Below are 67,224 nucleotides of genomic sequence, written 5' to 3'. Positions count from 1 at the left end.
GAATTTTTTGAGGATGTGACTAAACACGTTGATGAAGGTAGAGCAGTAGAGGTAGTGTATATGGATTTCAGCAAGACATTAGGCATGGGATCCAAGGGGACTTTGCTTTGTGGATCCAGAACTGGCTTGCCCACAGAAGGCAAAGAGTGGTTGTAGATGGGTCATATTCTGCATGGAGGTCGGTGACCAGTGGTGTGCCTCAGGGATCTGTTCTGAGACAGTTTCTCTTTGGGATTTTTATAAATCACCTGGATGAGGAAGTGGAGGGATGAGTTATTAAATTTGCTGATGATGTCGTGTTACTTGAAATGACCAGGAGACGCAGACAATTCTTCGAGAAGTTTAAACCTTTATTTGCAAACAAAGGCTGAGGCAATCAATGAACTTGTCACTGAAAGCCCACCGAGCTCCAGTGTACAGCATTCTTTATAGTAATTTCTTATCTCAGTTACATTTCGGTTTTATCAGCATACCCAATCTATTTTTAGTTGCATATCATCTATACATTAACTAATCAATCGCTCTTGCCTAGCTCTCGGTGCACCACCAGTATTTCTTTCCATTTCACATCTTGGTCCTCATTCCTGGCCAAGGTTGTTTCTCAGCCAGCCTCCTTAACCTCCCTCACATTACATTTTCTGTTCATACCATCCTGTCCGCCACCATTATCTCTTAATAAACAAAGGCTGAGTATAATACATGGAGTACATTTCAGCTAATTAGTGCTGCTAGCTAAACAGGTGTTCTTTAACTGCCACAGTATGTAGCTAAGAGAATACAATGTATCTAGTAAAACAATACATAGCAAAATGTGTCCAGTAAAATAATACATAGTAATTAATATTCAGTAGGTAGGAGTGATTACATAGTGTAGTAAATAGCTAGTACATAGTGGTTATATTTCAGGTGTAGTGATTATGTCAGGTGTATTTCTCAATAATGACACAACGGTTGGGGATGTTGTTGATAGTGTGGAGGGCTATCAGGTTACAGTGGGACATTGATAGGATGCAATACTGGGCTGAGAAGTGGGAGATAGAGTTCCACCCAGGTAAGTGTGAGATAGTTCATTTGAGTAAGTCAAATATGATGGCAGATTTGTAAGACTCTTGGCAGTGTGGAGGATCAGAGGGATCTTGGGGTCCGAGTCCATAGGACACTCAAAGCTGCTGCACAGCTTGACTCTGGTTAAGAAAGCATACAGTTTACTGGCCTTCATCAACCGTGGGATTGAATTTTAAGAACCGAGAGGTAATGTTACAGCTATGTTGGACTTTGGTCAGACCCCACTTGGAGTAGTGTGCTCAGTTCTGGTCACCACACTACAGGAAGGATGTGAAAACTATGGAAAGGGTGCAAAGGAGACTTACAAGGATGTTGCCTGGATGGGGAGTATGTCTTTTGAGAATAGGTTGAGTGACGGAGGATGAGCAGTGACATGATAGAGGTGTATAAGATGATGAGAAGCATTGATCATGTGGATAGTCAGAGGCTTTTTCCCAGGGCTGATATGGCTAACATGAGAGGGCACAGTTTTAAGGTGCTTGGAAGTAGGTACAGAGGAGATATCAGGAGCAAGTTTATTACACAGAGAGTGGTGAGTGCGTGGAATGGACCCAGATACGATAGGGTCTTTTAAGAGAGTGGTGAGTGTGTGGTGGCAGAGCCAGATTCAATAGGGTCTTTTAAGAGACTCCTGGATAGATATGTAGTGCTTAGAAAAATAGAAGACTGTGGGTAACCTTAGGTAATTTCTAAAGTACATGTTTGGCACAGCATTGTGGACCAAAGGACTTGTATTGTGCTGTAGGTTTTCCATGTTTCAATGTAATGATAATGGGAAGGACATAGCAGTATACTTGTTATAAGGATTGCTGGCTGTTTTGTTCTTCAGGTCCAATCTTTGAGAATTCCTGGAGCAAATTATCTCTTTCCTGGCAAGTCTGTTGTGCTGTTACTATATAATAAATTGAGGGATGGTAATAGGATATGAGATATTAAACAATAGTAATGGCACAGTGAATCAATTTATTATAGTTTAGTTTCTTACAATACAACACCAACTTGACTTGCACAGTAGATCAACTGTGCTGGAATGTCCCAAAAGCATAGTTATAGTAGTTTAGCTTGAAGTTCTTCCTCCTAGTTTAAGAATACGAGGTCTTTAGAAATAAAATCTGGAAGAGGGGCATGTAGCACATTGAGTCTGCTGCCCTTTAATGTGGCTGATTCTGTGCATGATTCATTTCCATGCTGATCCTTGTATCCTTTGATTTTATTGATCTATAATAATCTATCAACATCAGGCCTGAGTGTACTTAAAGACTGAGCATCTACAACTGACTGAAATTGAGAATTGCAACAATTTGTGACTGTTTTAAATACATTTTAGATTTGGGCAGTGGAGGAGAGATCCTATTTATTGATTTAGTTAGAGATACAGCACAGTACAAGCCATGCCACCCAGCAACCCACCTATTTAACCCTAGCCTAACCACAGGACAATTTACAATGACCAATTAACCTACTAACCGGTACGTCTTTGTACTTGTTGTAATGTGAGTATTATTGAAAGTGAGTTAATACTAATCGGGAAGCTGTTGGTAACGAGAGGCGGGTTCCAGGGTTGGCGGGGTCTTTACTTCCGCTCTTTTTACTCCCGGTATGCATTGTATATAGTTCCTCCACCCAGGCCACACGAGGTACCTGGAAGCCTCTGTATTGTAAATATCATTTGCCGCCCCTGATAAAGGTGCTCTTTTGGCTATAAAATTGTCAAGTGGTCTTTTGTAAAATAGAAGTTACCACATATTTTTGGCGACGAGGTGAACTGATTTTGTGGACGGGTTGGCCCATTTTGATCAGGAGTTGTGAGCGGACGAGGAGCCTCACGTTCAGATGGCTACATTCGGGTATATTGGTCAGTTCACAGAGCAAACTGAGGAATGGCCGGTGTACGAGGAAAGGTTGGGACACTTTTTCCGTGCTAATGGCATTACTGAGGAGGCTAAGAAGCACTCTATTCTCCTGAGTGTGTGTGGGGCAAAGACTTACAAGTTGATAAGGAACTTAGCTGCGCCGCAGAAACCAGCAAAAATTCCAAATGACAAACTGGTCAAGCTCGTGGGGAACCACCACAATCTGAAACCTTCGGTGATAGTCCAACAGTTCAAGTTTCACAGCCATGTCTGTGTGGTGAACTATGTGCCTGTCAGGACACGCCCCTGCTGACTGCTCCTGTGGCTCCTCCCACAGGCCCCTGTATAAAGGAGATCTGCGGCCTGACGCTCGGCCTCAGTCTCCAAGACATTGTATGATAGACACTCACTCCTGGTTCCTTCTTCCAGTCAATAAAAGCCGATATCTCGCCTTACGTCTCAGTGTGAGTTATTGATGGTGCATCAATGACAAGGCTCGCCCCCTGGTCAAGTCTACCTCGTTTCCCCTCTCTGCTGAGGCCTGCGCGGCCTTCAACTGCATTAAAGCGGACATTGCCAAAGCTACGATGCATGCAGTGGACGAGTCCGCTCCCTTCCAAGTGGAGTGTGATGCCTCCAATTTCGCTCTGGCTGCTACCCTCAATTAGGAAGGCAGACCAGTAGCATTCTTTTCTCGCACCCTCCAAGGCTCCGAAATTCGGCACTCCGCGGTGGAGAAAGAAGCCCAGGCCATAGTGGAGGCTGTTAGGCACTGGAGGCACGATCTTGCTGGCAACAGGTTCACCGTGCTGACCGACCAGCGCTCGGTTGCGTTCCTGTTCAGCAACCAACAGCGGGGCAAGATCAAAAATGATAAGATTTTGCGGTGGAGGATAGAACTCTCCACCTACACCTATGATATCCTGTACCGGCCTGGCAGACTCAATGAGCCCCCTGATGCCCTATCCCGGGGAACATGTGCTAGCACACAGCTCGACCAGCTGTACGCCCTTCATGCACAACTTTGCCATCCGGGGGTCACCCGATTTTACCATTTTGTGAAAGCTCGGAACCTGCCATACTCCCTGGAGGACATCAGGACGATGACCAGGGACTGCCAAATTTGCGCCGAGTGCAAACCGCGCTTCTACCGTCCTGACACGGCACAATTTGTCAAGGCCACCCGCCCTTTTGAACGCCTGAGTGTTGACTTTAAGGGCCCCCTTCCCTCCACTGACCGCAATGTCTATTTTCTCAGTGTTATCGACGAGTTCTCACAGTTCCCCTTTGCCATCCCCTGCCCCGACACCACTGCCACGTCTGTCATAAAAGCCCTGCGCCAGCTCTTCACTCTTTTCGGGTATCCCTGCTATATCCACAGTGATAGAGGGTCCTCCTTTATGAGTGAGGAGCTGCGCCAGTACTTGCTAGCTAGGGGCATTGCTACCAGTCGGACCACGAGTTATAATCCCCGGGGTAATGGCCAGGTGGAGCGGGAGAATGCCACAGTGTGGAAGGCCACACTTTTAGCCCTTAAGTCAAAAGGGTTGCCGGTCTCTCGATGGCAGGAGGTCCTCCCTGAGGCACTGCACTCTATCTGCTCTCTGTTATGTACGTCCACCAATGCCACCCCTCACGAACGCCTATTCTCTTTTCCCAGGAAGTCTGTCACTGGGACCACCCTACCAGTTTGGCTGACGTCCCCGGGGCCTGTGCTGCTCCGGAAACATGTGAGGAGCAATAAATACTCCCCGCTGGTGGAGAGGGTTCACCTTCTACATGCAAACCCCCAGTATGCTTACGTGGTCTTACCTGATGGGCGGGAGGACACGGTCTCCATCCGCGACCTGGCACCCGCAGGTGCAGCAGACCACTACCCTGAAGGCTCTCCGGTAACTATGAATCCTGCACCAGAGTTGACACCGTGCTCACCAGGCCCTACACAGACTCCTCACGACACTTGTATACCCGCCTCGCACATGCATGAGGGATCACCGGCGCCTAGTGGGCAAGAACACGCACAACCCCCGTCCCCTGTGCAATCGCCGATGTTGCCGGCATCTATGCGGTCACAGCCGGTGCTACGTAGATCGCAGCGACAGATTCGACCACCTGATAGACTTGACTTGTAAGAACCTTCGCCACATGAGGACTTTTTCAAACGAAGTCTGGAAGCCAGGTCAGTCTGTGGATGATTCTGTGGCTGAGCTACGGCAGCTGTCGGAGCATTGCGATTTTGGAGCCGTGTTGGATTACATGCTCTGTGATAGATTAGAATGCAACATTAATAATGACGCCACACTACGCCGTTTGTTGGGGGAAACCCCACCGTTGACTTTCAAGAAGGCCCTACAGATTGCCCAAGGCATGGAGATGGCTGCTAATAATCTCAAGGTTATCTAGAAAGGACATGGGAGGTTGCAGTCGGCGGCAGTGCTCCAAGTCAGGAGGGAGACCGGTAGACAGGAAAAGCGGGTGGAATGTTTTCGGTGTGGAGGAACACATTATGCAAACGTTTGCAATTTCAAAGATACTGTCTGCCATGCTTGTAGCAAAAAGGGACATTTCGTTAAAAAGTGCAGGAGCATAAAGGGTAAGGTTAAACCTGGGTAGGGGAAAGCTCAACAGGCTCAGGCAGCCACACACACCTAGAACAGAGGTTCCCAACCTTTTTTTGGCCATGCCCCACCTAATCACCTCTAAAATCCTGATGCCCCCTGTGGTGATATATAATTCTTATTATTCAAAAAGTGAACTCCAATTCACCTGGAGGAAGCCTAAAAGACCATTAACTTGGTTTAAACAAGCTTCCAAAGAACATGGCATCCATGAAAGAAAAATAAAAGAACCAAAGAACTGTTAAAGTTCTGAGGAAGAAATTGTAAAAAAAAGAACATTAAGTGATATTAAAATAATAATAATAAATAAATAAAACAATGCCAATTCGTTTCTACAGCATACAAAGACAGATACACCATTTAAAAGAGATGACGCAATGTACACACCTTCACACCACCAAGAACCGAAAGCTACTGCAAAAAGCAAGTACAAGTTTCTTACGCATTTGGACTTGTTCATTCGTTCCCTCCTACATCAGTCAATTCATTAATTTAATTATGAAAGCCATTTAATGGTTGTAATGATGGTGATACACTATATATACAGTACATACGCAATTACACATGTACATACACACGTATTTTTATGTATGCATACTGTATATACACATATGTATTAACACATATGAATTGCCCCCCCTTAAAAATCAAATTACCCCCCTGTGGGGCGTACGCCCCATGTTGGGAACCACTGACCTAGGAGAAGCAGATGAGGAGGCAGCGTGTGCCTACAACATGTTTGGGGTGGAAACGGATGAGGAACCACCTGAACCATATTATGCCACAGTCACTGTTAAGAGAAAGGACATTAAGTTTGAGATCGATTGAGGGGCTACTGCATCGGTCATTAGTGAGGAGACCTACAGGAGGACATGGGGATCCAACCTGCCTCCTATCAGACCATCTAAGCTCAAACTCAGGACCTATACAGGGCAGCCCATACCTCATTTAGGGCTGAAGACAGATTGGTGATAGCTAAGGGCAATGGGTCCAGTCTTTTGGGCCGCGATTGGCTTCACAAAATCCGGCTTAACTGGCATGAAATTAAGTATGAACACACAACAGAGGACATTCTGCAGCAGTATAGTGACGTTTTCAGGGACGAGCTGGGTGCACTGAAGGGCGTGACCGTGAAACTCCATGTCAACCCTGAAGTCACATCACGTTTTTTTAAGCCCAGGTTGGTGCCATATGCCATGAAAGGCAAAGTCGAGGAGTAGCTGAAACATTTACAGGGGCTGGGCATCATTGAGCCCATCCAGTTTTCAAGGTGGGTGACTCCCATTGTTCCAGTTTTGAAGGCAGATAAAATGGTGAGGATACATGGGGACTACGAGTTTATGGTGAATCAGGTCTCTAAGCTGGAGGGGTACCCGTTGCCACAGATGGATGACCTGTTTGTGACCCTGTCGGGGTAAGCTGTTCACAAAGCTGGACATGAGCCACGCCTACCAACAGCTGCTGCTCAATGAGGATTCAAAGGAGTATGTCACCATCAATATGCACAAGGGATTATTCAGACACAATCGCCTGGTGTTTGGAGTGGTGTCTTGTCCCGCCATTTTCCAAAGCACAATGGACTCTTTGCTTCAGGGGATTCCACACATAGCAGTGTATCTTGATGATATTTTGATCATGGGAGCCACAGAGGGGGAGCATCTGGCTAACTTAGAACAGGTGCTGAAGAGGCTCTCAGACACAGGGTTGTGATTGAAACGTGGAAAATGTGTGTTCCTGGCTCTGAGTGTGACCTACCTGGGACACAAGATTACAGCTGAGGGGCTTTGCCCAGTGGAGGACAAAGTGAGAGCTATCAAGGAAGCCCCAAGCCCATCACTGAACTCAGATCATTTTTGGGCATGGTGAATTATTATGGCAAGTTTCTTCCGGACCTCTCAAAGGTTTTGGCCCCACTGTATAAGCTGCTTCACAATGACACTAAGTGGCAGTGGGGTGAAGAGCAGAAGGAAGCTTTCAAGGAAGTGAAAGAACTTCTCCACTCAGCGAAGCTGCTTGTTCACTATGACCCAGACAAGGAGATCACCCTTTCATGCGACACCTCACCCTATGGAGTCGGGGCAGTTCTCTCACACATAATGGAGGACTGTTCAGAGAAGCCTATTGGTTTTGCTTTCCGTACCTTGACGGCTGCTGAGAAGGGATATTCACAGCTAGACAAAGAAGGTCTGGCCATTGTTTTTGCGGTCAAAAGCTTTCATCAGTACCTCTATGGATGTGCATTCACAATTTTAATGGACCATAAACCACTAATGAGCCTTTTTAGTGAGACCAGATGCATCCCACTGCTAGCCTCAGCCAGGAAACAGTGTTGGGCTCTCACATTGTCAGTCTACCAGTATACTGTCGTGTACAGAGCGGGTGGAGATAATGCAAATGCCAATGCGCTGAGTCGACTACCTTTACCTGAGACGCCTGTTACTACATATGTGCCTCCAGACACTGTGTTTTCATTGGAGAGGCTGTCAGAGACACCTGTAAAGGCGACCCAGATCAAGCAATGGACAGAAGGGGACCCAGTCCTGTTTCAAGTCAATACTTTTCTTTTACAAGGTTGGCCCAGAGTCGTGGAAGGAGAGGAACTGAGGCCTAATGCCAAATGCAAGATGGAACTGAGCCTGCAGGATGGCTGCATTTTGTGGGAGGCGAGGGTCATCGTGCCTCCCCCGGCCATTCACAGATTGTGGAGGAAATTCATGCGACTCATCCAGAGGTGTCTTAAATGAAAAGCCTTGCAAGATCCAACGTCTGGTGGCCAAGAATGGATCAGGATCTGGAGAACAAGGTAAAATCATGCACGCAATGTCAGACCAATCAAAACATGCCACCACCAGCTCCTTTGCACCCATGGGAGTGGCCAGTCTACCCCTGGTCTAGGCTACATTTGGAATTTGTTGGCCCCTTTATGGGGCAGATGTTTCTTGTAACGGTAGATGTGCATTCCAAGTGGATCGAAGCTCACATCATGAGCAACATCACAGCCCCCCTCAACCATAGACAAACTCAGGCAAGTGTTTGCAGTCCACGGGTTGCCTGACACTCTGGTCACTGATAATGGCCCAACATTTACCAGCAATCTGTTCAGTGAGTTCATGCAACAGAATGGCATTTGTCACATTCGGACGGCCCCTTTCTACCCAACCTCAAATGGTTTGGCTAGGCGGGCTGTTCAGACAGTGAAGAAAGGCCTGAAGTGGATGACAGGGGACTCTCTTAGTACACGGCTTTCATGTTTCCTGTTTAAATACCGCCTCATGCCACCGACGACGACCGCACGCACTCCAGCAGAGATGCTGATGGGGCATAGGCCTAAGTCAAGATTGGACCTGCTGCGCCCAGGCATGAAGGCAAAAGTGGAGGGAAGCAGGAAAAGCAGAAGGAAGGACATGATCAACATGCGCGAGAGTGATGGTTAAAACCGGATGACAATGTCTATGTGAGAAACAATCAGCAATGTATACCTGGGGTTATTCTTAAGCAGAGTGGTCCAGTCTTCTGTGTTGTTAAGCTGACTGATGGGCATGTTTTCCACAAACAACAGGACCATGTGCGCCTGCGTCATGTTTCCGGCTCAGAGTAGACAGTTCCATGGAGTGTCCAATGGTGAGACAGACTACTGGGGAAGCATGTCCACCAGTGGCTTTGTTAGAGGGAGAGACACTGGCAGAGGGGGCAGAGTCCACTGAAGAGGATGGACATTTTCACGAGGACACACAGACCCCTCTCATGTCCCCAACACCAGATCAACCCAAAACATCCTCACCAGCAGTGCCTGCTGGGTCACCAGGAATAGTGTGTAGATCGCAGCACCCTCGCAAACCTCCTAACAGACTGAATCTTTGATTGGATAGTGTTTTTTGTTGTAAGATTGAATGTTGAATTTGCCACGTTTTTTAGGTGTGTTGTGTTGGTAACCTGTTGCTAATGATACCACTGTTTTTATTTCCCAGTTCTTCTATATCTGGGGAATGTTGGATTTTAAAGGGGGAGAAGTGTTGTAATGTGAGTATTATTAAAAGTAATTTAATACTAATCGGGAAGCTATTGATAACAAGAGGTGGGTTCCAGGGTTGGCGGGGTTTTTACTTCTGCTCTTTTTATTCCCGGTATATAGTTCCACCACCCATGCTGCACGAGGTATCTGAGAGCCTCTGTATTATAAATATCATTTGCCGTCCCTGATAAAGATGTTCTTTTGGCCATAAAGTTGTTGCGTGGTCTTTTGTAAAGTGGAAGTTACCACAGTACTGTGGGAGGAAACCCATGCACTCAAGGAGAGGAATTTACAAATACCTTACAGATAAAGTCAGAGTTGAACTCCAAACTCTGAAACCCCAACCTGTAGTAGCATTGCACTAACTGCTGTGCTACTGAAGATTAGCTTTATTTGTCACATTTACACCAAAACATACAATGAAATACATTATTTGTGTCAATGACCAACACAATCTGAGGATGTACTGGGGCAACCTACAAGTGGCACCATTTCTCTGGCATGCCCACAATTTACTAATTTAGCACATACTTCTTTGGAATGTGGGAGGAATCCAGAGCAACCCACACGGTCGTGGGAAGAATGTACAAACTCTTTACAGACGGTGGTGGGCATTGCATCCTGATCATTGACTACAGAAGATGTAATAGCATTATGCTAACCACTACGCTACCATGCTGTTTCAGGATTAAGACTGAGTCTTTTCCTAATCTGAGAATCAAAGACAAAAAAATTCAAATACTGGAAATCTAAAATAAGAACAGAAAATGCTGGAAGTGCTCATAGGCTGAATCTGTGGGAAGAGACATAGAGTTAAGGTTTCAAGCTGAAAATCCTTCATTGGGACTGGGAAGAGCTGAAAAGAAACTAATTAAGGTGCAAAGAACATGGGGAAGGGATGTTGTCTTTGTTCAGATTAAACTATGGTGATAAGATTATCTGACCGGTGACTAAGTGGAAACAAATAGAGTGAGAACATACTTGATGAAGCCTCATTGACCCAAAACATGAACTGGGTTTTCCTTGCCACAAATGCAGCATGACCATGTGAGTATTTCCAGCCTTTTTTCTTTGTATCCTCATCCAGACCTGATGGATAGGTAGCTTTCAAAATGGCTATACTTTTGCAGCAGTTATTTAAAAAGTAATTGGCTTAACAAGTAACAAGTGCATCAGCAGATGTTATACATCAATACAATTTGTGGGTGTGAAACTTTTGAGCTGTCGGCCATAAGTTTTATAAGATTTATTGAATTCAGTTTTGAAACTTGCCATTTTGCAAGTAGTGTTCACACCTTAAAAGGCATTTCACCACTGCCTTAACCAAAAATCCATCATATTCTTAATGTCCACTTTTTTCCCCCATTTTCTCTTTGTACTTCACTGCCTAGATGGTCATTTGCTTTTTGAGTACTCACTTCCTTTCATAGGATAAAACCAGAGGCAGTTAATCAGATAGATCTGTCACAGAATTCCTGAATGTAAAGATATTCTCTGTTTTCATGTATTGAACTTAAACTGCTTTACCAGATATTGCAGTTTTTGAAAGAGGCTTGCTTCTACAGCATTTAGCAGGAGGCACTTTGACAGTTTCAAAAACATGGTTTTCAGATAAACAGATTCAGGCTTGTCATCCAACAAAATTGCCTTCAAGTATTAGGGTGAATATCAGTCTGTACTTGCTGGGACCTCACTGAAATCTATCAAATACTGAAAGGCCCAGTGGAAGTGGAGAGGATGTTTCCATTAGTGGGGGAGTCTAGGAGGAGAGGGCCCAGCTTCACAATACAAGGACGTTTCTCTAAAAGAGATGACGAGGAATTTCTTTAGCAGAGGTTGGCGTATTTGTGGAATTCATTACCACAAACAGGTGTGGAGGCCAAGTCATTGGGCTTATTTAAAGCAGAGGTTTAGTAATGACATCAAAGGTTACTGGGAGAAGGCAGGAGAATGAGATTGAGAGGGATAATAAATCTGCCATGATGGAATGGTAGATCAAACTCGATGGGCTGAGTGGCCTAATTCTGTTCCTGTGTCTTATGGTCTTATAACCTTTTCTTAAAGTTAAGCATTAGATTTATGTATAAACATTACATCAGGGTATAACCTGACAATTTTGTTTATACAGGTTTATGGTTGCTTTGTTACTGATATCCAAAGAAAGTACTGAGTCAATCCAAACCCATGAAGTATATTAGTTTTGTTCAAAATAGTATTTTGTACAGCGTAAAACCCAAACGTCTTCCCTTTAGCAATGGTTATACCTAATCAAATGCCAATAAATTAAATGACGGTTGTCGTGCCAAATAAACAGTGCCATAGATAAAATCCATCTGCAACAAGCAATCAAATGTTATACAGGGGTTATAAGTAAAACAAAAAGAAATATGGGGAAAATGCTATTAAGGAGTCAAAGACCACTAAAAGAAAATAAACAAAGTTCAGTAACATAACCATAAAGCATTACTTCAAAACTCCCTAAATATAATTTTAACTTTTCATTACACATAGGGAATAAATATTTAATTTGTATTGATCTTTCTGAAGATTACATTAAAACAATCACATAGTATATTAATTAAACACTTCATCACATAAGAAACTACCTATGATAGATAAAACTTTATCCAGTAATACCAAGTATTGAATTCAAAGACAAGTCTGTGCATTTTGCTCTTTTCCAAGGTGTCTATTTGACTTTAACCCATTGCCCAAATATTCTGAACTCAGCAAGATCCCCAAAGTAATCTTTACCCCTGCTCAGTCTATGAAGAATAAATGGCATTAGTGCTTTAGGCATGCTAAAGAAATTCAAATGTGTTAGCTTTTAGAGTACTCCAATGCATATTGTAAAGGCTAGGTAACTGACGTATGCACAGACATCCATCTTTTAAAAATAATCACATTTTTAAAACTACTTGAACTTTATAAGGGTTGGTTTTCCACAGTGGCTTCTTTGCAATCATTTGCAGATCTGTGGAAACCCTGGTAAAGATTCATAAATGTGTTTTTATGTAAATTTTCTATGCTATTGTACGTCTTCTGCAGAATAAAGATAAATTGTGAACCCTTCACCAGAAATTGAACTATGTAATGTACAGTTCCTTTTATACTAGTTTCTTGGCCACAAAGAAATTTTTCATGTGCTTCATTTGCCAGACTCCCATTGTGAGAAGGATTGTGGTTTGAACTAGAGCCCACCATAAAATGTCGTCGTTAGTTCTTTCACTGACCCGTCGAAATTCTTCTTCACGTAACTGTAGATCAGACAAGAGATTTGGAATATTAGTTAAATCATCTTACAATAATAGGATTTTATTTTAATACTGCATATATTCACTGTAATACATATATATGAACATTATTTACACTCAAATTGTATTGAAAATAATTACATTTATAGTTATCTTCAAAGGTGTGATTTTAAATAATGCTTTTTTCTGTAAAGTGGTCTCCTAAAGAAATTAATTTTTAAAAGTACAGACATTTTATTACTCCCATTGTTGAGTTATGCCTCAGCTTTAAAGAAACATCAAAGTAGTTGAATGACCTAAGTAGATGTTTACTTATGTATTGTCAAACTTGCTAAAGACTAGAGTTTTACCTACATCCATGGAAAATGTAAAACATATCTAAATGCAGTTGTATTAGATTAGTACTCCCATAAAAACACACACTATAGTTAACTACCATTTGCTTTATTAACATGAATAGTTATATTGTTAGGTCAAAAGATAAAATAATAACTGATTTAAGCAGTATACTCACAACCCAATTAAATCAGCATATGCCAATATCATGGCACCAACCCTCTTAGAAGTTCTAGAAATTAAGGCTTTCCGCTGCAACTAACCTTGGGGGGGAAATAAACACTGGAATTTGGAAAAAATAAGATTTATTTTCTATTTTCTTTGCATTGACCTGCATTTTTTCAATCATTTATTAACAACACACTTAATATGCTTCTCTGGCTTTATTCCACTTCTATCAAGAGTCATTATCTTCAATGGGACTTTTATCATAGAGAAGCAAAGTGCCCACATTTGAGACAGACTCAGAAATGTCCACTGAAACAGAGAGAAAAAAATAACTAAAACCTTGTCAAGGCAGTGGATTTTAATAAGGCTACTAAAGGAATGAAGAGGTGTTCAGCAATAAGGTTTAGGAAGATATTCCAGAGCTAGAGACCCAAATGTTTCATGAGTTAGTTTATAATAGAAAATAGGGAAGTGGGATATAGAGTCAGTATACTGAGTTCTGGAGTTGATTACGGTTGTAATATTACTTTGAAGAGAAGGGGTTTGGTGAAGTAGGGGTATAAGGAAAATATGTATTTCCAATCTTGGTTATTTTTGGTTTCTAATGACTCCAGGTTGATAGCTCAGAACCAGCATGTTCATCGTACTCAATACTACTTTTCCCCACTGTCACTTCAGGCTCAACCCTTAACAGCAGAGTCCCATCTGGGTAAAATACCATGTCCGAGAAATCCCTTTATTACTTCTTAATAGCTCTAACCAGAATTCTGTGTCATCACATTACTATTTATAGATGTTCCAGAACATGGTTATCAGATTTCACAGTTTAGTTGCACTGATCCATTGCAATGTCAGGTAGCTGCCAGCACTTGGCTTTGCAACTGTGACCCCAGGAGCCAGACCTTTAAAAGATCTGATGCACAGTCAAAGCTGTTATTTTAAGAATGGATGTTGCAGTAACAGAAGGAAGATGAGTATTCCCAGTAGGCCAGAGAGGTCTAGACAAGCTCGTGGAAAACAGTATCTGCGGGACATAAAATTTTCTGTAGTGCAAGGAGGCTATAATTTAGATTCAGATTTATTTATCACATGGACATACAGTGAAATGCGCCATTTGCATCAACAACCAGCACTCCCAATGATGTGCTGGAGGCAGCCCACAAGAGTCACCACACATCCTGGCACCAGCATAGCATGTCCACAATGTTCCATGGAAGAACTCAAGCAGCAGCAACAACAACAAAACAAGCCCCTTTTCCATCCCTCCAACCCACCCATTCACATACCAAGAGAGGCCTCCAACCACAGGACAGGTCACCTCCAGGCCTCCAGTCCTTGTCGCCAGATTTTCAGATTCACAGACATCAGGCCTTCAACTTCAGACTTCACCCCAGGATGCTGATAACGGATTTGAACTTCGGGCCTTGACTATGGGTATGGAGAGTCTCCATGAAACAGACAAGCACGCTCACTGGGCAGGAAATTGCCAGGGAGACCAACAGTCTGCCATCAGTAAGGATAGCTGATAACATTACTGCCGCAATTATCCTCAACACTAGTGCCCCACAAGGCTGCATCCTCAGCCCCCTATTCTGCTCTGTAAACATTTATGCCAAGTGACCAGATTCTGCTCTAACTCTATCTGCATGTTTGCAGATGGAGTGGGGCACATCTCAAAAAACAATGAGTTGGAGTACAGGAAGGAAATATAGAGCATGGTGTCATGACAACAACCTTTCCCTCAATGTCAGCAAAGCACAAGAACTGGTGATGGGGCCAGGGCAGTGTGCATGCTCCTGGTACACCAATAGTACTGAGGTCCAAAGGGTTGAGAGCTTCAAGATCCAAAGAGTGAACATCACCAATAGCCTGTCGTGATCCAATCATGTTGACACCACAGCCAGGGAGGCTCACCAGGACCATTGCTTCCTCAAGCAGCTAAAGAAGTTTGGCATATCCCTTTTGATGCTCACCATTTTTTTATTGATGCACCATACAAAACCATTCTATCCAGATACATCATGGCTTGGTATGATACTGCAGAGAGTTATGGACGGCATTCACATCATGGAAGACAACCTCCACAGACTCTTTCTACACCTTGTTGCTTCAGTAAAGCAGTCAGCATAATCAAGACCCCACTCACCTTGTACGATCTCTCTTCTCACCCCTTCCATCAGCCAAAGGATGGTAAAAGCCTAAAAGCACGTGCCACCAGGCTCAAGGACAGCTTCTATCCACTGTTATAAGCCTATTGAACAATAATTGACCTCACAATCTGTTCATTACAGCACTTCACCTTACTGTTTACTCGCATTGCACTTTCAAGTTCAAGTTTAATTATCATTCAACCAATCACATGAATAAATCCAAAAGTAACAGTTTATCTCTGTGGCCAAGGTGAAAACACAGTACCAACAGTACATATGACAGCAGAAAAATATAGTTACAAAAAAAACATATAGCTCAAGTCTCTGAGTGTCATGCCCTGTAGATTGATGGTACATGGGTGTTGTTCTGAAGCCACGTTTCTGCCAAGAATAGCCCACAGCAGTTTCTCATCTCATGCAAGTGTAACTGCAGATGAACATAACCCAACTTGCCTTCCCAGGAGTGAGCACTGGGGGGCAGCACCAACAGGTGGGGCCAGACCATCCAACCCAGTGTGGAATCCAGTGTCACACATCCAGCTCTGGCATTCCTCAGGTGGCCCTAAGACATGAGAGCCTGGTCTGTGCCACATCGAGATCACGTAGGTCCCCTGACATCGGTGTCACCAATGAACCAGTGATTTAGACTCTCAGTATCCTACACTACCAATGTCCAACAGGGTCTTATGATCACGATAAAAATGTATAAGCCGATCACTTATTATTATTTATGGTTTTATATTGCTATATTTCTACACTATTCTTGGTTGGTGCAGCTGTAACAAAACCCAATTTCCTTTGGGATCAATAAAGTATGTCTGTCTGTCTGTCCGTCTTCCGATAGATTGCACATCGCTTCTGACGCCTTCTTCCCTAGGTGGTTAAATCAGGCTGCAAAACAGTGCACAGCAAATCCAGTTCCACTGCTATGGAGCAACTTACTAGTGGGTAATCCTGCTTTAGTCAGTTCTTAATATCCAGTAGTGTCTTGCGATAGTAAAAAAAACTTAAAAGACTGAAAATGTCATGTTTGTTTGCAGCTGGAGAGGCCGCTGTATCTCAGCACACCGCCATCTTAACAGAGGTCTCTATGACTGTAACAGTGTATTCTGCACTCTGTTATTGTTTACCTTGTCCTACCTGCCAAAAATGAATAGTTCTGTATGCAAGGCAATCTTTTCACTTTACCTCAGTACATGTAACAATAAAAACCAATTTACTAATTTATATGAAAGTCTGCCCTTTGGGAAAATTTTACAAATGGGAAAAAATCCCCATACTCATTTCCTACTTCTACGGGCACAAGGAAAAGTGGATGAAAGCTTCGATGACCTTCCTAATGCAGTAATGAAAATTAAAGACAAAAATGTAGCAGAGACTAGTAGCAATAGCCTGGTCACATTGGAGCTGATTCTGACAGAGTTCTCAACCAGGACCTTGATACATGGCAGGTTAGAAGACTGGACAGCAGCAAAGAACGACCAAAAGACCAATGGGAAAAACTTAAAAGTGTATGAATAATGGACCCATAGAAAGTGCATTTCGGGAATTAATAGAGAACAAGGACATCACAAATTAATTAAATATCCATTTACATAGAACTATTTAGGATCTTTACAATGGACGATATAAGTAAAAAGAGATATAATTTTGAGAATCTGAAGGGAAGGAAGAACTCAGAACAGTACAGTCATCTAAATAATAGTGCTGAACAAATTGTTGGAACTGTGAGCTGCTATCCCTGGATCCTGTTAGATTTCCTCAGGCCATCTTTAGGAGTGCCTTATGAGAAAAATGATGCAAATCAATCATACTGAATGCTGGAAATTGGTTACAAAATCAGGAAATACCAACAATCATCGGATCATGTAATGTGTTTGAATAGAGAAACTGAGTTAATATTTCATGTTGAATACATTTCATGATATGGTTGATTTGTTGGTTTTAATTTTCCAAAATTTCCCAAGTTCCTAGGAAGTTCCATGAGATTGAAAAATAGTAAAAATAACTCCTTTATTCAGAAAGCAGGGAGAGAAAGTTGGAAATTAGCTTCAGTTTTCATGGTACTTTGAAGTTAGTTTTACATTTGTAAAATGGAAATTATTAAAAACTTAGCAAAATTCAAGATGATCAGAAAATTTCAATGTGGATTTGTGAAAAGAAAAGCATATTGGATTTATTTTGAAGAAATAATATGCATTGTGCATTGAGAAAAAACAATTTGTAAGTACTATATTTAGTTTTTCAGAAAGCAATTCAAATGATAATGCAGTATGTAAAATAAAAAAAAACTAATGGTGTAGGAGGTGGAAAGCTGGCTGATGAGAAAATAGGAAATGGTTCTTCTTTTAGTTGGCAAAATGTAACATACGATGTTTTAGAGGTTGGTGATAGATTTGTTTAAATGACTAGATTGAAAACACCCAAGGTATAGAATGTAATGTTGATACAAAGATGGGTATGAAGAGAACATAAGAAAGCTACAAAAGGATATTGAGAGATTAAGTGAGTGTACAAAGCATTTGCTAACAGAGTGTGACATGGAAAAATATGAAAGCATCCATTTTGGCAGGAGAGAAGCATGTTATCTAAATATAAAGATCGTAGAACTTGAGTTACAGAGAAATCTGGATAATCATGTACATGGAGTACAAAATCTTGTAACTTCAAGTAATTAGGAAAGTCAGCAAAATTGTATTGTTTATTGTTAGTGGAAACAAATACAAAAATAGAAGGGTTATATTGACTTATATTGGATATTGGTGAAATCAAACCTGGGGTATTGGTCTCCATAGTGTCAGAAAGTTGATAATGTATTGGAAGATTTACTAGATTAATGTCTGGAGTGGGTGGGTTTTCTTGCGATATGTCCTGTATCGGCATGTATCTGCTGGAGTTCTGAAGTGTAAGAGTTGATTGAATTATACAAGTTACTGAAGGGCATTGGTAGGATGGATGTCAAAAGGATGTTTCCTCATATAGAAGAACCTAAAACTAGGAATCACTGTTTAAAAATAATGGAGTCACACAGTTTAGACAAAAATTAGGCTTTTTTCCCCACTGAGTAATGGGACTTTGAAATGTCTTTCTTGAAAGATGATGTAAGAGTAACAAGCCCAAAGTATGCTAAGTTTCCTTTGTATTTGAAAACATATTGACATACCCTCTGATAGTCCTGCTGTTTGCTGATATATTCCATTCTCTCTACTAACTGCAGAACTCTTTCCTCCACGTTATTTATCTTGTCCTTGGTTTCATCAGGAGACTTTTCAATGATATGTTCACCAACCTGAATGTCCAAATTAATGCGCTGTAAAATAGAAATTCACATTGAATTTGAATTGTATACAATGAACAAAATGACATCTCAGGAAAAATTATGTTTTCTAGGTCCAATATTTAAAATGTATTAACCTTATGGATGACAGAAAAGTATGTTAGAAGGCAAATTGTGAGGAGAACATAAACAGTTTATGAAAAGAGGTTGTTTGCAGGTGGAGTATTCAGGGAGAAGTTGTGATGTTCATTTTGGAAGGAAGGTAAAAGCAGAATTGTTTAATGGAGATGAACTGCAGAAATTTGAAGCACAAAAGAATTTGTGGGTCTTTGTACATGAAACACACAAAGCTAGCATATGGTCAGGAGGGAATAGGGAGGACAAATGGAATGCTGGCCCTTAGTTCAAGGGTTTTGGAGTTTATAAGTCAGATGTGTTACTGCAGTTGCAGAAGTCATCATTGACACCACATCTATTTTATTGCAAATTATTTTGGTTCTCGTATTTGGGGGAAAATACACACATCAGAGAGGGTTGACTAGCGTGATAAGAACATAGGACATAGGAGCAGGAGTAGGCCATCTGGCCCATTGACCCTGTTCCACCATTCAATAAGATCATAGTTGATCTGACCGTGGACTTGTCTTCACCTACCTACCTTTTCCCCATAACCCTTAATTCCCCTAGTATGCAAAAGTCTATCCAACCTTGTCTTAAATATATTTACTGAGGTAGCCTCCACTTCTTAATTGGGCAGAGAATTCCACAGATTCACCACTCTCTGGAAAAAGCAGTTCCTTCTCATCTCCATCCCAAATTTACTTCCCCCAAATCTTGAGGCTATGTCCCCTTGTTCTAGTCTCATCTACCAGTGGAAACAACTTTCCTGCCTCTATTTTAACTATCCCTTTTATAAGTTTATATGTTTCTATAAGATTTCCTCTCATCCTTATGAAATCCAGCAAGTACAGTCCTAGGTGACTCAATTTCTCCTCATAGTTCAACCCCCTCATCTCTGGAATCAACCAGGTGAACCACCTCTACACCGCCTCCAAAGCCAGTATATCCCTTCTCAAGTAAGGAGACTAGAACTGCATGTGGTACTCCAGATGAGGCCTCACCAGTACAGTTGCAGCATAACATCTCTGCTCTTAAGTTCAGTCCCCCTAGCAATGAAGGCCAGCATTCCACTTGTTTCTTGAAAACCTGCTGCACCTGCAAACCAACCTTTTCCAATTCATTTACAAGCTCTCCCAAGTCCTTCTGCACAGCAGTGTGATCTTGGATAAGGCAAGATTATTCCATGAGTAGAGGGTACACAGTTAGGACATACTTACTGGAGTTTCAAAGAAATGAGAGGCAATCTTATTAAAACATATAAGGCTCTAAGGGTAATTGTTGAAAGAGTATTTCCTCTCATGGGTCCCCCATTTCATACTGAGATTAAGAATTTCTTCTCTTTGAGCAAGGATTTCCAACCTGGGGACCATGGACCCCTTGCTTAATGAAATTGTTCTGTGATGTAACAAAGGTTGGGAACTCATGCCTTAGCAGATTTTGAGACTTTGGAACTTCTTGCTAGATTTCTTGAGTATATTTAAAGCTGAGATCTATATATTTCTAATCAGCAGGGGAATCAAAGGTTATGGGGAAGAAAGTGGATTTGAGAACTGATGGATCGAGTATGACCATATTGAATGGTGGAACAGTCACGGGGTGGTTAGTGCTCCTCCTATTCCTACATCTAATGGTCTTAAGGTGAATTCTTTTTGTAAAACAAAGAGCAAGAAACTACAAGTGCCAAGCCTAAAAGAGCAAAATGTTGGAAATTCCTAGTAGGTAAGGAGAGGGAAACAGCTAATATTTCAGGACAATGACTAAGTCATAAAAGATCACTGATCTGAGATATTAACTACATAGTTCTCAAAAGATGCTGCCCACCTAGTGAATATTTCCAACGTTTTCTCTTGTTATTCATTTTGTAAATGATGTTGGCCCTTAGTCATAAAGGAGCTTCTGGTAATTTTCTTCAATAGTCACAACAGGAGATCAGAACAACCCAAATGGAATTTTAGGACTAGTATAATTTGACCATGAAAATATTCCTATTAATTTAATATATCAACAACATCTCACTTCCTCTTCTCTTGCACTCATCTATTTTACTACCTATAGACAATATAAACTTGCATCTTTAATTTTTCCCTCTGCATAACTAACAGAAAAAAAAACTTCTCTCTCCATAACTATAACCCATCCCCCTCCTCCCACCAGGCCAGGTAGCAGATAGGCAGCAGGAGTAAGGCTCAAGGCACATTGTCACACCATCGGGACACTCGTGGCCTCTAAAAGACACCTAACAGATTGTAGAAGGAAACACAAAAATAAGCACTACAGAACTACCTCACCAGAGAGCTGCATTTCACCAACACCTTGAAAAAAGGGAAAAGGGGTGGACACGAATCTCATTGTTACCATCAATGACCACATCTCATTGGATAATATTAAGGAATGAGAACACTTCGTGAATTTGATTGCATAGAGCATTGTCGCAGGAAAGCAGTATCAATCATCGAGGACCCCCATCCCTAGGCCATACTGTCTTCTCACTGCTGCCACTGTAAAGAAGGTGCAGGAGCCTCGGGACCATGTACCATGTTCAGGAACAGTTATTACCACTCAACCATCAGGCTCTTGAACTAGAATGGATAACTTCATTCAACTTCATTTGGCCTATCACTGAACTGTTCCCACAACCTATGACTCAATTTTCAAGGGCTTTTCATTTCACGTTCTTGATATTTACTGCTTTTTTTTGGTTTTTATTTTCTTTTCGTATTTGCAGTTCGTTGCCCATCTTAATGTGTGCAGTTTTTCACTGATAACTAATCACACAATTAGGAAAACTCAACAATACCTCTACTTTCTGAGAAGGCTGAAGAGAGCCTGACTATACACATCTATACTCACATCGTTCTACAGATGTGCAGTAGGGAGCATTCTAACAAGCTGCATCACTGCATGATATGAAAACTGCACTGTGACGGACATGAAGACTCTACAATGGGTAGTCAAAACTGCCCAATGCATCATTGGCAGCAGCCTACCTGCCATCAAGATCATATATATATATGGAAAGATGCTGGAAAAGGGCCAGTAATATGAAGGATCCCACCCACCCTGCTCATGGGCAGTTTCATCCACTCTGAGGGAAAAGCTACATAGCTTCCATGCAGGGACCACTGGACTCAAGAAGTTATTTACCCCAAGCAGTAAGGCTGATCAACACCTCCACCCATTAACTCACTCCTCCGCACCACTATTTTATCATTTCCTGTCGGTCACCTTATATACAGACACTACTGTGCCTAACATCACTTTATGAAAATATAATCTTTGTACGTAAGCTATCTTATGTATTTATATTTATTGTTTTTTGTTATTCTGTTTTTATCTCATTGCGTTTTTTTAAATGCTGCTTTAGAACCGGAGTAACAATTATTTGGTTCTCCTTGTGTACTGGAAATGGCATTACATAAACTTGAATGCCCTCAAGAAAATGCAGGGTTGTGTATCATGACATATATGTACTTTGATAATAGCTTTATTTTGAACTTTGAACTTTTGTGTGCCATTGCAAGGTTGAGGCTTTGAACTGCATTACTAAACATAATTGGCATTTGAGTTATTGCATTAATTATCATATGTTTTCATTTTATTAAAAGGATAAAATGTTGATAATGTGATGAACATACCAATCTACTCCCAGCAAACACTGCTAGTTTGGTGGAGTTGGATGTCAGGCAGATGTAGTGCTCCCCTTGAGAATGGGACTGAAATATAAAGTGACTTTCTGGTCCATATAATTTTTGCAGCAAGATCTGTTTATAAGAAAAAATGTGATTTGTTTAGTTAATGAAGAAATCATTTATACATTGTATTTGATTTAAATATCCAGGAAGTCATTGACTTTACAACATATATGAAAATGATTGAAAATCAATGCGTAACACAATTATGGTGATTATAATCACACATAGAACTACATTTGGCTGGAGGTGTAGTGGAATCAGCATCAGACTTCAAGGCAAGTGATTCTGGGTTCAAATCCAGCCAGCTCAACTCTTTGTATGCTTTCCATCTGTGTTAGGTTGATCATTGAGCTAGCAACTCTGCCTCGGAGGAAAAAACAAACAAAATGCTGAAGAAAGGCAAGGTTGCCACCCAATGCACCACAAAGCACATGGAGGAATAACAATATAACTATAACACATATTGCTATTCATCAGGAGTCAGGTTTCCTTTCCTGAATATCCGTGTTGAAGCAAATGGATTTTTACAAAAATACAAATGTCATGGTTGCTTTTACTGTTACAACCAAAACAAAATAGCATTGACAAACTTTGCCCAGTTTCTTAGAGTATCAAGATCTAATATAGCTGACCTAATAATTATTACTTCTGCCCTCCTCTGGAACATTACATTAGCATTACCCATCTGGCATCAACAGTCATTCCACAGTCAATGTCATTTAGATCACACTTCTTCCCCATTCTGATGTTTAGTCTGAACAACAACTGAATCTCTTGACCTTGTCTGAATATTTTTATGAATTGAGTTGCTGCCATGTGACTGGCTGATTAGATATTTGCATTTATGAGCAATTGTACATGCGTACTTAATAAAAAAAAGTTACTGAGTGTAATTAAACATGAAATAATCCAAGTGGTGCCAAATAATAGAAGTCGACAATGCCCCAGTAGACTCCAATTTATAGCCTTCCTTGGGTTTGTTTTAAGTTTATGGACAATGACAAGATTGTTCCTCATGTTTGATAATTGCTTTTCAGAGATTCTTGGTCTTGTTAGTAACAACCACTTTCATTTGTGATCTTTGCCATGCTTTGGAATAGTGTTTAAGAAAGTGATTAAGATATAAATTAGTAGATGTAGTGTATTCAAGGACATTTTCAACCTCTGACTGCTATGGGTGGAAGTTCCCACTTGCTTCAAAAAGGCAACAATTATACCAGTGCCTAAAAAGAATAATGCGAACTGCTTTAATGACTATCCCCCAGCAGCACTCACATCTACAGCTTTAAGAGTTTGGTCATGACTACACTGAACTCCTGCCTCAGCAAGGACCTGAACCCACTGCAATTTGCCTATCGCCGCAATAGGTCAACAGCAAACACAATTTTAATGGCTCTCCACATGACCTTAGGCCACCTGAACAATACAAACACCTATGCCAGGATGGTGTTCATCATCTATGGCTCAGCATTTAACACTATCATTCCCATAATCCTGAAAGATAAGTTACAGAACCCGGGCCTATGTATTTCCCTCTGCAACTGGATCCAAGACTTCCTAAACGGAAGACCACAATCTTTGCGGATTGGTGATAAAATCTTGATGATGATCAACACCTCAAGGGTGTGTGCTTAGCCCACTTCTCTACTCTCTCTATACTCACGACTGTGTGGCTAGACATAGCCACATCTATAAATTTGATGATGATACCACCGTTGTCAGTAGTATCTCAAATGGAGATGAGAGGACGCAAAGGAGCAAGACATACCAACTAGTGAAGTGCTGTCACAGCAACAACCTTGCACTCAACACTCAACTGAGTGTCAAGATCTCTGAGGACCTAACCTGGTCCCAACATAAAGAAGGCAAGACAGTGACTATACTTCGTTAGGAGTTCGAAGAGATTTGGTAAGTCAACAAAAACACTGAAGCCATGAACACTACCTCACGTTTTAAAATATATATTATTTCTGTTTTTGCATGATTTTTAATCTATTCAAAGTATATATACTGTAATTGATTTACTTATTTGTTTATCTTTACTTTTCTTGTTTATTATTATGTATTGCATTGAACTGCTGCTGCTAAGTTAACAAACTTCATGACACATGCCGGTGACAATAAACCTGATTCTGATTCCATTTGGATTATCAGTAGACATTTATTAGGTTGCAAGTAAAAGGTTGCTTACTGCACCAAAGCACATTGTTAGGGGACTAGTTAACAGAAAACACAGAGTAAGTATAAATGGAAATTGGACTGGCAATTAGTAATCAAAATGGTACCACAGGGATCAGTGCTGGGACCTGAAGTCTTTACAATATATTTCAATATCTTGAATGACTGGACCAAGTACTCTGCAGCCACATTTGCTGTGATAAAAATTAATCAGTCGTGATGAAGACATATAGCATGAACAGACAAACTGAATGATTGGGCAAGGAGTTGGCAATTGGTGTATAACATTGCAAAATATGAAGCTGCCTTTGGACAATTAAATTATTATTTAAAGGGAGTAGAATATAAAATGTTTGCAATGGGATCCAGAGTGTTGGTGGAAATGCAAAGGTTTGATATGTAGGTACAGCAAGGAATTAAGACTAATGGAATGTTGTGCTTAATTGCAAGGTGCATGGAATGTAAAATCAGGCAAGTTTTGTTGCAGCTTTACACAGTGCTAGTGAGATCACACCAAGTATAACTCTGGACTCCGTATTTAAGAAAAAGTATACAATTCTTCTATTGGTGGCACTGCCCAGAAGGTTTGTTCCTGAGATAAAGGGGTTTGACATTTTGAGTGATATTGAGCATTTTCGGCATACGCTGACTAAAATTCAGAGGAGTAAGAGGTAGTCTTAAGATTCTGAGCAAGATTGACAGGGTGAATGCTACTGGGGGTGTCTGCAGTTTCAGATTATGGTTGACCATTTATTTAAGACATAGATAAGTAATTTCTTCCCTCAGCAGGTCAAGATAGTTTGGAATTCTCGATCCCAGAAAGCTGTCAAGTTGGAGCTACTGAACATATTCAAGAAGGAGATGAACAGATATTTGAACTATGAGAGAGTCTCGGGGTGTGTGAGGCATAGCACTCTCTGATCCCTGGACTTCAGCTTCAACATTCAAATTTAGCTGACCTCTAGGAATTGCCCCCAAAACTCACCGATCATTGAACTTTGACCTTGAAGTCTTGACCTCCAGACTCACACAGCCTCAACCCCAGGACTTGCCAACCAGGTTGGAGGGGTGGTGAGTCATCAGAGGCCCACTGACCTCAGTCACTGCCCCTGATTCTTCATTCTAACTCCCCTTCATCCCTGTCCCTCAGATCCCTGCGCTCTCCTCAAAACCATCCCTACAATTTTAATAAGACTATTCTGAGCCTCAACCTTAATCAGCATAACAGCTCAGTACCATTTTGATTTTCCCTATTCTGCATCGTGTTTTCCTTGGTACTACCTCAATGTAGTTATCAAAATACTGATTGATTTTGGACAGTCAGGGTAATATAGAGGCTGGTCAGAGGGTAGTACTGCCCCATGGTGCCAGTTGCTCAGTTTCAGAAGGAAAGCACAAATATCACAAATACTATCATTTTGTACAAACGTATTAAGGACAGAAATGGTGTAGGCTTTGCAACTAACGATTGAGACAGAAAAATAAATTCACTTTTCAGGTTCATCTTTTTAGCAGCTGGGCCCAGTACTAATGAACAGTTATATCAGAAATATCATTCAACCCTTTGCATATAGACAGCATTTAACTGATTCTACGGTATAAGGTAAATAAAATGTTATTATACCTGTTTATCTGGACCTTTGACGGTCACAAGCAAACCCAAACCTGGGGCAGAAGGAAGGAATTCATGTGCAGCAAGATCCCAGGATTGCATTTTGTATCGTCCTGAACAGATTAAGAAGGTTTGAGATTAGAATTACCATTAGCAGCTGCAGAAAAATTAATCTGATCATAGCACAAAGGCTGTAATGTAACGACATCATGGAACTTCTGTTTCTTCAATCTCTCTTTCACCTCCTGCTCTATACTTTATAGAACCGCAAAAAATTAGCCTTGTTTCCTGCTACTTTGAATCTCAATAGAGACATCTTTTACACTTAATTCTACCATAATGTGTCCAGTTTTATAAAAACAAGATCTGAAAATAGTTCTGCAAAATTGTTCCAAGTATTTGGAGAACAACACACACAAAATGCTGGTGGAACACAACAGGCCAGGCAGCATCTATAGGGAGAAGCACTGTCGACTTTTCAGGCCAAGACCCTTCATCAGGTCTAACTGAAAGGAAAGATACTAAGAGATTTGAAAGTAGGAGGGGGAGGAGGAAATGCAAAATGATAGAAGAATACAGGAGGGGGTGGGATGAAGCTGAGGGCTGGAAAGGTGATTGGCAAAAGGGATACAGAGCTGGAGAAGGGAAAGGATCATGGGATGGGAGGCCTAGGGAGAAAGAAAGGATGAAGGGAGCACCAGAGGGAGATGGAGAACAGGCAGAGGGATGGGCAGAGAGAGAGAAAAACAAACAACTAAACAACTAAATATGTCAGGGATGGGGTAAGGAGGGGAGGAAGGGCATTAACGGAAGACAGAGAACTTCTCCAGCTCTGTATCACTTTTGTCAATCACCTTTCCAGCTCTCAGCTTCATCCCACCCCGTCCGGTCTTCTTCTGTCATTTCACATTCCCCCTCCCCCACTTTCAAATCTCTTAGTATCTTTCCTTTCAGTTAGTCCTGACAAAGGGTCTTGGCCTGAAACATCGACAGTGCTTCTCCTTATAGATGCTGCCTGGCCTACTGTATTCCACCAGCATTTTGGGTGTGTTGTTTGAATTTCCAACATCTGCAGATTTCCCTGTGCTTACCAAATATTTGGAGGTCCAGTTACTCTTTAGAAAGAATTCAGTGCCCCTGGGTTTTCTAATCAATGAAGTGGCACTACTCTCAGTAAGTTGCCAAATGGTCTTTGGGCTATGCATTCCCTATCACTGTGAGTTGCAGTCAAGTGACAGCTGTAGAGTGATGACAGGCAACAGAGATATTTTAAACATGAGAGTGGCCTTAGATGCTGAAATCCAAAGCAACACAGACAAAATGCTAGAGAACTCAGCAGGTCAGACAGCATCTATGGAAATATTTCTCGACATTTCAGGCCAAGACCTTTCTTCAGAACTGAGAAGGAAGGGTGAGTATGCCAGAATAAAAATGGGGTAAGAGAAGGAGGCCAGCTGGAAGTAATAGGTGAATCCAGGTGGATGGGGAAAAGTCAAGGACTGGAGAAGAAGGAATCTGATAGGAGAGGAGAATGCACCGTAGGAGAAATGGAAGGAGGAGGGGACAAGGGGAAGTAACAGGCAGGTGAGAAGAAATAAGGGACAGGGACATTGTGAGGTACAGAGGAAGAAGGAGGGATTAGTTTACCGTAAGGAGAAAATGATATTCATGCCAACAGGTTGGCAGCTATCCAGACAAAATGTAAGGTATTGCTCCTCCAACCCAAACGTGGCCTCATCTTGGCACAAGGGAAGGCCATGGACCAAAATGTCAGAACTGGAGTAGTTATCAGAATTAAAATATTTGACCACTGGGAAATACCGCTTTTGATAAATGGAACAGAGCTACTCAGTGAAGTGATCCCCCAATTTACGATGAGTCTCACCAATGTAGCAGAGGCTGCATTGGGAGCACTGGACACTATAAACAACCGCAGCAGATTTGCAGGTGAAGTGTTGCCTCACAAGGAGGGACTGTTTGAGGCCTTGAATGGAGGTGAGGGAGGAGGTGTATGGGCAGGTGTAGCATTTAGGCTGCTTGCTGGGATAACTGCCAGAAGGCAGATTAGTGGGGAGAGAAGAATGGACAAGAGAACGATCTCTGCATAAAGCAGAGAGAGGTGGAGATTAAGTCTTGTGACCAGATACAAAGGAGCTATGTGAATCTGCTCAAGTGACATGGCACACAAAATCTAACAGACCTACCCTCACCATTGAGCACATCTACAAGGAGCGCTAGCACAAGAAAGCAGCATCTATCATCAAGGACTGTCACTATCCAGTCTCTGCTCTTTTCTTGCTGCTGCCATTGGAAAGGAGGTACGGGAGTTTTAGGTCCAACGTCACCAGGTTCAAAACAGTTAATGCCCTTCAACCACCAGGCTGCTGAACCAGTGTGAGTAACTTCATTCACCATAACACTGAACTAATTCTACAACTGATGGACTCACTTTCAGGGAACTCAACAACTCATGTTCTTAGTATTATTTATTTCTTTGTTTATTTAAGGGTTTTTTGTATTAGCACAGATTGCCTTCTTTTGCACATTGGTTCTTTGTCAGTGTCTGTGAATTATCTTTCATTGATTTTATTGTATTTCTTTGTTTTACTGTGAATGCCTGCAAGAAAATGAATCTCAGGGAAGTATATGGTGACACACTGTATATGTACTTTGATAATAAGTTTGCTTTAAGCTTTGACTATATATGTTGGAAATGAAATGGCCCTTCTGCATCAGTATACAGTGAAGGTCTCTTGATAAAGACTTGCCAGAATTTGTTGGAAAAACAAAGAGGTATGATTGCACAGCTTTGGGTTTTACAGTGTGCCACAATTCACAGTCATTGAAGACCAGAATAAATCACATTATCATCCCTAAGTAAATGCCACTGTGCTAAATTAGACCAGGCATTTTCATTAATTTTTTTTTTGCTTCTGCAGGGTGGTTATTTATTAGCCCTCTCTCACTGCACATTACAAAATCAAAAATAGCATTTTTCTGTGGTTGCTTTCACATCTAGTGATCAAAAAAACCATCTCATATACATTTTATGAATTTGTCCATATTATTACTGCGTATTTGATTTCTACAAACAATATGTGGGTTGGAGTTCTCCATGATTATTGTATTACTCCAGTTCTTTTTTTTTGCCAATGCCCTGCCGAATATTACAGTTAATATTTGGGGACTATAAATAACTGCCAGTAATGTTTTCTGCCCCTTGCGATCTCCTAGTTTAACCCAAACTGAACCTAATTCTGCATAAGAATATACCAAACCAAAATTATTTCTGACTCTATACTGGTAACATCTCTTACTTGTAACACTATCCCACCTCTTTATGCTATGCTTCCTAAAAGTCAAATTACATTGAATATTAATCTTGCTGGACTCCCTGCAGCCACCTTTCTGTAATGAAAATTAAATCATCTAGTTATGTCAATAATTCATCTCCCTGGTTGTTAGTGTCACTTACGGTTTGATACAGTACTTTTCCTCCCTTTTTGCATTTTCCACAGTTTGACTGAAAAGTAGTAGATTGATAGTTTTTCTATCATTGCAATATTAAGTTCTAGAACGATAAGTTAATTGATATATAATATGTGACTATAACATGGAATGTATCATATCATGTGTGAAAGGTTCTTGAATAAGAATCTGAAACTTATAGAAATATTGTGATCGTGAACACATAACTGGCCCTTCAGAAAAATCCTCAAATCGTATCAAGAAGCCTTTTAGTTTAATCTAAAAATAAACTCATGCAATCATGTTCTGTGTTGTTTTCAGTTTAAATCATTTAAAAAAACAACAGTAATTTTTATGCTGCTGAAAACTGTTGTGAGGTATTTTGTGGTCCTCAATTACATTATCAAGCCTAACACAACACTGGAAGCAGGAAGAGTTTTCTACATATTGCAATAAAAATTCTGTATTTTGGAGGGGAAATGCCTCTTAGGTGAGTCAGGAATTAAAGCAAATTAAATGTCTAAATAATTATATTAAGTCATTAGAATACTTTAGTTTTTTGGATGGCCTTGATTTGACAATTGGAGACAATAATGCAATATTCATTAATAGCTTGTGTATTTTTGAGTAGGTATTTGCACAACATGCCAGTAATCAATGAAAACCAAGGACAAACAATATGACCTTCTTTGGTGAGAATGTCACAGATGGCAAACAGCATACTTTCAATATCTTTGTAAAGGCAATATTTGTTTTATATTTATTTTCAGTAATGGCATTTACCTTGAATATCAAAGGGTCATAATTATGCGGTCAGGATGCCAAAAGTTCGGTAGCATGGTAGTTAACATGATGCTTTACAGCACCAGCTGTAAGACCAGGGTTCAATTCCACCACTGTCTGTATGGAATCTGTACATTCTCTCTGTGACCATATAGGTTTCCTCCAGGTGCTCCAGTTTCCTCCCTCCACATTCCAAAAACGTACAAGTTAGGGTTAGGATGTTGGCACTGGAAGCATCGCGACACTTACGGGCTGCCCCCAGCACATCTCAGACTATGCTGGTCAGTGATGCAAACAACACAATTCTCTTTCTGTTTTGATGCACTTGTGACAAATAAAGCTTATGATTTCTTTCATTTGTATTAAACTATGTTCAATTGACAAAAAGATGTACACTTGAAACATAGGAAACAAATAACAAAGGTAAAATCAGAGATCTTTCATGTGTGGAAGCAATATAAGACAGAGGTCTGGGGAGCTGTCTTGTAAATCAAGCTCTATTGCACCGTACTTCATGACTGTAATTCACATTGATCTATAAAGGCTGGATATTGTATTGCTGATTATTTGATTTTTAAAATCACATTGCGATATATAATCCTTATTAGAAATGAAACATAATGCATAGTTGAAAATGTTCTTAATTTTGTTTTACTTAAAGAGCAATGCCATAAATCAACTCTCACCTGCAACCAAGGTATCAGCTGGAATGTCCTCTATGATGCACTTTTCTTCTCTCTCCCCCTGTTGAAAGTAGAAAGCAAAGGAGAGGCTGCAGCTTAAAGTGAACAAAAGTACCTTCAGCAAAACCTTCATTTCAATTTCTTATTGTGTCATAAGCAGAACAGACAGTCTTCAGAGATCTGTCACGCAAAAGCATGTACCCAGCACTGGGCACGAGGTGAAAACACCCTCAAGTTATATAAGAGCACCACCAAGTGGACAGATTATTGTGGTGATTCCTTTATATAAGTCTCCCAGAAATTGCTGTAATTTTTTTGGTGTATTATAGAATACTCATTTTGCCTAATATCCTTTAATTAGCGTGAGATGAGTCAATGATTATCAGTAATTACTTTAAAGCGTGAGAGCATCTTTGTCACCATGCATACATTATTCAACAGGTGTCAATGGACAGGATGAATGGGATTGTTTCATCTTTATGTATACTTGGGACTAAATTCTACCCTTATTGCTAAGTCATTTAGCTCTAATTTAGATTATTTTTTGGACTGTTCTTTATGACTGACACAATACCAAACCCGCTCCTTATTGCATTGCCAGCAACAAACATAATTTCACCTTTCAAATAAGTGAAATAAAAGACCAGTTTGTTGACTAGATGTCAAAAGTGGGAACGGACAGCCGGACATTTAAACCCACAAAAACAATTTATAAAAGGGATGTAGTTGCTGTTGAACTTATTGACAATATAAGATATATCAGCAGAATTAGGCCATTTGGCCCATTGAGTCATTCCACCATTTCATCATTGTGATCCATTCCTCACTCAGCCCCAGTCTCCTACCTTCTCCCCATAAGCCTTCATGTCCTGATGAATCAGTGATCTATCAACCTCTGCTGTAAATAAACCCAATGACTTGGCCTCTAGAGCAGCCTGTGGCAATGAATTCTACAGATTCACCATTTTGACTAAAGAAATTCCTCATCGTCTCGATTCTTTATGGGCATCCCTCTATTCTGAGGCTGTGTCCTCTGGTCCTAGACTCGACCACCATAGGAACATCCTCTCCACATGCACTCTGTTATGGACTTACAACATTCAATAGGTTTCAATGCGATTCCCCCATTCTTCTGACTTTCAGTGAGTACAGGCCCAGAGCCATTAATCAGTCCTCCTATGCAACCCTTTAATTCCCAGAATTATTCTTGTGAACCTCCTTTGAACCCTCTCCAATGTCAGCACATCCTTTCTTAAATAAGGGGTCAAAAACTACTCACGATACTCAAAGTAAGGCCTTACCAAGCTTCAACATTACATCCTGGCTTTTATAATCTAGTACACTTAAAATGAATGCTAACATTGCATTTGCCCTTCCTCACCACCAACTCAACCTGCAAATTAACCTTTGGGGAATCCTGCACGAGGACTCCCAAATCCTTTTGCATCTCAGAATTTTCTCTCTACCTAAAAATAGTCTATGCTTTTATTCCTTCTACTAAAGTACATGACCATACACTATATCCATCTCCTACTTCTTTACCCATTCTCCTAATTTGTCTAAGTCCTTATTAGCCTCCCTGCTTTCTCAGTACTACCTTCCCCTCCATCTACTTTGAAATTGTCCACAAACTTGGCCAAAAAGCCATCAATTCCATCATCCAAATCATTGACATATAATGTAAAAAGAATTGGTTCCAACACAGTCCCCTGTGGAACACCACTAGTCACTGGCAGCCAACCAGAAAAGGCTTACTTTATTTTCATTCTTTGCCTGGGCCAGCTGGTGGCGCAATGGCATCAGCGCCGGACTCAAGTGAAGGCTCCTGAGTTCAAATCCAAGTCGGGCCACCCGCTGGGTTGAGCATCAAGCTAGCTGAGTCAATAGTCAATAGGTGCAGGAGTAGGCCACTTAGCCCTTCGAGCCAGCACCGCCATTCAATGTAATCATGGCTGATTATCCACAGTCAGTACCCCGTTCCTGCCTTGTCCTCATATCCCTTGACTCCGCTATCTTTAAGAGCTGTATCTAACTCTTTCTTGAAAAAAAAAACAAGGTTAATCCAAAACCCGATTAATCCAAAAAGGGGACAAGAATGGCTGACTGTCTGGTGCAACATGCTAAAAAAACACTTTTGCCTCCTTCTTCAGCCACTGCTTTATCCATGCTAGAATCTTTATACCACGTTATACCGTGGGCTTGTAGCTTGTTAAGTAGCCTCGTGTGGTACCTTATCAAAGGCCTTCTGAAAATGCAAGTACACAATATCGACCAATTCTCCTTTGTCTATCCTCCTTGTTGTTTCTTCAAAGAAGTCCAGCAGATTTATTAGGCGAGGTTCTCTGTTAAAGAAACCATGCTGACTTCAGTCTATTTTATCATGTGCCTCTAAGTACCCCGAAACCATATCCTTACCAGTCAACTCCAACATCTTCCCAACCACTGGGTTCAGACCAGCTAACTTCCTTTCTTCTGCTTCTCCCTTCTTGAAGAGTGGAGTAACATTTGCAATTTTTTTACTCCTCCGGAAGCATTCCAGAATCAATTGATTCTTGAAAGATTATTACTAATGCCTCCACAATCTCTTTAGCCACCTCTTTCAGAAACCTGGGGTGTGCACCATCTGGTCCAGGGGATTTACCTACCTTCAGTGTTTCAGTTTCCCAAGCACCTTCTCCCTAGTAAAGGCAAATTGACTAACCTCTGCCCTCTGACACTCTCAAACGTCCGGCATACTGCTGATGTCTCCCACAGTGAAGACTGATGCAAAATATTTATCGGTTCATCCACCATTTTCTTATCCCCTAATACTACCTTCCAGCATCATTTTCCAGTGGTCCAATAGCTACCCTTGCCTCTCATTTACACTTTATATATCTGAAGAAATTTTTGGTATCCTCTTTAATATTATTGGTTAGCTTACCTTCATATTCCATCTTTTCCCTCTTTATGATTTATTTGGTTGCCTTCTGTTTGGTTTTAAAAGCTTCCCAATCATCTAACTTTTCACTAATTTTTGCTCCATTATATGCCCTCTCTTTGGTTTTTATGTTGGCTTTCACTTCCTGTGTCAGCCACAGTTACATCACACTGCCTTTAGAATACTTCTTCTTTGGGATGTATATCCTGCATCTTTTGAATTACACCCAGAAATTCCAGCCATTGCTGCTCTGCTATCATCCCTGCTAGTGTCCCCTTCCAATTAATATCGGTCAGCTCCCCTCTCATGCCTTTGTAATTCCCTTTACTCCACTGTAATACAGATATATCTGACTTTAGCTTCTCCCTCTCAAAGTGCAGGGTGAATTCCATCATATTATGATCACTAGCCCCAAAGGGCCCTTTACCTCTCTAGTCAATTGTGGTTCATTGTACAACATCCAATCCAGAATAGCTGATCCCCTAGTGGGCTCAAACACGAGCTGCTCTGAACAGCCATCTCGTAGGCATTCTACAAATTCCCCCCTTGAGATCCAGCACCAACCTGATTTTTCCAATCTTCCTGCATATTGAAATCCTCCATGACCATAATCAGCCAGATAAAAAAAGACAAAAGTAGGGCATGTAAATAGATGGATATTCTAAAAGAAATCTTTCAATAAAGTGCCGTATGAGTTTATTACACAAAATTATGATTTGTATGATCTCAAATAATGCAAACAAATAATGTAAATAATGCCACTGCTTTATCCTAGCTAGAATCTTTCCTGTTATACCGTGGGTTTGCAGCTTGTTAAGTAGCCTCGTGTGGTATCTTGTCAAAGGCCTTCTGAAAATGCACTTAAGTTTAATGGTTATTCTGAATTGTTAAGACATCGTGTGGAGACTTGTATGCTTCAAAGACTCCATCAGGCAAGGCCAATTTAGGGTCACCCATGTTGGAATGGCTGAGGACAAGATGCCAGACAAAGACTGATCCAAACTTGACTCTTGAACGGATGGACTCGTGTCTAGTCCACCTGGGTGACACTTCATCATGAATCAAGCCAAGTTTGAAAAAAAAAATTAGAAGTGTGAAGGCAAAAACACCTGCCATACAAAACAACGTTTTTAAAATAGAAAATAAAGTTAAGTGAGTGATCAAAAAGTGGCATATTGAATCTGTTTCTTCAATGATAAACTCATATCTATGTTAACAAATGAGAACTAATAAAGGGAACACATGGAGTCAATTATATGATCTCAAGCTGTATTGAGGAGCAAAGGAACCTTGGTATACAATTCCAAGAATCCAAAAGTATATAGCACAAATACAAAAGACCCATAGGATACCAGCCTTCATTAGTTGGGACACAGAATATAAGAACATAAAGGCAATGGTATAACCTGTTTGACCACAGCTGGTATATTGTGTGCATTTCTGGTCACCACACCATAGAAAAGATGTGGTTGCACTTGAGTGCTCAAAGGAGATTGGCCAGGATTTTGCTTGGAATGGAGTGCTTAACTTAAGAGGAGAGACTGGAATGGCTGGGCTTGTTTTCCTTGAAGCAGAATGAGACCGATTGGGTAGCAGATGGAGGTGTACTAATTTATGAGGGACACAGACAGTGCAGAAAATAAACTGTTACTATATCCGGAGAGTGTAGCTTTCAGGTAATAGGGGAGAAATTCAGAGGGAATTTGAGGAAGAAATCTTTCAGCCAGAGGATGATTGAAGTCTGAAAAGTACTGCCTGAGCAGGTGGTAGAAGCAGGTACACACACAACACACAAAAATGTCCAGATAAGCTCTTGAATTGTCAAGACAAAGAAGACTACAGACCAGATGTAAGTAAAGGGAATTAGTATACATGATAATTGATAGTCAACATGGACATAGTGGGTCAAATGGCTTGCTTCTGTTCTAGAAGCTTCTGTGATATGAAGAAACATGACCTAAAAGAATGTAGAAAAGTAGAATAAGTATTGGGAGTCTGGGTAATCAGAGGAACTTGTACATAAATCACAGGGTTAACATAGTGTAAGGGGTTTCTTCTTTATGTTACTGCATATATTAATCAAAATGGCTGTTGAAGTAAGAATGCTTCTTTATTATGGTAACTGGTGAGAGAGTGCTTTCTCTCGCAGCTTGTTTGGGTTATAATTACTGATAAATAGAATTGTATTCATTTGTTAAAACAATTGGGATAGATGTTATTCTTTCTTGGGAGTCTGTAAGCTAGTGTGGCGCGGTCTTTTGGGGAGTTGGAGGGGAGATCGCGAGGAAGGAGGCCATGCTGGATGTGCTCTGGTTGACCACCGAGGTTGGTCCCAGGCAGCGGGTTGAGGAGGTCAGAGAAGATCAAATGGTGGACCAAAGACTTAGATAGTTGAGCTCCAACGGTTGTGCACAAATTGACTGAGCTCTGATAAGTTTTGGCGCCTTTTCTTTCATATATATTGTTTCACTATTAATTACCTAGTTCTAGTAAGATTTATAAAGTGTATTCTGTAACCGTACATGGTGTGCAGTCTGATCTTGTGTGTGCGTGTTTGTACCAGTGTGCATTTCACAGCATCCACATATACGGGAGGCGCGGTTTGGCGGGTGGACTGATTTCCCCTAGACATACACCAGCCAATGGCATAAGTGTTACAGTAGAATACTGCAAGCAGTTAAAGGCAAACAGTGTTAGCCTTTTGTACAGTTTTATTCTCCAGATCCACTGAAGGATGTACTTCCCTTAAGAAACAGGTTGGTTTCTTGTACAGGGAGGATGGAGTTAGCTAGGAGTGTTGGGTACAGGAAACCCCTTGCAGTGATGGTGAGACCTTCTATGCAAAGTTTGAACAAGCTTGCCCTGTATTAGATAGAAGTTAGAACAGGGGTTCACAACCTTTTTTATGCCATGAACCAATACTATTAAACAAGGGGTGTGTGAACCCCAGGTTGAGAATCTTTACGTTAGAAGAATAAGAGGTAATTTTATTTAGAGATATAAAATTCTAAGAAAGGTAGATGGTGTGATAATATGCTTCCTTAGTGGTTTGTCAGATGGTAACTCCCATTCACAGGTAGGAAGAATAGGTGATAATAAGTGCTGCTCAATTAAACAATACAAATTCAGGCAAAAAAAGTGCCATGGAGGTAAAATAACAGCCATGATTCTATTAAAGGACAGAACAGAAGCAATGGGCCAAATGTCCTACTTCTGTTTCTGCTTCTTATGTTTTAATAACATTTAGAAGACAACCAACTACATTTTCATGAAAGGTTATCAGGAGATATGGCTGCAGGCCAAGCAACTGCTTTGCTGAGCATCTGCATTCCATCTGCTGTGGCTTTCTGGAGCTCACAGCTGCTGGCCGTTTTAATTCAACCTCCCCCTCCATACCAACATGTCCGTCATCGGCCTCCTCCACTGCTAGTGTGAGAAGACAAACTAGAGGAATAGCTCCATATATTCTGCCTTTATAGCGGGAACATTGAATTTTCCAATTAATTTATTTATTTATTGAAATACAGCACAGAATAGGCCTTACCTGCCCTTCGAGCCATGCCACCCAGTAATCCCATGATTTAATTTTAGCCTAATCATGGGTGAATTTACAATGACCAATTAACCTACCAACCAGTATGTCTTTGAACTGTAGGAGGAAACTGGAGCACTCGGAGGAAACCCAGGTGACCACGGGGAGAGTATACAAACTCCTTATAGGCAGCAGCGGGAATTGCACCTAACCATTATGCTACCACATCTCCACTTATTTCAGGTAAACTATTCCCACTCTGTCCCCTTTCTCCTCCTGATTTACCCATTTCCTCTTAAGAAGCTCTTGCTCCACCCCTTATCTCTACCTTCTGTCTCTCAGTCTGTGAAGGAAATTGAACCAAAATGTCAATTGCTAGATGCTGCCTGACCCACTGAGTTCCTCCAGCACCTTATGTGTTACTCTAGAGATTTGCTGTCACCTTTTTGCATCAAGTACATGGGTACATGAAGTATTCCACCTTTAGAATTTGGTTAAAATTGTGGATATGGAATACAAAGTACATCTGCTGCTTTGATATCCATTTTGTGTTATTAAATACAGATCAGTTTTACCATTTGAGGCCAAATGTGCCTCAGCAGAAACTTATGGATCAAGGATCTGGTAATCTATATAAAAATAACCAAAGAATGAGTTAAGTTTAGTTCTGACTTAATTTTTCTATTTAGAGCATGATTTTCCCCATTTAGAACAAGCAGACAAAACATTTATTCTTTAATTGGATTCAAACAAGTACAAAAGATATTCACTTATGCAACTATAGAATTAAATACAACAATGTACAAGCAGTCAAGTATATACAAATACATGTTCAGTGGAAATAAAGAACTTGGAAAACAGCAAACACAGGGCCTTTTGGAAGTACAGACTGTGGCACACAAGCAGAAGATATCAGCTAATGGTGGCAATATCTGTTCTAGTAGTCCTTTTTGAATTGAAATTATGCACAATGCAAAAATTCAAAATTAAGAATCCTAAGTGCAAGTGCAAATTGATTTTGTGCATCCATTTAACGAAATACAAATCCGAGCACAGTACCACTCATGCATTTTAAGAGTACATCTGAACAGAGGAATATGAGCAGGCCATCGAGCACTTCACATTCAGTCAGATCACATTGGCCTGTGCTTCACCAGTGTACCTGGCTTTGTCAGTATCCTTCAACACCACACTTAACAAAGCACTCAATCTCAGTTTTGAACATTTCAATTGACTCAATTGTTAGATGGAATTTTCCAAATTTCAGCTGTTCTTTGTGTGAAAATATCCTTCCTGATTTAAATTCTCAATGGTCTAATGGTCAAGGATATTTTTTCTCTGATAGCAGAGCTTCCATCTTGTTATTAAACACTTAGATTGCTTTAAGTACTGCTATTAAACTTCCTTGATCAACTTAAGTACCATCAAATTAAAACAATCCTATATCCTTTCTAAACTGAAACTGTTAATACAACCTGCTCTCACAGTTGTGCTCTGGTATTATATGGGTGAATTAAGTCAGAAGTACAGTTTACATAAAATGAACTAATATTCACTGCATATTATCCATACCAGAGATAAAGGCAGATTACTGCTCATGTACCATATATCCAAGCTCTGCCAATGCATTCCACACTTCAATCCCAACATTTCATTGATCCACAATTTAGAAGAGGAGATAAGATGTTCATATATATTTTACATAAAGTAAATTTATGTAAATAAATTTTGTGTTAGGAAAGAATACACAATTGAAATATTGACCAGCAGTCATCATAAGCATGGCTTGTGTTTGGCATAATACTCATGCAGCATGGATATTGAAAACAAAAATTAGAAAAATGGTGAAACAGTATTGTATAATCTTGTTTTGAGGAGAACAGTCAATTCTTGTGCAATACACACAATGTTCTGGAGGAGCTCAGCAGATCAGACAGCATCTATTGATGGGAATAAACTGTCGACATTTTGGGCCAAGACCTTTCATCAGGACTCCTGATGAAGGTGAAGAAGAGTCTCAGCCCCATAGTTGACTGTTTATTCCTGAGTACCTCCAGCACATTGTGTGTATTGCTCTAGATTTCCAGCATCTGCAGTACCTCTTGAGTCAAAGACTTGTGTTGCAACCTTTCATCAGAAGTATGACTGGTTCTAATGAAGGGACCCAAAATATTAGCAGTTTCTCCTTCCACAAATGCTGTCCGGCCTGCTGAGTGCTTCTAGCATTTCTACTTTTCTTTCAGATTTACAACATCTGCAGTTCTTTGATTTATAAACTGTATATTTTCACATGTATCCTACAAGTTTGAAAGCCCCCACAAGTTCTTAACTCAGCAGTACCAGCAATTTAAAAAAACTTTGCTCAACTAAAATAATTTTCATTATACTCTGTTGTTGTGTGTTGCATAATTAATTTGAGATACTATTTCAAAGTGGGACTTTAATACCAAAGACACCAACTTTCCCTCAAGTTCGGAGTAGCTAGAATCACCAGGGATGTGAATAGTACAGTAGTTATGTTAATGCAAATTATTACTTGTAATTGGAATACCTGTATGAGAAATCGTGTTCAATTTGAAGAATCTGGAATAGAGAATATAACATTTTCATCAAATCTAGTTGTTTTACTAGTCTCATTTAGAAAAAAAGAAATGTGCTGACCACACCCACATTGACCAACATGTCATACCACCATGTTGAACTTCTCTTAAGTACCTTAACAAATCAATAAGGATGAGTGCTCACTAGGAGCCTCTCAATTTATCGACATGAAAACATTCTGGGAAATCCCAGAGATGATATCCTAACCATTTCTGTTCTATGGCTGGTTAATGAAGCTATATACTGTATATTCAAATGACTCTTCCACAGATTTGATTTCTCTCTTCATGAAGAATCATGCATACTACTCTATCCCACAAACAATGGTTAAAATTATTGGTTTACTGTACAAATTTCCTAAGAAGTTGTCTGAAATCCAATCATTTTCATGACATCACAAAATGTCTTGCATCAATATATCAATCACATAAATCTATATGTTTTAGTCAATATTGGATCCCCAGCAGAACATTAGATAATTGGTAAATTCCAGTGAACATTAATTGGTTTGAGAGACCTATAGAAATACATAAAAACTGTTCTAATATCAAGGATATATTTATATATATATTTCTATACACATATTGTATTTTTTGGCTTTTGATTTTAATTAACACTAGTGCTAACATTTCAGGAGACAACTTCTTCACTAGCAAAATAATTAAAAACAGTATGTTAAACTTTACATTGAAACACATTAATTTCCTTGATGAGCAATGTAGATATTTATAAAGAGAAAAGCTGGGCTAAAAGAGTTCCATTAATTAATGCACCATTTATTTGTAATATTTTGATTAGACTTCCACTCAAAAGATAGAACTGGGTAAAAGGGGAACTGAAATGTGTGGCAAAATGCTTGTAGTTAATGTCAAAATGCTTTCTCAAGGGCACTGCTATTTGTTAATGTTCAAGGTCTTCAAATAGTACATGATGTTGTTTGCCAAAGAAAAGTGATTGCAATCTCTTAAGACCCAATCACTCATCTAGTTAATTTATAGAACAAGGCAACTCTTAAATAAGAACACATGGGCAAAAGCACATCAACATCACTATTTTTAAATAATTCTTTTGGCTATTATCTTAGAACTATTAATTAGCTACTGCACATTGCCAGGTAATTAAATTCAGATTATAAAATTAAAACTAAAATAGTCATCGATCTTCTTGTATAAATATTATCACAAAGGAAGATTCTAGACGGCATCACATTTGCCATCCACATCGTAAAGCAGCATAGAACATAAAGATTTGTGTAAATTGAAATGGAGCACAGTATAAATAATGCAAGATGCTGGGAGTGATTTCAAAGCTGCATTCTAATCTACGAGCTCGCTTAAGAGATGAGTTACCACTATGTATCGATGACTATAGTTTTGATTCAAGGCTTACACTAATTTCTGGATTATTGATGCTAAACAAGGTAGAGAGAAACTGAATTTTTCAACCAGCAAACTTCAAACTTGACAGAATAAAAATAGTGTTAACACGGAATAACTGTCAATGCAGCTGGCATTTAAAAACCTAGATTATTAACAACTGAGTTCATTGGTATTGCATGAGTATCCCATCTTTGGTAAGATTCAGTCCTTAAAATCCAACAAAAGTTGTCACCACTGGGTGGCGCTGTTACACGCAATTGTGCAGAACACATTGCTCCTCCTCCTCGAGCACTGGGCATGGGTTACCATTATTGGCTGGTTTCAACCTGATGTAGCGAGTGCGGTGCTTAATCCCCACCTCTGTGCATTTCCCCGTGCACAGGCCCCAGGAAGACCACGTGGAAACTTCACAATCCAGTGGGGTTTCTGTAATGGAATATGCAATCAGTTGTGATTGTTTAATGCAAAAAAAAGAGTTGCAAGAGAAATTGCATTCTCAGAAGACATCGTTAAGTGAAATGAAACCAGTATTGTTATTTTAAAATTAATTATTGGTTAGTCAATTGATGAAATAGTAAAAATCAATTTCAATTACTCCTTGTCAACAGTTGTTTTATATTCCTATAAAGGCCTTTCAAAATGATCTACCTCCCAAAGCAGAATCTCATGAACAAAATAAGTGATGCTTATGTGACTTATATTGGATGTATACCAGTTAAGAATTGTAGAACATGATTAACATTTAGTGCTAAGATTCCAGCAAGTATCTTTTCCCCAAGATTGTAATGTCTAATACTGGAGGGCATGCATGTAAAATGAGTAGGGATAAGTTGAAAGGAGATATGCGGGGCAAGCTTTTTGTTAATGCATACAGTAATCGATTTTACTAGTCATACTTACTGCCAGGTTTTAGTATATGGAACAATATATATCACAAGCAGCAAATGTCCCAGCACTGATGCCTGCAATACACCACCAGACTTATGTGATTTTTTTTTTCCAAATTCTATTCTGTAACATAAGAGAATTATCTAGTCCCTAATTGGGCTTGAGAAGGTCGTAGTGGCGAGCTACATTCTGGTACTGTTGGATCTTGTTGTGGGATTGAGAGTTTCCAGAATTGGTATTTTTCCATGAGTAAGCCTCTATTTCACCATTTTGATTTCAAGGCCTAGGAGTAAGAAGATGAGCTCTGAAATAGGAACTAGTGGAACCTTTTGAATTATGATTCCACAAGCTTCACGAACACAGAATGGTACAGAGCAGGAACATGTCCTTCAACCCACAATGTTGTACCAAACTAGGTAAGCTAGCAACTAATGAAAACTAATCCATTCTGCCTATACCCTGTCTAAATCCCTCCATTCTCAATACATTTATGTGCCTATCTAAGATCCTCTTAACCACCTCTATCAGATTTGCCTCTACTACCACCCTTGGCAGCGTTTTCCAAGCACCCATCACAGTCTGTTTAAAAAAGAGCTTGCCCTGCACGACTCCGTTGAACGCCCCCACTCGCCTTAAGTGCATGCCCTCTAGTAATGGACGTTACAACCCTGGCAAAAAGGCTTGATGGGTGAAGCAGTCTTTTCTCCTTTCAAGTTTTCTTAAATTAACAAAATATCTAACTAAACTGGTACTTTAATGTATTGAATTAATGGAAATAAACAGGAAAAACCATGATTTAATTGCACGGGAAACTAAAGCCACAATTGGAAGAGCAAAGATTAAGTCAATTCCAGCATGATAGGAAGACATTTGACTCTCTGGCTGTTTCAAACCTTTGAAAGAAGCATCCTGATTTTTCCCATTTAGGCACATAATTTTGTTGGCGATTGAATAATGTGGATAAGGACAAAAATGTTATATAGCAAAAGATTTGAGGTGGATGCTGGGGCCAATCCCATGTTATGCAGATAGCAAATCAGCAGATAATAATTTCCCACTTAAATTTGCATTAAGAGCTTTATATAACACACCTGACACAGAGTCATCTATTTCGTTTCCCATGGGAAAAAGATTGGATTGAACTGTAGAAATCCCAATTAACTGGCTATCCTTCAGCCTAGTCAGTGTTACTCTTGCAATTGCAGGCAGTTGCTTCAGTCTGGGATAGAAGAATGAGTTTGCAGGATGACTTGGTGAACTTGACGTTATCTACATGATAGAGGCACATTAAACAGTCAAGTATAAAAGTACAGTCAACAAGACATTTGTATCTCAATCACTAAAACGTTAGCATGAAGTAGATAATATATAATTGGTTTCTGAAACCATGAAGATTTTGTAAATTATTTTATTCTGTCATGTTCTTCTATGAAAATACAAAGAAACATTGGATGTCAGGTAATTATAACATAACAACTCATACATTACCAGTATGCAAATCAGAGAACTTGTGATCCTAGAAGCTAGTATCTTCCCTCATTTAATGCGAGTTAATACTTAGAAATTTAAAGAAACTGTCTTGCAATAGAAATTGACAAATGTAAAATAGTAAGTGCAAACAAAAGTAAGACCTTCTTTACTTTGGTTAAAAGCTCTGCCCTTATGCTAGAGTATAAATCCCTAAATACAGATTGTGCCTTGCAGATTATGATATTGACCTTGTAGGTATATAAGTCTGCACACATACGAAAAATCAAAACAAAAGACATTGAAACTGAGATAGAAACAGAAAATGCTGATGAGGGGCCTCAGCCCTAAACATCACCTGTTTATTCCTTTCCACAGATGCTGCCTGACCTGCTGGGAGTTCCTCCAGCATTTTATGTGTGTTGCTCTGGATTTCCAGTATCTGCAGATTGTATTTATGCTGGAAACAGTAACAGGTTAGGTCGCGCGTGTAGAAAGAGGAACAGTTAATATATCAGTTCTGAGGCTTTAAGTTTTGACTTAGTTGCCTTTTGCTGCCCTTGTTGAGTGTTGTCAGCATTTTCTGTATAATATCCCTCAGGCGTACTCTGGCTTACATTTCCTGGACGTAATGTCCGATAGAACAGTACGGACACACAAGTAGGAGGACTGCCACTCATATCCACTGACTTCCAGTTCCTCTACACTGCCTTTACGTACACACCATCCACAATGATATTCATGACCACAGATGCATCACAGTCAAGCTCTAGGGTGTCAACAACACATGTGGCACTCTGTGGTCAACCTGGACCACTTCAATTACCATAGGAACTAATTTCTAGAGACAGATCTGGAAATTAGACTCATCATCTGTACAAGAGAATCTAGATCAGGGGTTCCCAACATTTTTATGCCATGTCTCCCTACCATTAACTGAGAGGTCTGTTAGGAGGTTAGGAATACATAAGACATAGAAGCAGAATTAAGCCAACTGGCCTATCGAGTCTGCTTCACCATTCAATTATGGCTGATCCTTTTTTTTTCTTCTCCTTAACCCCAGTTCCCAGCCTTCTCCCTGTAACCTTTGATGCCATATCCAATCAAGAACCTATCAAGCTTTGCCTAAACAACCTGACCTCCACAGCTGCATGTGGCAACAAATTCCACAAATTCACCAACCTTTGGCTAAAGAAATTACTCCACATCTGCTTCACACTACTTGCCCCTCCACCAGTCCTCATATCATCTGCAAACTTGGCAACAAAGCCATCTATTCCATCATCTAAACCATTTATATACAGCATAAAAAGAAGTGGTCCCAGCTCCAACCCCTGCGGAACACCACCAGTCACTGGCAGCCAACCAGAAGAGGATCCTTGTATTCCCACTCACTGCCTCCTACCAATCAGCCAATGTTCTAACCATGTTAGTAACTTTCCTGTAATACCATGGGCTCTTAACTTGGTGAGAAGCCTCGTGTGTGGCACCTTGTCAAAAGCCTTCTGAAAGTCCAAATTTAAAACATTCACTGCATCCCCTTTATCTAACCTACTTGTAATCTCCTTAGAATTCCAAAAGGTTTGTCAGGTATGTTTTTCCCTGAAGGAAACCATGTTGACTTTGTACTATCTTGTCCTGTGTCACTAAGTACTCTCATCCTTAACAATTGACTCCAACATCTTCCCAACCACTGAGGTCAGGCTTACTAGTCTTTAATTTCCTTTCTGCTGCCTTCCTCCTTTCTTAAAGAGTGGAGTGACATTTGCAATTTTCCAGTCCTCTGGTACCATGCCAGAGTCCAATGATTTTTTGAAAGATAATTTCTAATGTCACCACAATCTCTAACGCTACCTCTTTCAGAACCCTAGAATGCAGTTCATCTGGTCCAGGTTACTTATGTACCTTTAGGTCTTTCAGCTATTTGAGCGCCATCTCTCTTGTAATAGTAACTACACCCACTTCTCTTCCTTCACACACTAGAGCATCAGGTATATTGCTAGTGTCCTCCACAGTGAAGACTGATGCAAAACTCTCATTTAGTTCATCAGCCATCTTCTTGTCCCCCATTATTATTTCTCCTGCCTCATTTCTAGTGGTCCTATATCCACACTCATTTCTCTTTTATTTTTAACATACTTGAAAAAACTTTTACTATCCACTTTGATATTATTTGCTAGCTTGCTTTCATATTTCATTTCTTCTCTTCTAATGATTTTTAGTTGCTCTCTGTAGATTTTTAGAAACTTAACAATTCTCTATCTTCCCACTAATTTTTGCTTTGTTGTATGCCCTTTCTTTTGATTTTACAATGGCTTTGACTTCTCTTGACAGCTATGGTTGTACTATTTTACCATTTAAGTATTTCTTCATTTTTGGAATACATATGTCCTGCACCTTCCTCATTTTTCCCAGAAACAAATGCCATTGCTGCTCTGCTGTCATCCCTGCCAGCAACTCCTTCCAATTTACTTTGGCCAACTCCTCTCTCATACCACTGTAATTTCCCTTACTCCACTGAAATACTACTACATAAGACTTTACTTTCTCCCTATCAAATTTTAACTTGAACTTAATCATATTGTGAGCACTAATTTAAAGGGTTCTTTTACCCTAACTCCCTAATCGCCTCTGGTTCATTACATAACACCCAGTCTAGTATATCTGATCCCCTAGTAGACTCAATGACAAACTGCATTCAACCAACTCACTCTCTTGAGATCCATTATCAACCTGACTTTCCCCAATTGACCTGCATGTTAAAATCTCCCATGACTACCATAATATTGCCTCTTTGACTCGCCTTTTCTATTTTCTGTTGTAACCTCCCAGCCACTGTTGGGAGGCCTGTATATAACTGTCATCAACGTCCTTTTACCCTTGCAGTTTCTTAACTCAACCCACAAGGGTTCAACACCTTCTGATCCTATGTCTCATCTTTCTACTGATTTGATGCCATTCTTTACCAATAGAGTCATACCACCCCCTCTGCCTACCTTCCTATCCCTCCGATATAACATGTAACCTTGGACCTTCAGCTCCCAATTACAATCATCCTTCAGTCATGATTCAGTGATGGCCACAACATCATACCTGGCTCCTTATTTCATAAACTACATGCATTTAGATACAACACCTTGAGTACCATATTTGCTATCCTTTCTGATTCCGCATCCCTAATGACTTGATACTCACCCTGTTGGCTGCAACTAAGTCCCATCACCTGCCTGCCCTTCCTGACGGTCTGACTGCATGCTGTCTTTTCTTTTTTACCATCTATCCTATCCTGAGTCCCTTTACTTTGGTTCCCGCCCCCCTGCCAAATTAATTCAAACCCTCCCCAACAGCTCTAACAAAACTGCCCACAAGAATATTGGTTCCCCTTGGGTTCAGGTGCAAGACATCACTCTTGAACAGGTCATACCTCCCCTAGAAGAGATCCCAATGATCCAAGAATCTGAAGCCCTGTCCCCCGCACCAGCTTCTCAGCCACGCATTTATCTGCCAAATCATCCTGTTTCTACCTTCACTTGTGCGTGACACAGGCACAATCCAGTAATCCAGAAATTTCTACCTGAGAGGTCCTGCTTCTCAGCTTTCTACCTAGCTCTCTAAATTCTCTTTTCAGGACTTCATTGCTTTTTCTTCCTATGTCATTGGTACCAATATTTACTAAGACATCTGGCTGCTCCCCCTCCCTCTCCAAAATATTGTGGACACCATCTGAGACATCCCTGACCCTGGCACCTGGGAGGCAACTTACCATCTAGGTGTCCCGTTCACATCCACAGAATCTCCTGTCTGTTCCCCTCGCTATCGAGTCTCCTATCACTTCCACTCCCTTCTTCTCTCTCTTTCCCTTCTGCACCACTGACCCATAGTCAGTGCCTGTAACCTGGTCGCCGTGGCATTCTCCCAGGAGGTCATCGCCCACTAAAAGATCCAAAGCAGTTTTCTTGTTTTTGAGGGGAATGGCCAAAGGGGTGCTCTGCTCTAACTGCCTATTTCCATTTCTCCTGACAGTCACACAGCTACTCGCCTGTTCTAAGTCTTCACAATCTGAAAAAGAAATTAACATTTTGACCACAAAACTACTGATAGCATACTGGTAAGTTCTCCATTTAATGCCTGTACTTTGTCTGGATGTTTTCCATTATATTGTTACCTCAGTGATTGTCTCTTGGGGAATAGTTGCAAAATTTGGAGATGAGAAAGTGAAGCCACTGTCTGTTCCAGCATCATGGGGATACAGATCCATGAGGACTTGCTCCTTCCAAGTATCTCCTTCACACAAATTCAGACTGTCACTACCTACAAACCAGTCCGGACTTGGCACAATGCGAGCAATGAAGGACAGCTGGAAATAAGCACAAGGGACATGGTTAATTCGAATTCTTCAGCAGGCTCCCTTGCATCCATTAAGATGGGTAAGAAAATATTGGGTGAATACCTTGTGTGTGTGCCAGCAATTTTTATTTAATTTTATAGATTTTGCGGATGTTTTCCCATTCAATTTCAGATGCAAACTGGGCTGATACTGGTGTTAGAGAGATACACAGTTCACAAAGAAATGCCAACAGCCAAGCAGTAATGTGCAAAGGTGTGGATTTGTTCTGTTTTAGTGCTGAGGACATGCAGGCTCCATTCTCCAGGAGTGTGTTTTGAACAGATACTGCATCTGCCATTTGCCTAGAGTAGGCTTGCTGTGTGTTGAAGTTGCGGAGATGCAGGCTCTGCCCCTATACTGAAGTGGACTTGGAGTGTATTAGTGCCAGAGATGGCTGTCTCAACCAAAGCCACTGAAAAGGAGAAAAGAGTGCTACCAGCTTATTCTCTTTTCTCAGGGGGGAGGTTTGAGAGCTATGGGTGATCTCAGAGGACAGTGTTGAGGCAGCTGAATATATGGCCAACAATTATCGAAGGAGAATGGCCTAAAACACCCTGGATAGCACTGGTTTCAGGGTCATTGCAGAACTAAGCAGAGGAGACCATGAATGGTTTTGAACATGGGTAGGACTTTAAAGCCACGCCACTGTTTAACTAGAAACCAATGCAGGTACAGACAAGATGGGCAAACTGATGTGCATACAAATTACAGTACCAGCAAAGATTTTAGAGAGCAAAGAGTATTGAATTGACATAAGAATACAAGGGGGCATCCAGGAATATCTTAGAACTTTCAAATTGAGAATAAAGGCTTCAGCAGCAGCTAATTGTAGTTAAAAACACAGCTACTATGACAGAGCTTACAGTGCTTGGTTTTAATATTGGTATGTACACTCTGGCCACTTTATTAAGCACACCTGCTCATTAATGCAAATATCTAATCAGCCAATCATTTGGCAGCAAGTCAATAGATAAAAACATACAGACGTGGTCGAGAAGTTCAGTTGGTGTTCAGAGCAAACATCAGAATGGGGAAGAAATGTAATCTAGGTGACTTTAAACAATGGAATGAATGTTGGTGGTCTGAGTGTCTCAGAAACTACAAATCTTCTGGGATTTTCATGCAGAACTAGAGCTTAGAGCATGGTGGGAAAAGCATCCAGTGAGTAGCAGCTCTATGAGTGAAAAAGCCTTGTTAATGAGAGAGGTCAGAGGAGAATAGCCAGACTGGTTCAAGCTGACAGGAAGGGGACAATAACTCAAGTTACCACATGTTACAACAATGGTGTGCAGAAGAGCATTTCTGAACACACATGTCAAACTTTGAAGTGGATGGGCTAAGGCAGCAGAAAACCACAATCGTACATAGCTATATTAGCTATAGGAGGTATTTAATGAAGTAGCCACTAAATGTATATATGAGCCAAAGTTCATGTGTAACAGACAAAGGCATGAAACGTCCAGTTCAGCTCTGGACAGTTGTGATAGAATAGGATAAGATGGAGGTTTGGGAAATATTGCAGGTTAAATTATTAAACGATGTTTATTAACACAGGGAGGTGAATACTTACAAGAGAATGCCTGGCATGCACCTCAAACTCAGTTGATGTCTGTTCCACACCACTAGGGACAGCTGGTGCTGAGAAAACTCCATAGACACTTTGGATTTTCTCGCCTGATGCTTCAACCTCTCTCATCAATGGCCAGGCCTCGCCTTTCTCCACAAACTCCCGCACTCCATTACTGGCATATTCGCCCAGCCGCCACATGTGGTAATCGCTGCTGTGGGTGACCACTGCATAAAGAAGAGCCTCAATTTTATTCATTAAAAAACATAACACCAAAAAACCAATGTCCAATTACTGTTTCCAGAAAAAGAAATCCAGTTAAGGAAGTCCCCATTACTACACCACTATCTACACTTGATAGAAGGCCATTTGACCTGCAAAGTCTTTACTGACTCCATTCAAAATCAGTCCATTTACTCCAACTTCCCCAAAGCCCTGTATAGTCCTTTCCCATCAGGTAATTATCTCGAGCTCTTATGAACATGGCAATTAAATCTGATTCCACGATTCTCCCAGCAATGTAATCCAGATCCTTACCACTGATTGCTATGAACAATTTTCCTCATTAATTTTGATTACTTTGCTAATCATTTCATTCTTTGCCCCTTTTTCTTCATCTTCTTACCAATGGGAACAGTCTTAGACATATTGGTTGAGGACTGAATGTTGGCTGAGGGACTTGCTTTACATCTCCAAATAGTATAATTGATGCTTTTGCATTCATCCAATATCAGGCAGAATCTCAACTTAACATCCAGGAGATGGTCCTCCAGCTGTGCACGCTCCCTTGGTATTGGAATTAATTGTTAGCTCAAATTTTGAGCTCCAGTCCAGTCCTCGAGATACATAAATGCCAAAGTGCTACCTTCGTGCCATTAACAAGTTTCCTATCAATAATTTCTACAACACAGAGATAATTTAGCTTGAGGACAATAAGTCAATCAGTTTGGACCAAGATGAGGAGACAGTTCTTCACGCAGAGAATAGCAAATCTTCGTAATTATTTATTCCAGAGGCTGTGAATGCCTAGCTATTCAGCATGATGAGGAATATGGTGGTTGAGTAAGAAAGTGAACTTGAAGCACAGGATTAGCCAAATCAACTGACAGAACAGGCTGAGCAGGTCATACAGTTCCCTGCTGCTGTGCTTTTTTTATAGTGTCAAAGTGACCCAACTTGCTGTCATACCAAACATTTCTTTCTTCCCCAATTTTTAATACCAAAATAACGGATTTTTTTCTTTAAATGCGTTCCATGGTTCTTCTTTGTTTCATGACTGGGGGAAGACGAATCTCAGAGTTGTATACGGCATACATATTTTGATTAGAAATGAATAAGACCTGACTTTTGAATTTTAAGTTTTGGGATAAATTAGCAATATGGTTAATGAACTGAGATGCAGTAACACTGAAACCACTTTTATAAACATAAAGGAAGTTCATTCACCCAACATACATAGAATTAAAGGTTAAATTTGAATGTCCAAGCTGGGCTTCAGGCAGAGATAAGTGGAAAGTACAGAAAAGAAACTGGAGATTTGGTGTGTCACCAAAGACATTTGCAGATTTCTATGGATGCAACATGAAGAACATTCTTACTGGCTGGTACATCACTCCATGGCACAGGATCGAAATAAGCTGCAGAAAGTTGTGAATTCAGTCAGCTCCATCATGGGTACTAGCCTCCCCAGCATTCAGGACATCTTCAAGGAGCGATGCCTCAAAAGGGCAGCATCCATCATTCAGACCTCCCATCATCTAAGCGTGCCCTCTTCTCATTGCTACAATCAGGGAGGAAGTAGAGGAGCCTGAAGGCACACTCTCAACGATTCAAGAATAGGTTTTCCCCTCTTCCATCAGATTTCTGAATGGACATTGAACCCATGAACACTACCTCACTACTTTTTTTTCTCTTTTTGCACTATTTAATTTAACTTTTTAAATCTATTTCCTGCAGTCTACAGTTTTAATTATGTATTGCAATGTACTACTGCCACATAACAAACATATTTCATGATATATGCCAGTGATACAAAACCTTATTCTGATTCTGTTGAACAGTCCATTGTAGTCATACAGACAGAACGGAGATTCTTCACTGGAATTTCCACAGCCTGGTGCCAGAAGCTGTTTTTAACCTTCCTCTAAGACAACAGGAAGTTTATGGAAACTGTTCCACTGTATACCTTGAGTGCAGTTGAATTCATCACAGTGCCAAATGTTGGTTATTCCACTAACATCTCCTCCTCCAAAAAATAAAACTTTATCCAGGATAATAGATACTCCTTGATGTGAAGCAAACTACTTTAAACTGCAACCCATGCCAGGATTTTTTTAGAATTTCAGTATTGTACAAAGGGATAGTCTGCTAGGAATTAATTGGCAATGCATTTTAGCTGGATAACTGGTCAGTTAGCAAATCATCAGTATTCAACATACACAGTCCTTCTTTTGAAGTTAGACTGATAGTTTCTGAAGTCTAATAGATCTTAGAAAAAGGAGGAAGCAAGTCACAGAGTGTTTAAAGTATAGCACAGAAACAGCCTCTTCAGCCCACAATATCTGGCTGAACATGATGGCAAATGAAACTAATCCCATCCAATTCAAGATTTATCACTAGCACGGCTTCCTAACAATCCAAAGATTGAGTCTTGAAGGAAAGATGGTACTTGTAGTAGGAGGAGAAAGAAAATAGACAGGATAAAACTACTTATCCAATATAATGCAATGGAAAACATTCTTGTTTATTCCTTTTTCTCAGTAATCTACCCATTGCACATAATAATATCCATAGAAGTGACCATCACATAGTCCTTGCCTTGCCTTCACACTCTGTACTGTGTGTGGCAGTACCATGGTGCTAAATGGAATAGAATCATATCAGATCCTAAATACAATGTGGGACATCGCAGCAGTATTATACAGTATTCTACTACAGTGTGTAACTTCATGGACTAACACATTTGTCACAATCGATAACATCAAGACAGAGATCCAACCCTCCTTCAATAAAGACTTAACGAAAATGAGTTTTCAATGTGGTGAAGTTACAGAAAATGCACACTAAACGATGTGTAACCAACAGTTCTCATCAATCTCACAACCAACTGATCTGATCTAAGCTTTCCAATTCTGCTACATCCCATTCTGAAGAACAATGGATGATTAAACTACTGACAGAAAGCAAAAACTCCAGAAATATTGACAGATGCAGATGTTCGAAATCTGAAGTAAATATCAGTGCCAGCATTCCACAAAGAGAAAGAAAATAATTAGCCTGAAAGGTTAACTTTGTTTCTTTCTCTTTACAGATGCTACCTGACCTGCTGAGTATTTCCAGCACTTCCTAGTTTAATTCCATGAATATTCTACTTTAGGATCTTGGATTCTAACATGTGAATGCGAAAGGTAATGCTAATGCATATGCTGACATCTTCAGGGAGTGTTGCAATGCGGATGCCATTTTTGTTTTCCTCCAGAGTTCCCAGAAGTTAATTCAATGCAGTCCATGTTAAAGCAGTAGATACAGCCAAACCGTTGACCCAGCAAGTTCCAGCTTTAGTGCTTCAGACCCATGCTCCAAACTAGCCATGGTTCTCTATAACTGGATCTCAGACTTCTTGACGGAGAGACCTCAGTCAGTCTGAGTTGACAGCAACATCTCTAGCTAAATTACATTAAGCACTGGCAACCGCCAGGATCTAGCAGTACAGATGTACAATTGTACTGCTGGATCCAGCTCTAACCACATCATTGTTCGCTGATGAGACAACAGAGGTTGGCTTCATCAGCAACAATAATGACTCCGCATACAGAGAGGAAGCAGGACAGCTTGTGGATGGGTGTGAACACAACAACTAAAGTCTCAATAAGGACAAGACTAAATAGATGATTGTTGACCAGGAAGATGTAAGCTGACCATTCCCTACTGCACGTTACAGCTCCTCTGTGGAGAGTATCAGGAGCACCTAATTTCTTGGAGTGCACATCACGGATGATCTCACCTGGTCCTTCAACACCACCTCTTTAGTCAAAATAAATCACAGCAGCTCCACCACTTCCTGAGGAGATTGAAGTGAGCAAGGCTCCCCGTTCCCATTCTAATCACATTCAACTGAAGCACAATCGAGAGTGTCCTGACCAGCTGTATCACCATCTGCTATGGGAATTGCAGAGCATCTGACCACAAAACCCTGCAGCGGATAGTGAGGATTGCTGTGAGAATCTTCAGGGCCTCTCCCCCCCCCCACCCCCATCCAAGACATATACCAAAAGCACTGCATTCTTAGAACCCTCAACTTTGTCAAGGGCCCCTTCCATCGGTCCCACAATTTCTTTGACCTCCTACAATCAGGCAGAAGATACCACAGTACAAGAACAAGAACTGTTCAGCTGGGTAACAGCAACATTAGTATTATACTGTGGTATATTTAACCATATGTCATATATGCTCTTTATATCAACTTGTGTATCTGCAGAATATTTTTATCATCTGTTTTTCTGTTACTATTATGTACTCTATATTCCCTACTTTGTTACCCTATGTGATATATGCACCCTGGTCCCAGAGAAACATTGTTTCATTTAGCTGTATACATATGTACAGTCAAATGACAATAAACTTGAACTTAATTGTCCCAATTCATTGATAGACATGGACGTTTACCTGGACATGCAAAGTAGGACGCAAAGTTAAAGACAAAGCAACAGACACAAAATGCTGGAGGAACTCAGTAGGCCAGGCAGCATCTATGGAAAAAAAGTACAGTCGCCGTTTCGGCCTGAAACCCTTTTGCAGTTCTGTTTAAGTGGAACCCGTTATTCCACTATCCTGGATATTCACTCCTCCTGCAAAAGGCGATGTGCCTTTAGTTCAGTGTGTGTTATCCATAAGATACACTGCAGCAGCACACCAATGCTTCTTCCGATTGACCTTTCGAGTCCACAACTGCCACCATCTCAAACAGCTACAAACACTTGGATAAGCCTCCAGCAACAAGTTCTTCCCTAGGCTCTGCTCTAAATATTTGGCTGATCTCTCAACATCATTGTCAGATTCCTAGAACTCCATAACCAACAGCAGCATGGAATGCCTTTCCTGGGATTACAGTGATTCAAGGTGGAGAGCCACCATCTTCAGAAGAGATTAAGGACCCTCGCCGATCAGTACATGCCCGCTTCGCGTTACTACTATCATGATGGAAGTACTGGAGCCTGAAGACCCATACTCAACATTTTAAGAACAGCGTCTTCCCTCGCAACCATCATATTTCTGAACGGCCCATAAACACGTTATTTGTATTTCACCCACTTATTTTTGAAACGTATGGTAATATTTACACAGTACTGTTGATGCGGAACAGTAACTTTCACTGCATCATGCCCGTGATGATATATATACCTGACTCTGAAATGAAGTTACGGGGGAAATGTCATTAAAGGTAAAGATCCCACCAGGGGGCAGCATCGTTCAGACTTTCAATAGTACCGGGAAGAAATAAATTTCTGACAGAAAAGAATATCTCGTTTTCACCTTAAAACGAATTGTTAGAGGTAGTCTAGACGATCGTAAAGAGTCGGGTTAATTGATCATATTTCCCAATAGATAAGCTGGATCTTGATTTACTGTTATCAGTTTAGCTGAATTAAAACAAAGCCAAGATGATTTTGCCGGGGCGCACACTCACCAATGAGCGGGGACCACTGCGCCGGAGGCCGGTAGAGCGGATATTGTTTGGGGAAGGCAGTGCGGCTCCACTTGCCCGTGAAGACCAGGCTGTACTTGGCGCGGCCCCTCGCCGTACACAGAGGCTCGTCATCCAGGGGAAGACAGCGCGCACAACCCAGTATCGCGACAAGGAGCGTACCAAAAACTTTCCAAACTTTGCACATCGTCGTAACTATCTCTTGGGGGATATGTTTAAGTACTGCGGGAAACAAAAAGGGATCAACATGAATGCATTTGTTGACAGAAAGATTCACCTCATTGGATTTCGATAATAAGCAACATTTCAGTTCTCAGACGTTTAAATCAAGTTTGCATTTGGCAATTTTCTCAATAGAATGTTACATTCCTTCTTCCGGCTGGTGTTAATTCAATGGCTTAACCACGAGGCAAATACAAAGAAGCGAGGAAGAAGAAAATATTTTACAGCAATGTATTAACATTTATTGTTCTTCGTAAATAGTGGAAAAGCAGAAAATGTAGGAAGGGCATGCGCCATCTATTAAATGAGCTGCTGCCTCTCCACGCGTTCTCTGCACAACGCCGTATACTCACTGAATGTTGAGCCTGTTAACTGGCAGGGTTTGCAGGTGTTGAGTAGGGTTGCGGCTGAACCTCTGCAGTAATCGACAGTAACAGCCTGGTATTTATGCTTCGACCGAACCCTCGTTAGGCAAACAATTATTGTAACCTTTCGACCTCACATTTGAGGGTGTGCGCACCGCATTGGCATGTAAAGATGTATTTATTTATTGTTTCTCTAATATCTAAAACCTCCTTTCTAGTGATAGGTTCAAATGTGAGATAGTAAAACACAAATCACCCCTCATTCTTCCACCCCAGGGCAGTTTTGTTACCGCCTTAAAGCTGACATGTACCTATTGTAACACGATTCTAGCAAACTGCCTCTGCCGTTTATGTAGCTTAACAAGTTACACAGTTGTGTTAGTTGAATGTTTTAGGGAGCACTGTGTAATTTTATTGTAAAATAAAACCAGCAACAATTATTGGATGCAATGTCTATCCCAAGAGATTGGAATAACGTTGTTATTTGGGGTGCTGGGACGAATTTGTGAACTATATTTTTCGAGGATAATTTTTTTTCAGCTTCAGCTTTGTGGCCAGATAACTTCCTCTAGGGCTATGAACATCACTGGAAACCAGGATCAATCTATTGTAACGAGAGAAATGTTGACGCTGAGCAAGTATAAAGGTTTACTGGTATTTATAGGAATGATATGATAAACTACGGTATTTCTATATCACCCACGTAACTCCCGTTTATAATGTTTTCATCCCCAACAATGTGGAATGAGCAAACTGATGCTTTGGTGATTTTGTAGCTGTAATTGTCAGAGATGCCGAATCGATTGACTGCGTACACATGCAGTTCGCGAAAGACCGTCTTGCTCTTTTAGGACCTGTATCTGCTCTTCATTCCATCCAGCAGTTTTTTAGACTGCGGGTGTCCAGCAAAGAGGCGGACCCAACCGTTCAGAGGTGTTAAAGAATGGGGGGGGGGGGTGGGATTGGTGGCGACAGGGCGCAGGAATCAGTTGAAAGGTGGCACGGGAGACTGCAGATGCTGGAATCTGCCGCAAGAGTTAATGTGCTGGAGGTCGAGCAGCATCTGTGGGGGGTGGGAGAAGGGGAAATATCGACGTTATGACTAGAAATCCCGCATCAGGTCCAATTCATTTCCTCCCACAGATGCTGCTCGACGCGCTGAGTTCGTCCAAAGCAGACCAGTTCCTCGCAGCATCCAGTGAAGGTTACCGATCAATAACAATCATCTCCCCCGCTCGACCTACTAAATGTCTTAAGTAATTTTACTTTGGTTTCAAGAGGTTCCTCCTCCCCCCACGGCCGAGAATGAGGTCCTGAAGCTTTTGCCACAGACGATAAATCGCATAACGAGGCAATTAACTGCACTGCGAGAGAGAGTCTCCAGTGTTACGGCCACTGGTGCCACTGGTGCTCCCGACGCATGGTCACATCTCCATAGAACTTTAACTTACCATATGTAAAGTTTCAGTGTGCGAGAAACACCCTTAAGGCTGTCTGACCTATAACCTGATTGTAAATCTTTGCCTGTTTTCTGATTTCCCGAATTAACTTCAATCATATGTCGGACTTTCTACCAAGCTCGTAAAGCTCTCCGGTTGAAAAGAACCCCTGCGAACAAGCCACCGCGGCTCTTGCCATAAAGTTGTTCTTTTATAAACAGTGTTTTGTTTCCTCCATACGTTATATATGATGTCCTCCTGAGGCAAGCAAATAACTGAAGAAAATATTTAAGGCTTATGTCCACGTGACAATACCAATAATTTCAAAGCGATATACACTTAGTGACCACTTTATAGGGTACCTACTGGAGTGTATATTCCTGGTCTTGTGTTGCTGTAGCCCCTTCTTTTCGTGTTCGACCTATTGTGCATTCGAAGATGTTCTTCCGCACATTATTGTTGTAATGCCTGATTATTTGAGTTACTGTCGCCATCCTGTCCGGTTAAACCAGTCTGACCATTCTTCTCTGACCTCTCTCATTAACAAGGTGTTTTTGCCCACAGAACTGTCACTAGCTGGATTTTTTTTGTGTGTGGTTGTGTTGTTTCTTGCACCTTTCTCTGTAACCTCTGGAGACTGTTGTGTGTGAAAATCCCCAGATTTCAGAGATACTCAAATCACCCTATCTGACACCAACAATCATTCCACCGTCAAAGTTTCTTAACATCGCATTTCCTCCCCATTCTCATGTTTGGTCTGAACAACAACTGGACCTCTTGACCATATCTGCGTGCTTTGATGCATTGAGTTACTGGCACGTGATTGGCTGAATAGATATTTGCATTAACAAGCAGTTACGCCTAATAAAGAGGCCACTGAGTGTATATCTCAATATTTTGAAAGCAAATTTATGTTGTGGAAAGAAAATAATTAAAAGGGTGGTGATTGGAAGCACTTAAAAATTAAAGTCTCTGCTATCAGTGTATAACACTACAGGTGGTTCCCATCATTCAAAAGCAACCCTAAGGCAAGTTGTGATTAGCTACCCCCTTCCCTAATCAATTTCACTCTTGGCTACTTTGAGTAACTTGCTTTGATAAAGTACTAGATATAGGAAGCATTCTCCCATTCATCCTTTTTGGCCTGCTATCCACTTCATGACTGATCTATTATCCTTCTCCAACTTACTCGTTCGCTTTGCTTTCCCAAGTTCTGAAAACTATTAACCTCAATGTTTGATTCTCTTGGGTCAGATAACAGAACCAGAATCAGGTTTATTATCACTGATGTACCATATGTCGTGAAATTTACTGTTTTGAGGCAGCACTACAGTGCAATACATTAAAATTACTATAAATTACAATATGAATATATTTAAAAAGTGCAAAACATGAGCAAAATAGTGAGGCAGTATTCATGGGTCTCAAAGTCAAAAGCATGGCAGATGCTGGAAACCTGAAACAACAAAAGCAGTAATGCTGGAAATACTCAGCAGGCCAGGCAGCATCTATGGAGGAAGAAATTGCCCAGGTTGCTGACCTCTCATCATGAAAGTTTATCAGCCAACAAATACTAACCTTTCCCCTTCTACTGAATAAACACAGTTCTCTTCATCTTATATACAACTCCATGGTATTAACTGGTTCTGGATTCTCCAGTCTGAGGAAGTATCACTCTAGTTCCACCCTCACAATCCGAAGCAAAAAGGCTGCTCCAAATCAGAAATAAGAAATACATTGTAATGATAGCGTTAAAAGCAATCTTTTTACTCAAAATGCAGTTGTCACCCCATGTTCTCCACAATGAAAAGATAAGTTAATCAAGATAAGTAAAACTAAATGTCTTGGTTCATACAACATAGTAGAGCACTGTACAGGCCCTTCGACCCTTCATATTGTGTCAACCTTTAACCTACTCTAAAATCAATTCAGCTCTCCCCTCTCCCATAGTCCTTCATTTTTATTTTATCCTTGTGCCTATCTAAGAGTATGTAAAATGTCTCATATGTATCTGCCTCAACCACTACCCAAGGGTGATTGAGGCCTTGAAGTAGGCTGATGTGAGACATTAAGGAATGTGAAATAACCAGATTTTTCTTGGAAACAAGTGAGATTGGTTCAGTTGACAATTTAAAATGCATTAAATAATTAGACTGAGGGATGTAGCTGACTGGAATGCGCAGATTATAAAAGAAGTATGGGCTTTCATGATTATGTAAGTGTGAGTAGTGAACAAGTAGTGGACTTCTCCTCTGAACCAAGTCTCGATCGGTGCCAAGGCCTCTGAGCTTCTCCGGACCAGTCATCGTAAATTGTAGTCCCCAGTGAGCAGAAGGAATTGAGACATGTTCTTTCTTCAATCACTCTACACTGTGTTTCAGATGTACTAAAACAGTCTAATCTCTTGTTATACTTTAAATAAATACCCTGCAGCAAACTTAAGGTGTTTTTTCCCTGTCATTGATCTGAATCCTGCAAACCTGATTTTTTTTCATCTTTGTGGGATAATAATGCTGGAAATACTCTGCAGATCAGGGAGAATCCATGGAGAGAGGAACAAGGTTGATGTTTCAGCTTAAAAGTTTATGATAAAAATCAGTAAAATGTTTTAAAGTTGCAGAGAAGATATTCTGGATGTGAGGAGAGAGGGTGAGAGCAGAAGTGCTGGAAATAGAAATCACACAGCTATGAACCCTGCCAATGTCCTTTACATCTCAATAAGATCACCTCCCTTCTTTTAAACTCCAGACATTATAGCCAACCTTAATCTCAACCCATGGGCCAACCTCACTCAAACCTGGAATCAAGCTCATGAATGCAAACTGTACAAGCTCCAAGACAAGTCATCCTTCCTTACATCTGCATGTTGTACTCCAAAGCCCTGTGTAATTGCAGCAAGCATTCTGCCTTCTGTGCTTCAACATCCTTCTGGTAAAGGATACCATACATCTGCATCCCTAACTGCTTTCTGCACCTATTTGTTAGCTCCACATGTTTCATGAACCAGCGTACCAAAATCCCTGTATACATCAAAACTTAGGACTTTCTTCGACATTTTAAAAATATTCTTTCTTTTAAATTGTCCTGAACAAATATGAAGAACCTCATATTTTCTTACACAGTAACTTGCAGATTTCTCAAGCTTGATTTGTAAAATGTTCACAAAGCTCTGTTAGCCAAAACCTTGTTAGCTTGCATTTGCATAGCTTGCATAGTTTGATAGCCTTCTTAGATAGGTACATGGATGAAAGAAAAATGCTTTGATGAAGGATCTCGGGCCAAATCGTCAACAGTTTATTCCTCTCCATAGATGTTGCCTGAACTGCTGAATTCCTCCAGCATTTTATATGAGGAGAGCTATGTGGCAGGAAGGGTTAGATTGATCTTAGAGTGGCTGAAGAGGTCAGCACGACTTCTTGGTCTGAAGGGCCTCTACTGTGTTATACTGCTCTGTGATCTAAGTTCTTGCATTTGTTTAATAGTTATGGCTAACTTAATGGCAATATTGCTTCTAAATACTTGATTTTCAGAAGGACTTTGATAAGGTGCTGCACATGAGGCTGCTTATCAAAATAAGAGCCCTGGTATTACAGGAAAGATACTATGTTGGAAGGAAGATTGGCAGGAGGCAAAGGGTCGGAATAATGAGAATCTATTCTGGTTAGCTGCTGGTGACAAGAGGTGTTCCGCAGGTGTTGGTATTGGGATTGCTTCTTTTCACGTTATGCCAAAGATTTGGATGACAGAATTAATAGCTTTGTGGCCAAGTTTGCAGATGATACAAAGTTAGGTGGAGGAGCAGGTAGTGTTGAGGAAATGGAAGTCTGCAGAAGGAATTGAACAGATTTGGTGAATGGGCAAAGAAGTGGCAGATGGAATATAATATAGGGAAATGTATGGTCATGCACATCGGTAGAAGGAATAAAGGTGTAGACTATTTTCTAAATGGGGAGAAAATTCAAAAATCAGAGGTGCAAGGCGACTTGAGAGTCCTTGTGCAAGATTTCCAAAAGGTTAATTTACAGGTTGAGTCAGTGGTAAGGAAGGCAAATGCAATGTTAGCACTCATTTTAAAAGGACTGGAGTATAAGAGGCTTTATAGGGTATTGGTCAGACAGCACTTGGAGTACTGTGAGCAGTTGTGGGCCTTTAACTAAGAAAAGATGTGCTGGCATTGGAGGTGGTCCAGAGTAGGTACATGTGAATGATACTGGGAACAAAAGAGTTAACATATGAGAGTGTTTGATGGCTCTGGGCCTGTACTTACTGAAGTTTAGAAGAATGAGGAGGATCTCATTGAAACCTATCAAATATTGAAATCCCTAGACACGGTGGATGTGGAGAGGATGCTTTCTACAGCACCAGAGGGTGCAGCCTCAGAATAGAGGGACATCCATTTAGAGCAAAGACGAAGAGGAATTTCTTTAGCCAGAGTATGGAATCTATGGAATTCATTGCCTCAGATTGCTGTAGATGCCAAGTCATTGGGTATAGTTAAAGCAGAGGTTGATACTTGATTAGTCAAGACATCAAAGGTTATGGGGAGAAGGCAGGACAATGGGGTTTAGAGGGTTAAGCCATGGAATGGCAGAGCAGACTCGACAGTCTGAGCGGCCTAATTCTGCTTCTAGATCTTATGGTGTTAAATCAGGAGGGTGTGGATTCAAATCTAACAACAGCGATTTGAACTTTAATGCCTGAGGGAGCACTGCACAGAGGCAAGAGCCGTCCTTTGAATGAAATGCTAAACTTTGTGTGCACTCTCAGGCAGAGATACAGAATCCCATGACACTATTTAAAAATAGCAGGGGTTATCCTTGGTATTCCGTCTAAAATTTATTCATCAAGCTGCATTTTGAGTGTGGATTATCTGATTGATCCCACATTGTTGGGTGTAAATTGCCAAGTGTGCTTCCTACAGAACAATGGTGACTACACTTCTAAATCACTGTTGAACGATTGAAGACATGAGAGACTGCAGATGCTGCATTCTGGAGCTAAGAACTATAGTACTGGAAGAACTCAGTGGGCCAAGGATGGTTAATGTTTTGTGTCAAGACCTTGCATCATCCAACCAAGATGTTGACCTTCTTTCTCTTTCCAGGCAAGAGTTTTTCTAATAGATTCAATATTTCCATACATCATCAGAAGAGTTAATCAAGGGATCATTTATCTTTTAACGTTTCTATTTTTCCTCCACAGCAATTGTTTTGAAAGCAGTTGATTAGGATACCATGTGTGACAGGCCTTTTAACTGAAAATTAATTCATTTTCAAACAGAAGCATGGGCCATTTTTAGTGCAAAAAATGAAAAAGGTGTCAACAACCATTAAATATTCTTAGTGGCTTTTGAAATGAAATTGTAAACTTTCAGTAAATTTATATTAAAATCTTCCCCTCTTAGTTTGTCAATAATTAAGAGTCTACATTGATGGGCCAAATAGCCTAGTTCTGCTCCTATGTCTTGTGGTCTTACATTGAACACAGTGATCTCTTAAGGTCATATGACCATAGGACATTGGAGCAGAATTAGGCCATTTGGCCCATCCAGTCTGCTCCATTATTAATCATGTTTTAATTTTCCTTTCAATCCCATTCCCCCTGCTTTCTCCCCATAACCTTTCACAGTCATACTAATCAAGAACCTATCTACCTCTGCTTCAAATGCAGTGGATTGTGGTTAATTAGGATATTAGTTAATCAGGGCAGCCACTTAGTTGGGTCAACATGTAAATGATAAATAAAAACGAATCAAGGAACTAGCTGGGATTCCCTCTGTTTATTTGGGACAATAGCCTGCTTAATTGGGACAGAAGATTGTTGCCAAACATTTTCTACCTAGCATCAGTCATGTACACTTCATTAGGCAGTTAGACACTACACTACGCTGAGAGCAAACAGCTTTTAAATAACATCATTTGCTAGTCTGTGTTCAAAAAGCATTGATTTCTGTCACTGATAGTTTGTGAGTAATAAATAACAAGACAATTCAGTTTTGCTCACTGCAGTTTCAAGCATTCAGACTTGGCGATGCCAGAAATGGCTGGGAGTGAAAATGAAACAATTGGACTACTTCAACAAGTTAGGAACTACAAAGAATTTGAAGGCATCGTCAATCATTTTGAATGTTACAATTAGAATGAAGACTTGGAAGATGCAATCAATGACATCTCTATTTGAAGGCAGTCCAGTAGGTGTCTGTGCTGATTTTGTTCATTTACAATCCATCAAAAAAACATGTCAGTATACTCTGAATTAATTCCTTTGTCAATAACTATTATGAATAAATGCACAGTTTTCTGATATTGTAAAAGTTCCAACTTATTCTGTATTTCATTTAAATACATAATTTGTTACTCAGTTGAATGGTTGTTGATTTTCTTTATACCGTTATAACTAATTCCATGAAACTGGCTAAATGGGGCTGCCACTTCACTGGGTAAAAGTGTATTGGTCCTGATGTGTCACAATGAACATGAATCCACTATATATCCAATGACTAGGCTTCCGCAGCCATCTCTGGCAATGAATTCCACAGATTCACCACACCTCCTCCTATTGATCAGAATATTAAACAGCTACAAGCTTTAAGAGTGATTATACACAGTATGTCTTCTGCACTATTGTTAAAGTGGGTCTGAATTTACTTAATATATTGTTCATTGAAATAACTGGAAATGGTGCGGTCATCGGACCACAGGGTGCTGTACTTTCATGATACTCTTCTATGGTGCTGTTTCTATTTAAAATAGTCACAATGGGAAAACATAAATTATAGTACATTAAAATACAACTTTCGTTCATAACAGAATAATAACTTTACTACCTGCACTTCTCTTGAGTGATAAAAAAAAAAGAACTCAGCAAGTGAAACAACATCTGTGGAGACAAAGGGATGGCCAACATTTTGGATTGAGACCCTTGATCAGGTTTCAGAATGTAGGGAAGATAACCGACAGCCAGAGGTGAAAGGGAGCAATTAGGCAGAGATGATTAGTGGAATCAGATTGGGGGTAAGTAGGTGGTGTGGGAGATGAAGGGTAGATAGGGACACTTTGGGAAGTGGGAGTGTTGAGATAGAGGTTTTAGGTGGAAACTGATAGGAGAGAAGGGAGGAAATTAGGCAGATGGATCCAGGTGACCAGAGGAGTGTTGGATAGAGATAGAGGCTGAGAGGTAACAGGGGAAACCAGGTAAGGAAGATGAGCAGATGGAGCCAGGTGGGGGAGTGGTTGGATGAGAAAGATGAACCGAGGGAGAAGAAACCCAGGAGGATAGGTATATGGAAGATGGAGAGTTGGAATCTGGTAGGGAAATGAGAAGAATGTAAGTAACAAGGATTGGAGGGATGGAAATGGTGAACAAAGGGAGAACAAATCCAGGTGGGATGGTGGGAGTGGGGAAGGAACAAAATGATGTGAGTTTGTGAAACTGGAAAATTCAGTAATCATTCCACTATGTTGTAGGCTACACAAACAAAATATGAGTTATTGTTCATCTAGTTTGTCCTCAGCCTTCTCCATCGCCACAGTGAAGAGCTTTAGCCTCAGTGTGGGAATGGGTAGGTGAGTTGAAATGAAGCTCTGCCTCAACTGGAAAGGTGGCCTATATCCCTGGATGGTAGTGAGAGTGGAGGTGTAGGGACAAGAGTTGCACCTCTTATGGTTGCATGGGATAGGGAAGGATAAGTGGGAAGGGATGAGCACAGCAGGGAACCAAGGCAGAAGTTCTCTCTGGGGAAAGTAGAAAGTGGGAGAGAGGGGAAGATGTGACAAATGGTAGGATGCAATTGGAGTGGAAATAGAAAGGATAGTAGGGTGAAATAGGAGGACCAAAGAAATTCTGTCTCTGTTGTGCCTGATGGGGGATGTTTGAGAGCAGATATGGGCAAAAGAGATGACACATGTGACAGCTCCATCAACTACAGCAGAAGGGAAGCTATATTTCTAGAAGAAAGACTTCTACAACAAAAAACTATCATCTTGCAGACAGATGTAACAGAAACAACAAAACTGAAAGATACGGTGTCCTTACTGGAGACAGGGTAGGAGGTGTAGTTGAGGCACCTTTGGGAGTCCATACATTTCTAGTAGACATGGGGAGATAGTTTGTCTCCTAAGATGGAGACAGAGAGTGTCACAACAGATACCCCTCCCCCACCTAACTCCATCTACCCCTGCCAGCACTAATCTCTGCCTTACCCCAGTCTTACTCAATTCTATATACTGACTATCTTTGCTACACTCTCAATCCTGACATAGGATCTCATCCCAAAATATTAAGGATACCTTTGACTCTATGAATGCTGCCTGACCAACAGAATTGCCAATATTGTGTTCTTACCTTCTCTACTCGGCATTCTATTGCCTAATAAATTGCTAACAAACGTTGGCCCTTCGTCTCTGTTCAAAAGGTAGTTTTAAGCAACAGCAAGAAACAGTCTTTATTTATGACCTATCTTTAACAAAGAAAATCAAAACAACCAAAGGCACTTTGAAATGAAAAAGCATAATCAAAGGTAAGTTGACTATTAACATATACTAACATAAATCATATTAATATACATTCAGTGGGCACATTATTATGTACCTCCTGTACTCAATAAGGTAGCCACTGAGTGTATATTTGTGGTCTTCTGCTGCTGTTGCCCATCCACTTCTAGGTTTAACATGTGTGTTCAGAGATGCATGCTAGTGTTGTAACGCATGGTTGAGTTACTGTCACTTTTTTGTCATCTTGAACCAATCTGGCCATTCTTCCCGACCTCTCTCATTAACAAGGTGTTTTCACCACAGAACTGCCAATCACTGGATTTTTTTTTCAAAATTCTCACACTATTCTCTGTAAGCTAGAGGCTGCGTATGAAAATCCCAGGAGATCAGCAGTTTCCAAGATACTCAAACCACCCCATCTGGCACCAACAATAATTCAACAATGTATGTCGATTACATTTCTTCCCCATTCTGATGTTTGGTCTGAACAACAACTGAATCTCTTGACCATGTCTGCATGCTTTTATGCATTGAGTTGCTGTCACATGATTGGCTGATTAAATATTTACATTAACGAGCATATGCACCTGATAAACTGGCCACAGAGTGTATATCTACTCCAAGTTCCAGCACCAGGAATCTCTGTGTACAGGTCAGCTGCTTTGGTGATAAAAAGGTAGATTTTAAGGAGTAGCATAAAGGGAAAGAATAAAGTGGAGTGATTTAAACAGTGGAGCAATCCAGAGTTTAGAGTTTAAAAAAGCTTAAAGCATTCCAGGCAATAATGGAGCATAAAGTGCAGCCATATAAGAGGCTAGAATTAAAGAAGCGTTGTAATCATAATTTGTGAGAGTTGTAAAGTTATAATTAGATTAAAGTGTTCTACTGATTTTCTTTGTGATAGCAGTAAAGCTTGAATGGTTTCTGAATATCATACTGATGTTAAGATCTAATTAAACAGAGTATGATGGGTTCAGTTGTGCAGTGTTAAA

The 67,224-nt window shown here is 40.5% G+C and overlaps 2 protein-coding genes across 4 annotated transcripts; both read right to left on the bottom strand.

Annotated features, from left to right (window-relative positions):
- Positions 1 to 12,655: 12,655 nt before the first annotated feature.
- On the bottom strand, positions 12,656 to 31,402 carry LOC132390873 (transmembrane emp24 domain-containing protein 11-like). Its single transcript, XM_059963415.1, has 5 exons — positions 31,273 to 31,402; positions 26,348 to 26,448; positions 22,489 to 22,614; positions 18,620 to 18,766; positions 12,656 to 12,805 (listed from the first exon to the last, which is right to left on the bottom strand). The coding sequence occupies exons 1-5, from the start codon at positions 31,400 to 31,402 to the stop codon at positions 12,656 to 12,658; spliced, it is 654 nt and encodes a 217-aa protein (XP_059819398.1).
- Positions 31,403 to 38,432: 7,030 nt separating this feature from the next.
- Positions 38,433 to 56,664, bottom strand: spon2b (spondin 2b, extracellular matrix protein). 3 transcript variants are annotated; one of them, XM_059965609.1, is made up of 7 exons: positions 56,290 to 56,664; positions 55,697 to 55,936; positions 50,014 to 50,237; positions 48,222 to 48,413; positions 44,415 to 44,516; positions 43,681 to 43,858; positions 38,433 to 42,127 (listed from the first exon to the last, which is right to left on the bottom strand). In XM_059965609.1, the coding sequence occupies exons 2-7, from the start codon at positions 55,899 to 55,901 to the stop codon at positions 41,949 to 41,951; spliced, it is 1,080 nt and encodes a 359-aa protein (XP_059821592.1). In that variant the 5' UTR covers positions 55,902 to 55,936; positions 56,290 to 56,664; the 3' UTR covers positions 38,433 to 41,948. The 3 variants fall into 3 exon arrangements, with proteins under 3 accessions (XP_059821592.1, XP_059821593.1, XP_059821594.1); XM_059965610.1 differs by having other exon boundaries at positions 55,697 to 56,664; XM_059965611.1 differs by lacking the exon at positions 44,415 to 44,516.
- Between the last annotated feature and the right edge of the window lie 10,560 nt (positions 56,665 to 67,224).

Source organism: Hypanus sabinus, chromosome 3 (assembly GCF_030144855.1).
Source record: "Hypanus sabinus isolate sHypSab1 chromosome 3, sHypSab1.hap1, whole genome shotgun sequence".
NCBI lineage: Eukaryota > Metazoa > Chordata > Chondrichthyes > Myliobatiformes > Dasyatidae > Hypanus > Hypanus sabinus.
The sequence above is the reverse complement of the archived record's forward strand: the minus strand, read 5'-3'. Positions and strand labels throughout refer to the sequence as shown.

Excerpts from the sequence above, each read along its gene's own strand:
- LOC132390873 (XM_059963415.1), bottom strand. The coding sequence starts at position 31,402 with ATGAAGGTTTTGCTGAAGGTACTTTTGTTCACTTTAAGCTGCAGCCTC. Across the intron at positions 18,767-22,488 it reads TGTTTGCTGGGAGTAGATTG|CGCATTAATTTGGACATTCA; the intron begins GTATGTTCATCA and ends TCTATTTTACAG. Across the intron at positions 12,806-18,619 it reads AACAGCAGGACTATCAGAGG|TTACGTGAAGAAGAATTTCG; the intron begins GTATGTCAATAT and ends TCTGATCTACAG.
- spon2b (XM_059965610.1), bottom strand. The coding sequence starts at position 55,901 with ATGTGCAAAGTTTGGAAAGTTTTTGGTACGCTCCTTGTCGCGATACTG. Across the intron at positions 43,859-44,414 it reads CTGTGGAAAGGAATAAACAG|ATAACGTCAAGTTCACCAAG; the intron begins GTGATGTTTAGG and ends TCTATCATGTAG. Across the intron at positions 42,128-43,680 it reads AATAGATGACTCTGTGTCAG|AAACCCCACTGGATTGTGAA; the intron begins GTGTGTTATATA and ends ATTCCATTACAG.